This window comes from Somniosus microcephalus, unplaced genomic scaffold (genome assembly GCF_052327205.1).
Source record: "Somniosus microcephalus isolate GS21.2 unplaced genomic scaffold, FLI_Smic_1.0 unresolved_chr2, whole genome shotgun sequence".
NCBI lineage: Eukaryota > Metazoa > Chordata > Chondrichthyes > Squaliformes > Somniosidae > Somniosus > Somniosus microcephalus.
In genome coordinates, this window is record NW_028225180.1 from 91,002,507 (window position 1) to 91,070,787 (window position 68,281).

At 55.0% G+C, this 68,281-nt stretch overlaps 3 protein-coding genes and 2 non-coding genes across 6 annotated transcripts in view; 1 reads left to right on the forward strand and 4 right to left on the reverse strand.

Moving 5' to 3' along the window:
• Positions 1-1,029: 1,029 nt before the first annotated feature.
• On the reverse strand, positions 1,030-10,547 carry taf6l (TAF6-like RNA polymerase II, p300/CBP-associated factor (PCAF)-associated factor). Its single transcript, XM_085975770.1, has 5 exons — positions 9,972-10,547; positions 8,915-9,001; positions 6,428-6,578; positions 1,682-1,732; positions 1,030-1,202 (listed from the first exon to the last, which is right to left on the reverse strand). Exons 1-5 carry the CDS (start codon positions 10,116-10,118, stop codon positions 1,045-1,047), a joined length of 594 nt encoding a protein of 197 aa, XP_085831896.1. The 5' UTR covers positions 10,119-10,547; the 3' UTR covers positions 1,030-1,044.
• Positions 10,548-18,189: 7,642 nt separating this feature from the next.
• On the reverse strand, positions 18,190-22,894 carry cth1 (cysteine three histidine 1). Of its 2 annotated transcripts, none has more exons than XM_085975772.1 (2): positions 22,327-22,894; positions 18,190-19,134 (listed from the first exon to the last, which is right to left on the reverse strand). In XM_085975772.1, exon 2 carries the CDS (start codon positions 19,132-19,134, stop codon positions 18,349-18,351), a length of 786 nt encoding a protein of 261 aa, XP_085831898.1. In that variant the 5' UTR covers positions 22,327-22,894; the 3' UTR covers positions 18,190-18,348. The 2 variants fall into 2 exon arrangements, with proteins under 2 accessions (XP_085831898.1, XP_085831897.1); XM_085975771.1 differs by having other exon boundaries at positions 22,173-22,894.
• A 4,137-nt stretch (positions 22,895-27,031) lies between these two features.
• trnai-uau (transfer RNA isoleucine (anticodon UAU)) lies at positions 27,032-27,126 on the reverse strand. Its single transcript has 2 exons — positions 27,089-27,126; positions 27,032-27,067 (listed from the first exon to the last, which is right to left on the reverse strand). It is a non-coding gene; the product is annotated as a tRNA-Ile (tRNA).
• Positions 27,127-29,007: 1,881 nt separating this feature from the next.
• On the forward strand, positions 29,008-29,102 carry trnai-uau (transfer RNA isoleucine (anticodon UAU)). Its single transcript has 2 exons — positions 29,008-29,045; positions 29,067-29,102. It is a non-coding gene; the product is annotated as a tRNA-Ile (tRNA).
• A 10,299-nt stretch (positions 29,103-39,401) lies between these two features.
• mta2 (metastasis associated 1 family, member 2) overlaps positions 39,402-68,281 on the reverse strand; it is an 82,156-nt gene continuing 53,276 nt past the window's right edge. The window contains exons 5-11 of the mRNA XM_085975716.1: positions 67,760-67,930; positions 66,066-66,282; positions 61,282-61,380; positions 59,769-59,882; positions 53,648-53,679; positions 45,565-45,713; positions 39,402-40,598 (exon numbers count right to left, since the gene is read on the reverse strand). Of these exons, the coding sequence (XP_085831842.1) occupies positions 40,466-40,598; positions 45,565-45,713; positions 53,648-53,679; positions 59,769-59,882; positions 61,282-61,380; positions 66,066-66,282; positions 67,760-67,930 (915 nt within the window). The 3' untranslated portion in view covers positions 39,402-40,465. The remainder of the gene's footprint in view (positions 40,599-45,564; positions 45,714-53,647; positions 53,680-59,768; positions 59,883-61,281; positions 61,381-66,065; positions 66,283-67,759; positions 67,931-68,281) is intronic.

A 68,281-nucleotide genomic window follows, 5' to 3' on the forward strand; every position in this document is an offset into this window, starting at 1 on the left:
CCAGCATGGGTTAGATACAGAGTAAAGCTGCCTCTACACTGTCCCATCAAACACTCCCAGGGCAGGTACAGCACGGGTTAGATACAGAGTAAAGCTCCCTCTACACTGTCCCATCAAACACTCCCAGGGCAGGTACAGCACGGGTTAGATACAGAGTAAAGCTCCCTTCTACACTGTCCCATCAAACACTCCCAGGGCAGGTACAGCTCAGGTTAGATACAGAGTAAAGCTCCCTCTACACTGTCCCATCAAACACTCCCAGGGCAGGTACAGCTCAGGTTAGATACAGAGTAAATCTCCCTCTACACTGTCCCCATCAAACACTCCCAGGGCAGGTACAGCACGGGTTAGATACAGAGTAAAGCTCCCTCTACACTGTCCCGTCAAACACTCCCAGGGCAGGTACAGCACGGGTTAGATACAGAGTAAAGCTCCCTCTACACTGTCCCATCAAACACTCCCAGGGCAGGTACAGCACGGGTTAGATACAGAGTAAAGCTCCCTCTACACTGTCCCATCAAACACTCCCAGGGCAGGTACAGCACGGGTTAGATACAGAGTAAAGCTCCCTCTACACTGTCCCATCAAACACTCCCAGGGCAGGGACAGCACGGGTTAGATACAGTGTAAAGCTCCCTCTACACTGTCCCATCAAACACTCCCAGGGCAGGTACAGCACGGGTTAGATACAGAGTAAAGCTCCCTCTACACTGTCCCGTCAAACACTCCCGGGGCAGGTACAGCACGGGTTAGATACAGAGTAAAGCTCCCTCTACACTGTCCCATCAAACACTCCCGGGGCAGGTACAGCACGGGTTAGATACAGAGTAAAGCTCCCTCTACACTGTCCCATCAAACACTCCCAGGGCAGGTACAGCACGGGTTAGATACAGAGTAAAGCTCCCTCGACACTGTCTCATCAAACACTCCCAGGGCAGGTACTGCACGGGTTAGATACAGAGTAAAGCTCCCTCTACACTGTCCCATCAAACACTCCCAGGGCAGGTACAGCACGGGTTAGATACAGAGCATTAATACTTTGATCTACTGACAGTGACACGAACCAATGTTTGAACGACTCCCCTCGGCCATGCGCTGACCTCTCACCTTCATCAGCTGATGATCGTCTCCTAGCACCGCCCTGGTGACCTGCTGGTAATACTTCATGAGGTCATCGGAGAGGGTGGAGACTGCCATGGGGACTGGATGGGGAACAAAAGCAGACAGCACCATCACCGGACACCCTCAGGTTCATTTCACAGGAACAGACAGCACAGGAAGAGGCCATTCGGCCCATCGTGCCTGTGCCGGCTCTTTGAAAGAACTCTCCAATTAGTCCCACTCCCCCCTGCTCTCTCCCCACAGCCCTGCACATTTCTCCTTTTCCAGTATTTCTCCAATTCCCTTTTGAAAGTTACTATTGAATCTGCTCCCACCGCCCTTTCAGGCAGCGCGTTCCAGATCACAACAACTCGCTGCGGAAAAACATTCTCCTCATCTCCCCTCTGGTTCTTTTACCGATTATCTTCAATCTGTGTCCTCTGGTTACCGACCCTCCTGCCAGTGGATGGGCCGAATGGTCTGCTTCTGCTGTTTCATTCTCGAAAAAAACATGTAAATTACACCCAAACTCCTGAAAGTTTGAACGAGGAAGGGAAGAGGCTTGCTGAGGAATACTCACCCACTCCCTGAGGCTGCTGGTTCCCTTTACTGTCTAAATAGGAGACCTGAACTGGAGAGACAAAGGCAGAGATCGCGGTCAACACATCATCAACACGGCAAAATTCAACCCTTCGTCTCCAACCACCCTCCCCCTCCCACCCCCCCCTCCCCTCCCGGCCCCACCCCCTCCCACCCCGGCTCCTCGCAACCCCCCGTCCCCTCCCGGCCCCAGCCCCTCCCACCCCGGCTCCTCGCAACCCCCCCCTCCCCTCCCGGCCCCACCCCCTCCCACCCCGGCTCCTCGCAAACCCCCTCTCCCCACCCCGAGCCCTCGCACCTCCCCTCCCCACCCCCCCCAGCCCCTCCCCATCCCCTCCCTCGCACACCCCCCCTGCCTAGGACCGCGGACTCCTCACCCCCCCCCACCTCGGACCACGGTCTCCTCACCCCCCCCACCTCGGACCACGGACTCCTCACCCCCCCCACCTCGGACCACGGTCTCCCTCACCCCCCCCACCTCGGACCACGGACTCCTCACCCCCCCTACCTCGGACTCCTCACCCCCCCACCTCGGACCACGGACTCCTCACCCCCCCCACCTCGGACCACGGACTCCTCACCCCCCCCACCTCGGACCACGGACTCCTCACCCCCCCACCTCGGACCACGGACTCCTCACCCCCCCCACCTCGGACCACGGTCTCCTCACCCCCCCCACCTCAGACCACGGACTCCTCACCCCCCCCTACCTCGGACCACGGTCTCCTCACCCCCCTACCTAGGACCGCGGACTCCTCACACCCCCCCACCTCAGACCGCGGACTCCTCACCCCCCACCTACCTCGGACCACGGTCTCCTCACCCCCCCCACCTCGGACTCCTCACCCCCCCTACCTCGGACCACGGTCTCCTCACCCCCCTACCTAGGACCGCGGACTCCTCACACCCCCCACCTCAGACCGCGGACTCCTCACCCCCCACCTACCTCGGACCACGGTGTCCTCACCCCCCCACCTCGGACCGCGGACACCTCACCCCCCCTACCTAGGACCGCGGACTCCTCACCCCCCCCACCTCGGACCACGGTCTCCTCACCCCCCTACCTAGGACCGCGGACTCCTCACACCCCCCACCTCAGACCGCGGACTCCTCACCCCCCACCTACCTCGGACCACGGTGTCCTCACCCCCCCACCTCGGACCGCGGACACCTCACCCCCCCCTACCTAGGACAGCGGACTCCTCACCCCCCCCACCTCGGACCACGGTCTCCTCACCCCCCTACCTAGGACCGCGGACTCCTCACCCCCCCCACCTCGGACCACGGTCTCCTCACCCCCCTACCTAGGACCACGGTCTCCTCACCCTCCCCACCTCGGACCGCGGACTCCTCACCCCCCCGACCTAGGACCGCGGACTCCTCACACCCCCCACCTCGGACCACGGTCTCCTCACCCCCCTACCTAGGACCACGGTCTCCTCACCCCCCCCACCTCGGACCGCGGACTCCTCACCCCCCCGACCTAGGACCGCGGACTCCTCACCCCCCCTACCTAGGACCGCGGACTCCTCACCCCCCTACCTAGGACCACGGTCTCCTCACCCCCCCCACCTCGGACCGCGGACTCCTCACCCCCCCTACCTAGGACCGCGGACTCCTCACGCCCCCTACCTCGGACCACGGTCTCCTCACCCCCCCCCACCTCGGACCACAGTCTCCTCACCCCCCACCTCGGACCACGGTCTCCTCACCCCCCACCTCGGACCACGGACTCCTCACCCCCCCACCTCGGACCACGGACTCCTCACCCCCCCCACCTCGGACCACGGTCTCCTCACCCCCCCACCTCGGACCACGGACTCCTCACCCCCCTACCTAGGACCGCGGACTCCTCACCCCCCTACCTAGGACCGCGGACTCCTCACCCCCCCCACCTCGGACCACGGACTCCTCACCCCCCACCTCGGACCACGGTCTCCTCACCCCCCACCTCGGACCACGGTCTCCTCACCCCCCCACCTCGGACCACGGACTCCTCACCCCCCACCTCGGACCACGGTCTCCTCACCCCCCCCCACCTCGGACCACGGACTCCTCACCCCCCCCACCTCGGACCACGGACTCCTCACCCCCCACCTCGGACCACGGTCTCCTCACCCCCCCCACCTCGGACCACGGACTCCTCACCCCCCCCACCTCGGACCTCGGACTCCTCACCCCCCCCACCTCGGACCACGGTCTCCTCACCCCCCCACCTCGGACCACGGACTCCTCACCCCCCCCCACCTCGGACCACGGACACCTCACCCCCCCCACCTCGACCCACGGACTCCTCACCCCCCCCTCCTCGACCCACGGACTCCTCACCCCCCCTACCTCGGACCACAGTCTCCTCACCCCCCCCTACCTCGGACCACGGACTCCTCACCCCCCCCCCTACCTCGGACCACGGACTCCTCACCCCCCCCACCTCGGACCACGGACTCCTCACCCCCCCCACCTCGGACCATGGTCTCCTCACCCCCCCTACCTCGGACCACGGACTCCTCACCCCCCCCCCTACCTCGGACCACGGACTCCTCACCCCCCCCCCTACCTCGGACCACGGACTCCTCACCCCCCCCACCTCGGACCACGGACTCCTCACCCCCCCCCACCTCAGACCACGGTCTCCGCACCCCCCACCTTGGACCACGGTCTCCTCACCCTCCCCACCTCGGACCGCGGACTCCTCACCCCCCCTACCTAGGACCGCGGACTCCTCACCCCCCCCACCTCGGACCACGGACTCCTCACCCCCCTACCTCGGACCACGGACTCCTCACCCCCCTACCTCGGACCACGGTCTCCTCACCCCCCTACCTCGGACCACGGTCTCCTCACCCCCCCACCTCGGACCACGGTCTCCTCACCCCCCCACCTCGGACCACGGACTCCTCACCCCCCCCACCTCGGACCACGGACTCCTCACCCCCCCCAACCTCGGACCACGGACTCCTCACCCCCCCTACCTCGGACCACAGTCTCCTCACCCCCCCCACCTCGGACCACGGACTCCTCACCCCCCCCTACCTCGGACCACGGACTCCTCACCCCCCCCACCTCGGACCACGGACTCCTCACCCCCCCTACCTCGGACCACGGACTCCTCACCGCCCCCCCCCCCCACCTCGGACCACAGTCTCCTCACCCCCCCACCTCGGACCACGGACTCCTCACCCCCCCCACCTCGGACCACGGTCTCCGCACCCCCCTACCTCGGACCACGGACTCCTCACCCCCCTACCTCGGACCACGGACTCCTCACCCCCCCCACCTCGGACCACGGACTCCTCACCCCCCCCCACCTCAGACCACGGTCTCCTCACCCCCCCTACCTCGGACCACGGACTCCTCACCCCCCCCCACCTCGGACCACGGACTCCTCACCCCCCCCACCTCGGACCACGGACTCCTCACCCCCCCTACCTCGGACCGCGGACTCCTCACCCCCCCACCTCGGACCACGGACTCCTCACCCCCCCCCACCTCGGACCGCGGACTCCTCACCCCCCCACCTCGGACCACGGACTCCTCACCCCCCCACCTCGGACCACGGACTCCTCACCCCCCCACCTCGGACCGCGGACTCCTCACCCCCCCCACCTCGGACCACGGACTCCTCACCCACCCTACCTCGGACCAGGGACTCCTCACCCCCCCCCACCTCGGACCGCGGACTCCTCACCCCCCCCACCTCGGACCACGGACTCCTCACCCACCCTACCTCGGACCAGGGACTCCTCACCCCCCCCCACCTCGGACCACGGACACCTCACCCCCCCCCTACCTCGGACCACGGACTCCTCACCCCCCCCTACCTCGGACCGCGGACTCCTCACCCCCCCCTACCTCGGACCGCGGACTCCTCACCCCCCCACCTCGGACCACGGACTCCTCACCCCCCCCTACCTCGGACCACGGACTCCTCACCCCCCCCTACCTCGGACCGCGGACTCCTCACCCCCCCACCTCGGACCACGGACTCCTCACCCCCCCCCACCTCGGACCGCGGACTCCTCACCCTCCCCACCTCGGACCGCGGACTCCTCACCCCCCCCCACCTCGGACCACGGACTCCTCACCCCCCCCCACCTCGGACCGCGGACTCCTCACCCCCCCCACCTCGGACCACGGACTCCTCACCCACCCACCTCGGACCAGGGACTCCTCACCCTCCCCACCTCGGACCACGGACTCCTCACCCTCCCCACCTCGGACCACGGACTCCTCACCCCCCCCACCTCGGACCACGGACTCCTCACCCCCCCCACCTCGGACCACGGACTCCTCACCCCCCCTACCTCGGACCAGGGACTCCTCACCCTCCCCACCTCGGACCACGGACTCCTCACCCCCCCCCACCTCGGACCGCGGACTCCTCACCCCCCCCACCTCGGACCGCGGACTCCTCACCCCCCCCCACCTCGGACCACGGACTCCTCACCCCCCCCCACCTCGGACCGCGGACTCCTCACCCCCCCCACCTCGGACCACGGACTCCTCACCCACCCTACCTCGGACCAGGGACTCCTCACCCCCCCCACCTCGGACCGCGGACTCCTCACCCCCCCTACCTCGGACCACGGTCTCCTCACCCCCCCCTACCTCGGACCACGGTCTCCTCACCCCCCTACCTCGGACCACGGGCTCCTCACCCCCCCCTACCGAGGACCACGGACTCCTCACCCCCCCACCTCGGACCACGGTCTCCTCACCCCCCTACCTCGGACCACGGTCTCGGCACACCCCTTGGGGATGTTGGTGGCCAGGGCCAGTTCCACCAGGTTGACCTCCCGATCCTCGGCGACAAACAGCTCTCCCTCCTTAACGCTGCGAAACGGGAGCGTGTCGGGGGCACCGTGGCCGCACACAGGCTGCAAACAGCAACACCACAGATATCAGCAGCGCCCACAGCAACATCGACTTCACCAAGAATAGGCCCCAGCTCAGTGGCTATTCACCCGCACCAGTCGGCACAGCGAGTGTCGGGCGGCTATTTCACCAATGTGGGTGAGCCCAACAACCGTACAGAGGAGAACGTTCAGGCAGGACATCTGCCGTGATTCAGTGGGTCGTTCTCTCGGTCTCCCTCTCCCTCGCCTCGGACTCAGAAGATCATGGGTTTGACTCCCACTCCAGAGACTTGAGCCCATAATCCAGACCAACATTCCCGGTGCCAGTACTGAGGGAGCGCCGCACTGTCGGAGGGGCAGTACTGAGGGAGCGCCGCACTGTCGGAGGGGCAGTACTGAGGGAGCGCCGCACTGACGGAGGGGCAGTACTGAGGGAGCGCCGCACTGTCGGAGGGGCAGTACTGAGGGAGCGCCGCACTGTCGGAGGGGCAGTACTGAGGGAGCGCCGCACTGTCGGAGGGGCAGTACTGAGGGAGCGCCGCACTGTCGGAGGGGCAGTACTGAGGGAGCGCCGCACTGTCGGTGGGGCAGTACTGAGGGAGCGCCGCACTGTCGGAGGGGCAGTACTGAGGGAGCGCCGCACTGTCGGAGGGGCAGTACTGAGGGAGCGCCGCACTGTCGGAGGGGCAGTACTGAGGGAGCGCCGCACTGTCGGAGGGGCAGTACTGAGGGAGCGCCGCACTGTCGGAGGGGCAGTACTGAGGGAGCGCCGCACTGTCGGAGGGGCGGTACTGAGGGAGCGCCGCACTGTCGGAGGGGCGGTACTGAGGGAGCGTCGCACTGTCAGGTGGATGTAAAAGATCCCACGGCCACTATTGGAAGAAGAGCAGGGGGAGTTCTCCCCGGTGTCCTGGGGCCAATATTTATCCCTCAACCAACATCACTAAAACAGATGATCTGGTCATTATCACATCGCTGTTTGTGGGAGCTTGCTGTGCACAAATTCCCCGTCACGTTTCCCACATTACAACAGTGGCCACACTTCAAGAGTGGCTGTAAAGTGCTTTGTGACGTCCTGAGGCGGTGAAAGACGCTGTAGAAATGGGAGTCTTTCTTTCTGGAGTGGCAACTCTGGTTGACTCGCCAGCTCGGGGATGCTGAGCCCCTGCTCCACTCCACCCCTCTGCGCCCCCTCCCCACCACCCCGAGCAGTAATCCAATCGGGACCATCTGTCTCGGCCTCAGTGGTTTGTTCTCCCCCCGCCCGCGCCTCCCTCCACGTTCTCCCCCCGCACCCGCACCTCCCTCCACGTTCTCCCCCCGCACCTCCCTCCACGTTCTCCCCCGCACCCGCACCTCCCTCCACGTTCTCCCTCCACGTTCTCCCCCCCGCGCCTCCCTCCACGTTCTCCCCGCCCCCGCGCCTCCCTCCACGTTCTCCCCCCGCGCCTCCCTCCACGTTCTCCCCGCCCCCGCGCCTCCCTCCACGTTCTCCCCGCCCCCGCGCCTCCCTCCACGTTCTCCCCGCCCCCGCGCCTCCCTCCACGTTCTCCCCCCGCGCCTCCCTCCACGTTCTCCCCGCCCCCGCGCCTCCCTCCACGTTCTCCCCGCCCCCGCGCCTCCCTCCACGTTCTCCCCGCCCCCGCGCCTCCCTCCACGTTCTCCCCGCCCCCGCGCCTCCCTCCACGTTCTCCCCGCCCCCCGCGCCTCCCTCCACGTTCTCCCCGCCCCCGCGCCTCCCTCCACGTTCTCCCCGCCCCCGCGCCTCCCTCCACGTTCTCCCCGCCCCCCGCGCCTCCCTCCACGTTCTCCCCGCCCCCGCGCCTCCCTCCACGTTCTCCCCGCCCCCGCGCCTCCCTCCACGTTCTCCCCGCCCCCGCGCCTCCCTCCACGTTCTCCCCGCCCCCGCGCCTCCCTCCACGTTCTACCCGCCCCCGCGCCTCCCTCCACGTTCTCCCCGCCCCCGCGCCTCCCTCCACGTTCTCCCCGCGCCTCCCTCCACGTTCTCCCCGCCCCCGCGCCTCCCTCCACGTTCTCCCCGCCCCCCGCGCCTCCCTCCACGTTCTCCCCGCCCCCGCACCTCCCTCCACGTTCTCCCCCCCGCACCTCCCTCCACGTTCTCCCCGCCCCCGCGCCTCCCTCCACGTTCTCCCCGCCCCCGCGCCTCCCTCCACGTTCTCCCCGCGCCTCCCTCCACGTTCTCCCCGCCCCCGCGCCTCCCTCCACGTTCTCCCCGCGCCTCCCTCCACGTTCTCCCCGCCCCCGCGCCTCCCTCCACGTTCTCCCCGCCCCCGCACCTCCCTCCACGTTCTCCCCCCCCGCACCTCCCTCCACGTTCTCCCCCCGCCTGCACCTACCTCCACGTTGGCCCACCGCAGCGCGCGGTTGAAGTCCTCCACGGTAAGCCGTCGGCGCCGGGCGTGCTTTATAAACTGGGCGCTGTTCTGAAAGAGGCAAAGAGGGAGCCGGGTGAGAGGGTGCGGCCGGACGCTGCCACCGCGGGGGCGGGGGTTTGTTCCTGAAGCTCTCCGCGGGTTAGTGCGACTTCACGCTGGCACCTTAGTGAATGGGCAAAACTGTGGCAAATGGATTTCAATGTAGGCAAATGTGGGGTCATCCACTTTGGACTTAAAAAGGATCGAACAGGGGGCTTTCTAAATGGTAAAAAGCTAAAAACAGTGGAGGTCCAAAGAGACTCGGGGGTCCAGGTACATCGATCATTAAAATGTCATGGACAGGTACAGAAAATAATCAGAAAGGCTAATGGGATGCTGGCCTTTATATCTGGAGGACTAGAATCCAAGGGGGTAGAAGTTATGCTGCAGCTGTACAAAACCCTGGTTAGACCACACCTGGAGCACTGGGAGCAGTTCTGGACACCATACCTTAGGAAGGATATATTGGCCTTGGAGGGAGTGCAGCGTAGGTTTACCAGAATGATACCTGGACTCCAAGGGTTAAGTTATGAGGAGAAATTATACAAACTAGGGTTGTAGTCCCTGTAATTTAGAAGGTTAAGGGGTGATCTGATCGAAGTTTTCAGGATATTAAGGGGAACAGATAGGGTAGATAGAGAAACTATTTCCGCTGGTTGGGGATTCTAGGACTAGGGGGCAGAGTCTAAAAATTAGAGACAGACCTTTCAGGAGGGAAATTAGGAAACACTTCTACACACAAAGGGTGGTAGACGTTTGGAACTCTCTTCCACAAACGGCAATTGATGCTAGATCAATTTAAAATCGGAGATTGATAGATTTCTGTTAACCAAAGGTATTAAGGGATATAGGCCAAAGACAGGTAGATGGAGTTAGGTCGCAGATCAGCCATGATCTCACTGAATGGCGGAACAGGCTCGAGGGGCTGAACGGTCTCCTGTTCCCACGGGCGGTGCAGTCGCCTCCATCGCCCCCGTACCTGGGCTGTTTCCCTCAGTCGGTAACAGGCGTCCTCGGCCAGCAGAGCGGCCGCCTCCTCCCCCAGCTCCAGGCCCACGCTCTCCGCCATCAACCGCACCGACTCCCTGGGGATCTCGGCAAACTTCCTCTCCTCTCGCTCAGACATGGCCGCCGACTCGCAGATTCCACGGGAGCCGAGCCGAGCCCGCCAGTAACTAGAAGTCAAACCCCGGCTAACTATTAACACATCTGCTGCCGCTCGGCAACTAGAGCCTGACTAATCAGCTCCCACATCCAGCTGACCTTCACTAACCCCTCACTAATAGTAATAACCAGCCCCTCACTAACCAGCCCCTCACTAATAGTAATAACCAGCCCCTCACTAACCAGTAATAACCAGCCCCTCACTAACCAGTAATAACCAGCCCCTCACTAACCAGTAATAACCAACCCTTCACTAACTGGTTACCAGCCTCTCACTAACTAGCAACACTGAGCCCTTCCCGAACTGGTTACCCCTCACTAACTAGCAGTAACCCTGCACTAACTAGTTTCCAGTCCTTTCTCTCGAACAGCGGATTGATGTTGAGGTAACTCCTTCCGGGTCGAGCGCCGACCAATCAGCGGGCTCCGGGCCCGGGCGCTCCGATTGGCCGAGGCGGGCGGGGGTCAGGGGGCGAGGATTTAAAGGGGCCGCGCCGGCAGGAGCTCGGTGCCATTGAGGGAGTGGGGCTCAGTGCCCTAAGGGGGTCTCACAGCAAGTGCAGCGACTTAATTAAATCAAATACATAAAGTGTCAGCTCTCAAGTTAGGGTTGTATTCCTTGGAATTGAGAAAATCATGAAATAATTAAAAAGGCTAATGGGATGCTGGCCTTTATATCGAGAGGACTAGAGTACAAGGGGGTAGAAGTTATGCTGCAGCTGTACAAAGCCCTGGTTAGACCACACCTGGAGCACTGTGAGCAGTTCTGGACACCACACCTTAGGAAGGATATATTGGCCTTGGAGGGAGTGCAGCGTAGGTTTACCGGAATGATACCCGGACTCCAAGGGGTTAAGTTACGAGGAGAGATTACACAAACTAGGGTTGTATTCCCTGGAATTTAGAAGGTTAAGGGGTGATCTGATCGAAGTTTTCAGGATATTAAGGGGAACAGATAGGGTAGATAGAGAAACTGTTTCCGCTGGTTGGGGAGTCTAGGACTAGGGGGCAGAGTCTAAAAATTAGAGCCAGACCTTTCAGGAGTGAAATTAGGAAACACTTCTACACACAAAGGGTGGGAGAAGTTTGGAACTCTCTTCCGCAAATGGCAATTGATGCTAGATCAATTGTTAATCTTAAATCGGAGATTGATAGATTTTTGTTAACTAAAGGTATTAAGGGATATGGGCCAAAGGCTGGTATATGGAGTTCGGTTGCAGATCAGCCACGATCTCATTGAATGGTGGAACAGGCTGGAGGGGCTGAATGGCCTCCTCCTGTTCTATGTAAGTGGGTTCAAGCCCCAAATCCAGAGCTTGTCATCGAGACCGGCTCCACTTCCCGGAGCTGGGAAATCAGAGACTGGGAATTGTAAGAACATAAGAAATAGGAGCAGGAGTAGGCCAATCGGCCCCTCGAGCCTGCTCCACCATTCAATAAGATCATGGCTGATCTGATCCTAACCGCCAATCCACTATCACAGAACCATCTCCTGAATCTAACAGAATTAGACACACGAAATAGGAGCAGGATCAGGCTACACGGCCCCTGGCCCGCTCCGCTCCCCACAGGGCCATGACCGATCCGAACCTAAACTCATGTCCAAATTCCTGCCCGCTCCCCATAACCCTTAATTCCCTTTACTTCTAGGAAACTGTCTATTTCTGTTTTAAATTTATGTAATAATGTAGCTTCTACAGCTTTTTGGGGCAGCATATTCCATGGACCTACCACCCTCTGAGTGAAGTAGTTCCTCCTCATCTCAGTTTTGAAAGAGCAGCCCCTTATTCTAAGACTATGCCCCCTAGTTCTAGTTTCACCCATCATCGGGAACATCCTCCCCGCATCCACCCGATCCAACCCCTTCACAATCTTATATGTTTCAATAAGATCGCCTCTCATTCTTCTGAACTCCAATGAGTGGAGTCCCAATCTACTCAACCTCTCCTCATATGTCCATCCCCTCATCCCTGGGATTAACCGAGTGAACCTTCTTTGTACTGACTCGAGAGCAAGTATGTCCTTTCTTAAGTATGGACACCAAAACTGTATGCAGTATTCCAGGTGCGGTCTCACCAATACCTTGTACAACTGAAGCAATACCTCCCTATTTTTATATTCTATCCCCCTAGCAATGAAAGCCAACATTCCACTGGCCATCTTAATCACTTGCTGCACCTGCATACTAACCTTTTGAGTTTCGTGCACCAGGACCCCCAGATCCCTTTGTACTTCAGTACTTTCCAGTTTCTTGCCATTAATAACTTGCTCTACGATTTTTCCTGCCAAAGTGCATAACCTCACACTTTCCAGTATTGTATTCCATCTGCCAAATCTCTGCCCACTTACTTAGCCTGTCTATGTCCCCTTGCAGGTTTTTTATGTCCTCCTCACTCACTACTTTCCCTCCCATCTTAGTATCATCTGCAAACTTTGATATGTTACACTCGGTCCCCTCCTCCAAATCATTAATATAGATTGTAAAGAGTTGGGGACCCAGCACTGACCCCTGCGGAACACCACTAGTTACTGATTGCCAGTCTGAGAATGAACCATTTATCCCAACTCTCTGCCTTCTGTTAGATAGCCAATCCTCTATCCATGCCAGAATATTACCCCCAATCCCGTGATTTTTTATCTTAAGCAATAATCTTTTGTGTGGCACCTTGTCAAATGCCTTTTGGAAGTCTAAATACACTACGTCCACTGGTTCCCCTTTATCCACCCTATACGTTACTTCCTCAAAGAACTCCAGCAAATTTGTCAAACATGGCTTCCCCTTCATAAAACCATGCTGACTTTGTCCTATTAAATTATGATTATCCAAATGTCCTGTTACTGTCTCCTTAATAATGGACTCCAAAATTTTACCTACCACAGATGTTAGGCTAACCGGTCTATAGTTTCCAGCCTTCTGTCTACTGCCCTTTTTAAATAAGGGTGTTACATTAGCAGTTTTCCAGTCTGCCGGGACCTTTGCCGAGTCCAGGGAGTTTTGGAAAATTATTACCAATGCATCCACAATCCCTACCACCACTTCCCTCAAGACCCTAGGATGTAAGCCATCAGGTCCAGGTGATTTATCCGCCTTGAGTCACCAAGAGCGATTGGTCATTTCTTGCTGAATCACAGAATCTTACAGCACAGGAGGCCATTCAGCCCCTCGTGCCTGTGGCATTCTCTCCTGTAACCCAATCGCCTCCAGATCCTTTTACATTCCTCAAATATTTATCCCATCTTCCAGTCTCAATCTCAACAGCTGCTTGTGGTGAAGCATCCCATGGTCCAATAGCTCTTTGTTCCATGAATCTTCCTCCTCGATTCTGCCAGTGTGAATCCTCAGTCTGCGTCCCCATCAGTGGAAATAATCCCTCCCCCCCCACCAATCCCCGTCTCTCCCCAAACCCCCCACGTCTCCCTCGCCCCCAACCCCCCCCAATCAGCCATCACTCTGTCCCTCCCTCACCGAGCCCAAATTCCCTGACCCCAATCCAGTCCTCAGTCACACTCTGTCCTCGACCCCCAGCGTCCCAATCCCCTCATCCCTGTACCCACCTCTCTGAGCCCCCGAGTCCTTGTACCTCCCCCCCTCGCTCCGAGCCCCAATTACAACCCCTAGGTCTTGTACCCCCTCTCTGAACCCCCCCCAGTCCATGTACACCACGAGCCCTCAGTGAGAGAGAAATAAAACCAGAATCTGTGACCTGAGCCAGCGATTGTATGAATTTCAGTTTATTCGTTTAGTTTAGTGGAAATGTCCAAATTACAGAAACAGAAACAGAAAACAAGGCTGGGAAATCAGGGCAGCAAAGGCTTCCGTCTCATACAATAAATACAATCTCTCTTTAAATTAGTCATTAGAATAAAAATGTAAAAAAAAACACGCAGACATACGAGTAGAATCATTAACACATTCTGTAAATCACAGTCTATAATTCGCTTCCCGATGAACTGCCCTCGATCCGGGGGGGAAAACGACAAAGTTCAGCGCGAGCACTCGGCACCGGGAAAACCATCCGGCGTTGCCCCTTCGGTTGGGGTTGAAGCCGGCGTCTCGACTCGGAGACGACCCTCCCGGCGATTAATATTTAACACAGCCTGCGATTGCAGTGACCTGACCGCGGCTGCATTGGGTCGGGTTTAGGGTGGGATTAAGACGGTTTAAGGCAGTGGCGCGGGTTGTCCCGAGGGAGTAGAAGAGAACGGCAAGCGTTTCTTCCCCCGGCCTCTTCCCAACGTGAGCGGGCGGTGGTCAACCTTGCAGCCAGTGGCACACAGCACCAACTGACCAGCAACATCGAAAATAATCTCTGTCCCCTGACCCGGATTATTTGCGAATGAAATCACTTGGGAGTACGGTCACATTGGAAGCAGTGTTCAGTTTCCACTCGCCCTGCCCCCATATTGAAAAACCAGCGATCAATTGTTCCCGTCGGGTTTACGCTCGCCCACCAACACGATCGCACTTAAGACAGAGTTACGTCCGTCTCCTGCACAGCACCACAAACGCCTTCGATCCTGCGTCCCCCCGGTGGAAAGGGGTTTAACAAAACATGCCGCGATTCTCCCGGGAGCCTGGGAGAGAGGGGGAATGTGCAGTCCGGCACCTCACAGGCAGAAACCTGCAAACACTCGCTGTCTGCTGCGGTGTGGCTGCAATAAGTTACAGGAGGAACGGCGAACGCACCATTCCGCACGACCAAAATTAACCCGTGCAGCGCAGAGAGATCATTACTGGGGAATGACGACATTAACGGAATCATTTTGGAGGAGGATTTAAAGAGAGAGGAGGGGGAGGGTCAGAGCGTGGAGATGGGAGGTGAACTCGACAGTTATACCAGTGGCAAAAACTAAACCCTTGCCCCCAAGATCCCCAACAGAGCAAACTTTATCTACAGAGATAAATTTATCAAACAATTAACTGGATCATCAAACACAGACCGGGGCTGAAAGGGTTAAACTACGAGGACAGGTTGCAGAGACTGGGCTTGTATTCCCTCGAGTTTAGAAGATGAAGGGGTGATCTGATCGAGGTGTTGAAGATGATTAAAGGATTCAATAAGAGTCCAAGAGTCTGGGAGAGAGGGGAGTGTGAAACAAAACTGGTCGAAGGGTCGGCAAGCGTTAGACTCCCTTATCGATACGCTGAGCAGAAAGTCTCTTAAATCGCAACGACTCAACGTGAAATCTTGGGATGTTGGGATCGTGTTGGGACGTCTCCCCCACTCACTCACCCCATCCTCTCCTCAAACCACACACCAGCCGCCCTCTCCAAACACCCAGCTCCCTACGAGGGGTCGAGGGTCCCACACAGCGGGACCAGTCTGTTTACTCAGAGGTCGAGTACCTGGAACATGCTTTATGACCTCCCTCAAATACTTTATTTTATAAAAATCATAAACTCTCAGACAAGTTGCGGGGGGGGGGGGGGGGGGAAGTTCATTTCCCCCAATTCATTTTTTTTGTTTGTTAAATAAACACTCAGAATCTTCATCAACCTTCGGTCTCTCAGCAAAGGTCAGGGCAGAAAAAATATATACAGTATTTATATTAAAATATGGCTAAGGAACCAACTGCAAAAACTGAAAAGTTTTTTTATTATCAGTGATTTAAACATTCAGCACAGACTCTCTGTGTCTGTTTGTCTGTCGGTGTCGCGAGTGGCCAGCTCGAACAGGGAAGATCCCACATGAGCCACAAGTTAGTGTGTCAAGCATTTCCACTCCATTCTCCCTCCCCCCCTCTCCTCAAGAGTGTTACAACCAGCCTGGAACACTCTGAAGCGAGCTGGCTGCGTGGCGGGTTAGACACAGAAGGCGGCGACTTGCCAGGTCACCGAGGGAGTCAGTTTGGGATTGCGGGGGGGGGGATTAGTCCAGGTGAAAATCTAAAAGATTCCAGCTCGCAACTCTCTTAATTTGATTTAATTTATATATTATTTTATTAAATATAAATATCCGGGCTTGGTTGCCGTGATGACCCAGCGAGTATTTAAGTAACGTCAGTCCGGGCAGTTCAGCCCTGCTGGTGGCGGTCAGTGTTTCCAAGCTCCCCGGGGTAGGGGCGGGCGGGGACATCACGGTTTAACAGGCGGGTTAACGACACCCATCGGCCACCCTGGCTCTCGCGTTTTCCCCATGAATCAGAAGCAAGGTAACTTGCACCCCCTCGCCCCGCGATCTGTGCCGCCATTGAAGGCACCGACTCCAGCCCACATCTGTCGGGGGTCATGAACCCCCAGTTAAAGGGGCCACAGAGGTCCCGTAAACCCCCCGGGAGAAGGGGGGGGGGGGGGGGGAGAAGAGTTAATCGTGCGCTGAATGTCCAGGCTGCGACGGTTGTTCTGCGATGAGCTGGCTCGCAATCGATGTGAGCCCTAAATTATCCCCGCGGTTGCCTGCTGTTTTGTTTTGGTTGTGTTGGGGGCGACGCTCCCTCTATTGGTTTTTTGGGGTCCTTTAACGGGCTGCGTGCGGCAGTCAAAATTCTGCCTGTGCGCGTTTTTTTTCTATTTAAAAGATGTGGGGCTGGTTAACCCGCGACCCAGAACGCGTCTAATCCACTCCCGTCTGGTGCGGCCGAGGTCCTGGTTTGGGCGGAACGGGGGGAGGGGTGGGGAGATGAAAGGGAAAGTCCACACCGCCAAAAAAAACACCCTCGCGGAATCTCCCTGCCACTCTAGGCCCCGCGTAGCGACTCTACACAGTCACAGTGAGTGGCAGCGAGAGGCTCCGACTGAAGAGTTTTTTTTTGCGGAGCGCCTGCGGGGGTGGGGAAGGGAAGGGTGAACGACTCTCGTAAAAAAAATTCCCCGTCGGCCTCGGTATTGCGGGGTCCTAAGAGCTCGGGACCGCCAGCCAGGCAGGGACACTCCTTAGTTCGAAAGCCCCCCCCCCACACCAAGCCGTGTTCAACGGACTCCCAATTTCCCAACTCCTCAGTCCGTCCCGGGACTTAATTGCGTGCGAGGGACGAGCTGCTCCCCTCCCCCCACCCCTTCGCATCCTAACCCGGCCAAACCCTTGCCCAGATCCCAATCCGTTCACCCGCTCCCCCGTCGCACAATCACAAAGGTTGTGACCAGGGACAGAGGGGGAAATCAGATCAAACCCCCACCCCCCAAATCTACAGCCAGCCAACTCCCCCGCCCACCTGCCAATCATCACAGGGCTGACCAGCTTTTATGAGTCACAAAGGGAACAATGATCTGAGATACAGGCTTTTAAAAAAATGTACAAATATACACACACACACACACACACACACACGCGTGTGCACGGTCAGTTTTAAAATACAAACTGACCGGGCGATTTGATTTGCCGAGGATTAAAATCCTTTCATCGGCGAGAGGTAATATCCCCGAATCACTCGACGGGACCTCACAACCCGAACCCTCCCAACACGGTGACCGGCTTTGGCGGGGTGGGGGGGGGGGGGGGGGAAGAGAGAGAGAGGACTCCCAGCTGGGGAGCGACGCAAATCTAGATCCAGGCTTCAAGCCTGATGGCAGAAAGCGGGCGGAACCCTGCACTGTGCGCCTCAGGACCCCAGGCACGGTCAGTCCCCCCCCCACCCCCGTTGCAATCTGTAAGACCCCAGGCCCGAGACAGAGAGGATCGGAGGGAGGGGAGGGACAGAGAAGGAGCCTCCCCGTCACTAGGACTTTGACAACTACATTCTTCACATCACAAAGACAAAGTTCGAGAGAAGGTCCGTTCGGAACCGCCGAATATTTGCTTCACCTCGTCCAACCATGAAGATGTCCCTCGTTCACCCTCCCTCCTTCTCTCTCTCTCTCCCCCCCTCCCTCCTTCCTTCCCTCTCTCTCCCCTCCCTCCTTCCCTCTCTCTCCCCCCTCGTTCTCTCTCTCTCTCTCCCCCGTTCTCTCTCCCCCTCCCTCGCGCTCTCTCTCTCTCTCCCCCCTCATTCTCTCTCTCTCCCCCTCTCTGCCTGCCTCGTTTTCTCTCTCTCGCCCCTCTCTCGCAGTTTTCTCGCGCTGGGACACAAAAGCAAAACTCCAAAGAAACACCAGGTGAACAAACACAACGCTCCGCGCCTTTAATCACACGGGGAGGTTGGCTACAAATAATTAACAACATTTTTAAGTTAAGAAACTAACGACCCGCCCAACTAAAATAATTAATATCTACCCTACGGCCACAGTCCAACAGTCCTCAGTGCAGAGCGCCAGCTCAGGTGTTCCTGGTCGAGATGTGGCTGAAGACGGGGAGACGTTTGCCGGCTTCGGCGCTGGACAGGGGCTCCGGCCAGCGACCCCCGATCTCCTCGTGGCGGCAGTCCGTGGGCTCCGAGCCCTCCAGCGCCCGTAGTTTCAGCGCCAGCGGCACCAGGAGTTCGGCGATGCCGCGGTGAGCGATGGAGCTGCCGCGGCCACGACAGCGGGAGGAGGAAGAGGAGGAGGAGGAGGTGGCCGGGGGCGAGGGGCTGCCGGGGCAACGCTCGGGGGTCTCAGAGGCAGAGGAGGAGGAGACCCCGTCGGAGGTCGGCGAGTGGGCCCTGGCCTGGGGGGCTGGGTGCCAGGAACCCAGGCCCCCCCCTAGCCCACAGTGGGGTCGGCGGCTGGAGGCGTCCAGCTGGGGCGGGGGGATGCGGCGCTCCCCTTCCTCGTGGATGAAGTGGCAGCGGCTCTCGTAGGGGCAGAAGCCCAACGTGTGGAAAGTGCGACAATACTCCGTCTTGTACTTGGGGTGCCGGGGCAGCAGCCGCAGCTCGTGCAGCCCGTGGGCGAATTGGCAGCGGTCTCCGTACTTGCAGCTGCCGGACTCGGCGAAACGCCGGCACAGCTCCGTCTTGTAGAGGTTCGGGTGGGTGCGGAACCCCGAGGCCGAGACCCCCAGCATCTGCAACTGCGGGCAGAGGGCGGCCGAGAGCGAGAGGTCCTGAGGAGAGCATCGGCTTCGCTGGAAGGGAGAGTCCCACTGCGGGACACACAGCAGCAAGTCATCAGCTGGGTACATCTGGAGAGAGACAGAGAGAGAGGGGGGGGTTAGCGAGACGACACACAGTCCGGGCGCATCGACCAAAAGTCAAACCACAGCACAAGAAACGGACGTTCAGCCCTTCGCTACTCCAGCGGATAACGCACCTCTGCACTGTGTCCCAGCTCCCCTCCGCGGGGCAACTAACATCGCCCTCGCACCCCTGTGCTCCAGACCCACCAGACTGACCATCCGCATTTATACAGTTCTGACGAAAGGGTCACAGACCTGAAAGGTTAACTCTGTTTCTCTCTCCACAGATGCTGCCTGACCTGCTGAGTATTTCCAGCATTCTCTGCTTTTAGTTCAGGTTTCCAGCATCCGCAGTATTTTGCTTTTGTATTTATATAGCGCCTCTAACGGAGTAAAATGTCCCAAGGCGCTTCACAGGAGCGATTATCAAACAATATTTGACACTGAGCCACGTAAGGAGATGTTAGGCAGGCGACCAAAAGCTTGGTCAAAGAGGTTAACTCTGTTTCTCTCTCCACACCTGATTTGAACACCAGGATGAGAATTTTAAAATCGAGGCGTTGCCGGACCGGGAGCCAATGTAGGTCAGCGAGCACAGGGGGTGATGGGTGAACGGGACTGGGTGCGAGTTAGGACACGGGGCAGTGAGCACAGGGGGTGATGGGTGAACGGGACTGGGTGTGAGTTAGGACACGGGGCAGTGAGCACAGGGGGTGATGGGTGAACGGGACTGGGTGCGAGTTAGGACACGGGGCAGCGAGCACAGGGGGTGATGGGTGAACGGGACTGGGTGCGAGTTAGGACACGGGGCAGCGAGCACAGGGGGTGATGGGTGAACGGGACTGGGTGCGAGTTAGGACACGGGGCAGTGAGCACAGGGGGTGATGGGTGAACGGGACTGGGTGCGAGTTAGGACACGGGGCAGTGAGCACAGGGGGTGATGGGTGAACGGGACTGGGTGCGAGTTAGGACACGGGGCAGTGAGCACAGGGGGTGATGGGTGAACGGGACTGGGTGCGAGTTAGGACACGGGTCAGCGAGCGACAGGGGGTGATGGGTGAACGGGACTGGGTGTGAGTTACAGCACAGGGCAGTGAGCACAGGGGGTGATGGGTGAACGGGACTGGGTGTGAGTTAGGACACGGGGCAGTGAGCACAGGAGGTGATGGGTGAACGGGGCTGGGTGTGAGTTAGGACACGGGCCAGTGAGCACAGGGGGTGATGGGTGAACGGGACTGGGTGTGAGTTAGGACACGGGGCAGTGAGCACAGGGGGTGATGGGTGAACGGGACTGAGTGTGAGTTAGGACACGGGGCAGTGAGCACAGGGGGTGGTGGGTGAACGGGACTGGGTGTGAGTTAGGACACGGGGCAGTGAGCACAGGGGGTGATGGGTGAACGGGACTGGGTGTGACTTAGGACACGGGGCAGTACAGGCCCAGACTGGGTAAGGACGGCAGGTTTCCTTCCCTAAAGGAACATCGGTGAACCCGTTGGGTTTATACGACAATCCGACAGCTTCATGGTTACTTTTACTGATCCCAGCTTTTGATTTCCAGATTTTCAAACTGCCCGTGGTGTGATTATTAGTCCAGTAACAGGGAATTTGAGCCCCATAATGAATTATGCCGAGGGGCAGTACTGAGGGAGTTCTGCACTGTTGGAGGGGCAGTACTGAGGGAGCGCCGCACTGTCGGAGGGGCGGTACTGAGGGAGCGCCGCACTGTCGGAGGGGCGGTACTGAGGGGGCGCCGCACTGTCGGAGGGGCGGTACTGAGGGAGCGCCGCACTGTCGGAGGGGCGGTACTGAGGGAGCGCTGCACTGTCAGAGGGGCAGTACTGAGGGAGCGCTGCACTGTCAGGTGGACATAAAAGCTCCCACGGCCACTATTGGAAGAAGAGCAGGGGGAGTTCTCCCCGGTGTCCTGGGGCCAATATTTATCCTTCAACCAACATCACTAAAAGATGATCTGGTCATTATCACATTGCTGTTTGTGGGATCTTGCTGTGTGCAAATTGGCTGCCGCGTTTCCCACATTACAAGTAACTACACTTCAAAAGTACTTCATTGTCTGTGAAGGGCTTTGGGACGTCCTGAGGTGGTGGAAGGCGCGGGAGAAATTCGAGTTATTTGTTTATCAACAGTTTTTGACATTTAAAAAAAAAATGCAAGTTAGTTCTTAAAAAGCAAAATACTAAAGCAGCGAACTGCGCACAGCATCGTCCCTCTCCCAGCACTAACTGTGTGAAACAAGCCACAGCTACACTGAGACAACCACTCCTGCAGCCAGCAGAGTTTGTACCTCGGAGCAGAAACTGGGCAATAAACAGCCCGGGGGAAACTGCTGCTGGGGTGTTTTTTTGAAAAAGCAAGGCGAGCCTCAGGCTTTAAAAAAAAAAATGAATTGCAGCAGAATAAACAAGAGAGGGAAATAAAATCAAACTTTCACTGTTGCAAAAAGTTGGCGGCGGGCGCCCCGCATTAATTTAAAAATAAAACAATAAACTCCCGCGTTTTAAAAACAGTAATGCAATGGTTTGCGAGCAGCTCCGGGGGCATGCACTGGAGCCGGCGGCGGGGGGGGGCGCGCGCACGGGCTGCACTGGTTGCATGGGAGCCCGGGGGCATGCACGGGTTGCACTGGAGCCGGGGGCGCGCGCACGGGTTGCACTGGAGCCGGGGGGGGCGCGCACGGGCTGTACTGGAGCGGGCATGCACTGGCTGCATGGGAGCCCGGGCGGATGCACGGGTTGCACTGGAGCCCGGGGGCGGCTGCACTGGAGCCGGGGGGCATGCGCGGGCTGCACTGGAGCGGGGGGCGGGGGCGGGGCACGGGCTGCACTGGAGCCGGGGGGGGCATGCGCGGGCTGCACTGGAGCGGGGGGCGGGGCGGGGCACGGGCTGCACTGGAGCCGGGGGCGGGGGCACGGGCTGCACTGGAGCCGGGGGGCGGGGCACGGGCTGCACTGGAGCCGGGGGGGGCGTGCACGGGCTGCAGCTTTTTGCGCGAATTGTTTGCACTCTTTCCCCCCAGGCGGGCTCACCTGCAGCAGCAGTTCCTGCAGCCTGGCGCCGTTCATGTCGGCCCGACTGGCGGCTCCTCTCGCTGTTCGATCCGCCGCGGGCTGCCTGCCTGAGGCGGGCACCGTTTGCAAAAGTTTAATTACAAAAAGATTAATTAAAAAAATTTTTACAAACTTTTTCTTTTCCTTTTTCCTCTTTGCAGAAAGTTGCCCTTGTGTTTTTTTTGCTACAAGTGAAATGTATCAAACGGCGGGGGTAGGGGGCGGGGCTTAGCCGGGGGCGGGGCTTAGCGGGGAGGGGGCGGGGCCCTTCCCACTCTGGCCGCGCCAAATTCAAATTCGGCCAATCAGCGGCGAGGGAGTGGGTTTTGATTGACAGCTGGCGCGAGACTAGCGCAGGCGCAGTGCGGCCGGTCCGATCCACCCCACGTGGGGCCGGAGTTACGGAGTGTGGGCGGGGTCTCAGGGGTTTTGATTGACAGTTGTGGGCGTGGCGGGGGTGTGGGTGAGAAGAGGATGGCGCAGGCGCAGTGCGGCCGGTCCGACCAACACCCCCCCACGTGGGGGCAGGAGGTAAGGGGGCGGAACCAACCAGCAATGGCAGCGGCGGATTCGGCGGGCCGCGTCTCTCGCTCGACCCCCGGCGCGCGCTCGCGCTCTCTCTCTCTCTTAAAGGGGCAGTGTCACCACGCCGCCTGCTCTTAAAGGGCCAGTGTCACCACGCCGCCTGCTCCCTCCATAGCCGCCCCTTCTCTGTCTGCTTCCCCCCCGGGCCTCCCTCTCTTGTATTTATAGCAACGGTGGGGGGTTGTAATCAACTATTATTGCATCATTGCCCTAGCAACCAGCCTCTCTTTACCACCCCACCCCCTTAGGGTCTCTCTTATTGAACAATAATGCACAAAAAAAAATTAAAAGTTATCCTGAGGGTTGGTGTAAGGGGAATCCAGGAGATCGGGCGGGAAAGTGGAGTTGAGGTCGATGGCCAGCCATGATCTCATTGAATGGCAGAGCAGGCTCGAGGGGCCGAATGGCCGACTCCTGCTCCTATTTTTTATGTTCTTAAATCATGTTTTGGTGGGGCAGCAAGCCTCTTGCAAAGAGCCGCTGCCCCACCTTCTCTGTCTCGGGGCACGGGGAGCAGGAGGAGCTGAGAGCCGGCGCGGGCTCGACGGGCCGAATGGCCTCCTGCCGCGCTGTAACCGTTTCTGCGATTCTCTCATAATGGTGGCAGCAAAGCACATCAAACGTCAGTGTCTTAAGTCAGAGACCCAGGCCAAAGCGTTGGGGAAAGAAAGTACTCGCATTTACGCAGCGTCTTTCACGACCACCGGACGTCCCACAGCGCGCCGCAGCCAATGAAGTACTTTTAGAGTTTAGTCACTGTTGTAATATGGGAAATTGGATATCTTGTAGGCTGCCTGTGAGTTTCCTCTGAGGGCAGTGCTGAATGATGTGCTCCAGGGTCTGATCAGGAGCTCCACAGTCACATGATGGACATGCTTTAATCTTCCATCTATGGAGAAGGTGGCAGCATCTACCATGGCTGGTTCTGTTGTCCACTGTTTGCGAGGAAGGTTTGATCCTTCAGGTTATACTGCGGAGTCCTCTATAAGGAATCCATTCCGTATGCCGCAGTTCTTCCAAGCATTTCGCCGTCGGTCATCAAGGTTATGGGGAGATCGCTGAAGGGCCTCAGCGATGGTCCAAAATGGCCTTCGAGATTTGAGACGGTTGGTGGTAGGTTGTTCAAGCCGGCCTGGATCAGCATGTCTTGGCTGGTGTAGCGGTTGTATTCTCTGGAGACTGCATATTCGCAGCATAGGTGTGATGGTGTGATGTTTGCCAGCACGGGCAGCCAAGCTGTTGGTGTCGATAAAAGCGCACCACATAGAAGGACAAGGGCAGCAGGCGCATGGGAACACCACCACCTCCAAGTTCCCCTCCAAGTCACACACCACCCTGACTTAGAAATATATCGGCCGTTCCTTCACCGTCGCTGGGTCAAAATCCTGGAACTCCCTCCCTAACAGCACTGTGGGAGCGCCTTAGAATCATAGAACAGGAATCCTAGAATCATCGAATGGTTACAGCACGGAAGGCAGCCATTTGGCCCATCAAGCCCGTGCCAGCTCTCAGCTAGTCCCACTCCCCCGCCCTCTCCCCGGAGCCCTGCAATTTCTTTTCCTTCAGGTACTTATCCAACTCCCTTTTGAAAGCCACGATTGAGTGCCTCCACCGCCCTTTCAGGCAGTGAATTCCAGATCCGAACCACTCGCTGCGGAAAAAAGTTTTTCCTCATGTCGCCTTTGGTTCTTCTGCCAATCACCTTAAATCTGTGTCCTCTGGTTCTCGACCCTTCCACCAATGGGAACAGTTTCCCTCTATCTACTCTGTCCAGACCCCTCATGATTTTGAACACCTCTATCAAATCTCCTCTCAATCTTCTCTGCTCCAAGGAGAACAACCCCAGCTTCTCCAGTCTATCCACGTAACTGAAGTCCCTCATCCCTGGAATCATTCTTGTAAATCTTTTCTGCACCCTCTCTAAGGCCTTGACATCCTTCCTAAAGTGCGGTGCCCAGAATTGGACACAATACTCCAGTTGAGGCCGAACCAGTGTTTTATAAAGGTTCATCATAATTTCCACACTTTTGTACTCTATGCCTCTATTGATGAAGCCCAGGATCCCGTAAGCCTTTTTAACCACTTTCTCAACCTGCCCTGCCACCTTCAATAATTTGTGCACATATACCCCCGGTCTCTCTGTTCCTCCACCCTCTTTAGGATTGTACCCTTTAGTTTATATTTCCTCTCCTCATTCTTCCAACGAAAATGTATCACTTCGCACTTTTCTGCGTTAAACTTCATTTGCCACGTGTCCGCCCATTCCACCAGCCTGTCTGTGTCCTTCTGAAGTCTATCACTCTCCTCCTCACTGTTCACTATACTTCCAAGTTTTGTGTCATCTGCAAATTTTGAAATTGTGCCCTGTACACCCACATCCAAGTCATTAATATATATCAAGAAAAGCAGTGGCCCTAGAACCGACCCCTGGGGAACACCACTGTATACCTTCCTCCAGTCCTTCACCACACGGACTGCAGCGGTTCAAGAAGGCAGCTCACCACCACCTTCTCGAGGGCGATTAGGAATGGGGAATAAATGCCGGCCTTGCCAGCGACGCCCACATCCCAGGAACAAATTTTTACAAATGGCATGATGGCCGAATGGCCTCCTTCTGCCACCTTGGGTCTGATGATTCCCTCCTGCCAAATTCCCCATGTTTTGCCCATGTGGCCCTTCTTAATGTGTGAGGATAGTCAATGGGCTATTCGGCCGGTGGGGCATCGCCGCCAAGCCCGATCCTGTCCACGCCTCAGCAGTTCTGAGTAGTGAGCTGGTGAGGCCTCCCAAGCTCATTTATGACGTAAACTCGAGCTCATCCAGAACTCGGCTGCCTGTACCCTACTGAGCCCCGTTCACCCATTACCCCTCTGCGCTCCTCCAATTCTGGCCTCTTGCGCATCCCCCGATTTCCATCGCTCCACCATTGGCGGCCGTGCCTTCAGCCGCCTGGGCCCCGAGCTCTGGAATTCCCTCCCTAAACCTCTCCGCCTCTCTCTCCTCCTTTAAGATGCTCCTTAAAACCGACCTCTTTGACTAAGTTTTTGGTCGCCTGTCCTAATATCTCCTTATGTGGCTCGGTGTCGAATTTTGTCTGATTTACGCTCCTGTGAAGCACCTTGGGACGTTTTACTACGTTAAAGGCGCTATATAAATGCGCAATGTTGTTGTTGATGAGTTCTCACCTGCCCATTACCTTGACACACTTCCTGCAAACTTTTCCATAACTTTTTTTAAAACTTCTCTCCACTCATCCCTTCCTCCCTCCTCTGAAGGTGCTGATTTTTAAATTACGTACCATCTCTGCTAATCCTGTCTGCTTGTCTCTCCTTCTCTCAACCGAAACATTATCGCATTGCTGTTTGTGGGATCTTGCTGTGCACAATTTGGCTGCCGTGTTTCCCACATTACAACAGTGACCACACTTCAAAAAAAGTACTTCATTGGCTGTGAAGCGCTTTGGGACGTCCTGAGGTGGTGAAAGGAGCGGGAGAAACGGGAGTCTTTCGTTCTATGTTTCTGCCACCTTCCTCCCATTACTTTCTTTTCTCGCTTTCTCCTTTTCTCACTCACTTCCCCCCCCCCCCTTGTTCTATCAAGTTCTCTCTTTCTTTCCTCACATCTCCTCCGACCTTTTTATTGGTCCCCTCTCCCTTTATTTTCAGTAAAGAAACAGTCCAAACACTAGTAAGCTTAAAAGAAAAGTAAGGCAAACCCATTTAACAGCTAAATGCATGGCTGCAGATTAATGGGGGATGAGACGCCGAGGATCAGTGCAGCATTAATAGTTAATTTAGTTAATGTTTAAGTTAGCATTAATAGTTAATTTAATTACTGCTTAAGTTAGCATTAATAGTTAAGTTAATTAATGTTTACGTTAGCATTAATGGTTAATTTAATTAATGTAAAAGATAGCATTAAGTTAACATAGTTAATTTAATTAATGTTTAAGATAGCATTAAGTTAGCATTTATAGTTAATTTAATTAATGTTTAGGTTAGCATTAATGGTTAATTTAATTAATGTAAAAGTTAGCATTCATAGTTAATTTAATTAATGTAAAAGTTAGCTGTCATAGTTAATTTAATTAACTTTTAAGTTAGCATTAATAGTTAATTTAATGAATGTGAAAGCTGGCATTAATTGTTAATTAATGTTTAAGTTAGCATCAATAGTTAATTTAATGAATGTTTAATTTAAGTTAGCATTTATAGTTAATTAATTAATGTTTAATTAAGTTAGCCTAAAATCTGTGCTCCAGGTGAGGCTCGAACTCACAACCTCGGCATAGCTCGCTCCCAGCACTGCTGTATAAGTACCGCGCGCTAACCGATTGCGCCACTGGAGCCACGATTCGCTATAATTACAGGCGGATGATGAGGCGCAGGCTCCAGCATTAAATGCACTATCTGCAACAGGCAGCATTGCATTGCAACGTTGCAACAAGACGGCATCTCCCCCCGCCGCCCACCCAGAGCTGCCCCTGAGATCAGAGCTCCGCATTGCAAACACTGAATCACTTTGCACATAAAACACTCAAAAGTCTGAGAAAAACCCAGGGCGCTGGAGCTCTGAGAGTTTACACACACACACACACAATCTGCATTGGCAGCAGGGTTACAGGGCCTTTGGGACCAAACCCAGCTGGACAAGGGAGTGAGGGGCTGCAATTCCAGCAAACATCTCTGATGATATTCCAATTGCAATTATTTTCATCAATTTAGAAATGTTCAAATGCCTGACACCCCGCCAAATTCCCACTCCAAAAAAACCCATCTCTGCTTCAGATTTAAAATTGTTACAGGAACAGGAGGAGGCCATTCAGCCCCTCGAGCCTGTTACACAGGAACAGGAGGAGGCCATTCAGCCCCTCGAGCCTGTTACACAGGAACAGGAGGAGGCCACTCAGCCGCCTCGAGCCTGTTACACAGGAACAGGAGGAGGCCATTCAGCCGCCTCGAGCCTGTTACACAGGAACAGGAGGAGGCCATTCAGCCGCCTCGAGCCTGTTACACAGGAACAGGAGGAGGCCATTCAGCCCCTCGAGCCTGTTACACAGGAACAGGAGGAGGCCATTCAGCCCCTCGAGCCTGTTACACAGAAACAGGAGGAGGCCATTCAGCCCCTCGAGCCTGTTACACAGAAACAGGAGGAGGCCCATTCAGCCGCCTCGAGCCTGTTACACAGGAACAGGAGGAGGCCATTCAGCCCCTCGAGCCTGTTACACAGAAACAGGAGGAGGCCCATTCAGCCGCCTCGAGCCTGTTACAGAGGAACAGGAGGAGGCCATTCAGCCCCTCGAGCCTGTTACACAGGAACAGGAGGAGGCCCATTCAGCCGCCTCGAGCCTGTTACACAGGAACAGGAGGAGGCCATTCAGCCCCCTCAAGCCTGTTACACAGGAACAGGAGGAGGCCATTCAGCCCCTCGAGCCTGTTACACAGGAACAGGAGGAGGCCCATTCAGCCGCCTCGAGCCTGTTACACAGGAACAGGAGGAGGCCATTCAGCCCCTCGAGCCTGTTACACAGGAACAGGAGGAGGCCCATTCAGCCCCTCGAGCCTGTTACACAGGAACAGGAGGAGGCCATTCAGCCCCTCAAGCCTGTTACACAGGAACAGGAGGAGGCCATTCAGCCCCTTGAGCCTGTTACACAGGAACAGGAGGAGGCCATTCAGCCCCCTCGAGCCTGTTACACAGGAACAGGAGGAGGCCATTCAGCTCCTCGAGCCTGTTACACAGGAACAGGAGGGGGCCATTCAGCCCCTCGAGCCTGTTACACAGGATCAGGAGGAGGCCATTCAGCCCCTCGAGACTGTTACACAGGAACAGGAGGAGGCCATTCAGCCCTCGAGCCTGTTACACAGGAACAGGAGGAGGCCATTCAGCCCCTCGAGCCTGTTACACAGGAACAGGAGGAGGCCATTCAGCCCCCTCGAGCCTGTTACACAGGAACAGGAGGAGGCCATTCAGCTCCTCGAGCCTGTTACACAGGAACAGGAGGGGGCCATTCAGCCCCTCGAGCCTGTTACACAGGATCAGGAGGAGGCCATTCAGCCCCTCGAGACTGTTACACAGGAACAGGAGGAGGCCATTCAGCCCTCGAGCCTGTTACACAGGAACAGGAGGAGGCCATTCAGCCCCTCGAGCCTGTTACACAGGAACAGGAGGAGGCCATTCAGCCCCCTCGAGCCTGTAATACAGGAACAGGAACATACCACATCTATCTGCTCCAGTGGCGCAATTGGTTAGCGCGTGGTACTTATAAAGCAGTACAGCCAGCGAGCTATGCCGAGGTTGTGAGTTCGAGCCTCACCTGAAGCACAGATTTTACCTCCAAACACAATGAATAAAATAAGAGCCATTTCATTATCACTGATCCCAAAACCGTGAGGGGGAGGGAAAAAAGCAAATGGAATCCTCGGTTTTATAATCAGGGTGGTGACGCTAAACCTCAGCACGGGACTGAAATGATCGGGGGCGATGGGCTGAATGGGGAAGGGGAGAGCTCATTCAGACCACCGACAGAGGCACGATACGCCAAACGTCCTCACTCTGTGCTGCAGAACGCTATGATTCAGCATAGAACATAAGATGTAGGAGCAGGAGTCGGCCATTCGGCCCCTCGAGCCTGCTCCACCATTCAATAAGATCATGGCTGATCTGATCTTGGCCTCAACTCCACTTCCCTGCCCGCTCCCCATAACCCTCGACTCCCTTATCGTTCAAAAATCTGTCTATCTCCACCTTAAATATATTCACTGACCCGGCCTCCACAGCTCTGTGGGGAAGAGAATTCCAAAGATTCACCACCCTCGGAGAAGAAATTCCTCATCTCCGTTTTAAATGGGTGCCCCCATATTCTGAAATTATGCCCCCTAGTTCAAAACCTTAATTTATTTTAAAACTGGTTTTAAGAAAAAAAAACGAGATTCACCACTTGCAGGAGCTCTGTGATTGGATTCTCTTTCTAAACGGGGTGGCTGAATGTGCCTCTGTAGGTAAATTGCTCAGGAGCTGTCTGAGTCTCGCTGGTCAGGGCGAATCCAGGGTTAATCCCCGGCCTGCACTGATCGCAGGAGGGCCAGTATAACTGACCCTTGGGTTAAGGAGAGGGTACTGGGGGAACGCCGCACTGTCGGAGGGGCAGTACTGAGGGAGCGCAGCACTGTCGGAGGGGCAGTACTGAGGGTGCGCCGTACTGAGGGAGCGCCACACTGTCGGAAGGGCAGTACTGAGGGGGCGCCGCACTGTCGGAAGGGCAGTACTGAGGGGGCGCCGCACTGTCGGAGGGTCAGTACTGAGGGAGCGCCGCACTGTCGGAGGGGCAGTACTGAGGGAGCGCCGCACTGTCGGAGGGGCAGTACTGAGGGAGCGCCGCACTGTCAGAGGGGCAGTACTGAGGGAACGCCGCACTGTCGGAGGGGCAGTACTGAGGGAGCGCCGCACTGTCAGAGGGGCAGTACTGAGGGAGCGCCGCACTGTCGGAGGGGCAGTACTGAGGGAGCGCCGCACTGTCGGAGGGGCGGTACTGAGGGAGCGCCGCACTGTCGGAGGGGCAGTACTGAGGGAGTGCCGCACTGTCGGAGGGGCAGTACTGAGGGAGTGCTGCACTGTCGGAGGGGCGGTACTGAGGGAGCGCCGCACTGTCGGAGGGGCAGTACTGAGGGAGTGCTGCACTGTCGGAGGGGCCGTCTTTCATATCAGACGTTAAACCGAGATCCCGTCTGTTTTCTCAGGTGGATGTAAAAGATCCCATGACATTACTGGAAGAACGAGGTGTTTTCCCCAAGTCACGGGGCCAATAGTTACCCCTCAACCAACGTTACCAAAACAGATTATCTGGTCATCATTTCAGTTTGGTTTGTGGGATCTTACTGTGTGCAAATTGGTTGCTGCATTTCCTGCAACAGTGACTGAGCATCAAAAGTATTTCATTGGCTGTAAAGTGCTTTGGGGCATCGTGAGATGAAAGGCGCTGGAGAAATGCAAGACTTTCTTCTCATAGCGAAAGTTCCCAGACGATTCACCCTCGGATCTCCCCCCCCGCCCCCCCAATTCCTAATCTACCCGCTGCCCCTTGTTGACATCCTCCGCAGGATGTGGGGGTCTCCTTCCTGAGGCACACGTCAGCCCGCCAGCTCATCTGAGGAAGGATGTTCTTGCCATGGAGGGAGTGCAGCGAAGATTCACCAGGCTGATACCTGGGATGGCAGGAATGACGTATGAGGAGAGATTGGGTCGATTGGGCTTGTACTCGCTGGAGTTTAGAAGAATGAGAGGGGATCTCACTGAAACTTATAAAATTCTAACAGGACTAGACAGACTAGATGCAGGAAGGATGTTCCCGATGGCGGGGGAGTCCAGAACCAGGGGTCACAGTCTAAGGATAAGGGGTAAGCCATTTAGGACAGAGATGAGGAGGAATTTCTTCACCCAGGGAGTGGTGAACCTGTGGATTCTCTACCACAGAAGGCAGTAGAGGCCAATTCATTAAATATATTCAAGAAGGAGTTAGATATATTTCTTAAGGCTAAAGGGATCAAGGGATATGGGGAGAAGGCAGGGACAGGGTACTGAAATTGGATGATCAGCCATGATCTCATTGAATGGCGGAGCAGGCTCGAGGGGCCGAATGGCCTACTCCTGCTCCTATCTTCGATGTTTCAACAGAAATTAAACCCGGGCACCGTCTGGAACGGGCGGCAGATTTGGAACCTCAGCTTCACGCCCGAGTGCCAAGACAAAAAATCTATCCACGTGTGTTTTTGTAACTAAAACGTTCTATGTACAAGGATCAGTTTGTAACTGCGGGCGATGCTTCCTCCTGTGTTGAGTAACAAAATCATCACATCTGTTTATAAAGACAGACCAAGTGACAACGGGCGAGGAACACACTGCTGCTTTTATTAACTTGTCCTCCAATGACAGATTCCCCAGCCCTGGGAAAGATCAAACAGAAAATCAAAACCAGCACAAAAGATATTCTAAACAAAACCACGCACTCTCACACTAGAGAGTGTGCCTTGTGAATTTCTCAAAGATCAAATTCCCAAATGGTTTCCACACCCTTTAATATTCCACCCAGTCTAATCCCACTCTCCCCCTCACTCCCCGCACCCTTTAATATCCCACCCAGTCTACCCCCACTCTCCCCCTCACTCCCCATACCCTTTAATATCCCACCCAGTCTAATCCCACTCTCCCCCTCACTCCCCGCACCCTTTAATATCCCACCCAGTCTAATCCCACTCTCCCCCTCACTCCCCGCACCCTTTAATATCCCACCCAGTCTAATCCCACTCTCCCCCTCACTCCCCACACCCTTTAATATCCCACCCAGTCTAATCCCACTCTCCCCCTCACTCCCCGCACCCTTTAATATCCCACCCAGTCTAATCCCACTCTCCCCCTCACTCCCCATACCCTTTAATATCCCACCCAGTCTAATCCCACTCTCCCCCTCACCCTTTAATATCACACCCAGTCTAATCCCACTCTCCTGCTCACTCCCCGTACCCTTTAATATCCCACCCAGTCTAATCCCACTCTCCCCCTCACCCTTTAATATCCCACCCAGTCTAATCCCATTCTCCTCCTCACTCCCCACACCCTTTAATATCCCACCCAGTCTAATCCCGCTCTCCCCCTCACTCCCCGTACCCTTTAATATCCCACCCAGTCTAATCCCACTCTCCCCCTCACCCTTTAATATCCCACCCAGTCTAATCCCACTCTCCCCCTCACTCCCCGCACCCTTTAATATCCCACCCAGTCTAATCCCACTCTCCCCCTCACCCTTTAATATCCCACCCAGTCTAATCCCACTCTCCCTTTAATATCCCACCCAGTCTAATCCCACTCTCCCCGCACCCTTTAATATCCCACCCAGTCTAATCCCACTCTCCCCCTCACCCTTTAATATCCCACCCAGTCTAATCCCACTCTCCCCCTCACCCTTTAATATCCCACCCAGTCTAATCCCACTCTCCCTTTAATATCCCACCCAGTCTAATCCCACTCTCCCCCTCGCCCTTTAATATCCCACCCAGTCTAATCCCACTCTTCCCCCACCCTTTAATATCCCACCCAGTCTAATCCCACTCTCCCCCTCACCCTTTAATATCCCACCCAGTCTAATCCCACTCTCCCTTTAATATCTCACCCAGTCTAATCCCACTCTCCCCGCACCCTTTAATATCCCACCCAGTCTAATCCCACTCTCCCTTTAATATCCCACCCAGTCTAATCCCACTCTCCCCCCCGCCCTTTAATATCCCACCCAGCCTAATCCCACTCTTCCCCCACCCTTTAATATCCCACCCAGTCTAATCCCACTCTCCCCCTCACCCTTTAATATCCCACCCAGTCTAATCCCACTCTCCCTTTAATATCTCACCCAGTCTAATCCCACTCTCCCCGCACCCTTTAATATCCCACCCAGTCTAATCCCACTCTCCCTTTAATATCCCACCCAGTCTAATCCCACTCTCCCCCCCGCCCTTTAATATCCCACCCAGTCTAATCCCACTCTCCCCCTCACCCTTTAATATCCCACCCAGTCTAATCCCACTCTCCCTTTAATATCTCACCCAGTCTAATCCCACTCTCCCCGCACCCTTTAATATCCCACCCAGTCTAATCCCACTCTCCCCCTCACCCTTTAATATCCCACCCAGTCTAATCCCACTCTCCCCCTCGCCCTTTAATATCCCACCCAGTCTAATCCCACTCTCCCCCCACCCTTTAATATCCCACCCAGTCTAATCCCACTCTCCCCCCACCCTTTAATATCCCACCCAGTCTAATCCCACTCTCCCCCTCACCCTTTAATATCCCACCCAGTCTAATCCCACTTCCCCCCTCACTCCCCACACCCTTTAATATCCCACCCAGTCTAATCCCACTCTCCCTTTAATATCCCACCCAGTCTAATCCCACTCTCCCCCCCGCCCTTTAATATCCCACCCAGTCTAATCCCACTCTCCCCCTCACCCTTTAATATCCCACCCAGTCTAATCCCACTCCCTTTAATATCTCACCCAGTCTAATCCCACTCTCCCCGCACCCTTTAATATCCCACCCAGTCTAATCCCACTCTCCCCCTCACCCTTTAATATCCCACCCAGTCTAATCCCACTCTCCCCCCACCCTTTAATATCCCACCCAGTCTAATCCCACTCTCCCCCTCACCCTTTAATATCCCACCCAGTCTAATCCCACTTCCCCCCTCACTCCCCACACCCTTTAATATCCCACCCAGTCTTGAGTTCATCCAAAACTTGGCTGCCCATGTCCTAACTCGCACGAAGTCCTGTTCACCCATCGCCCCTGTGCTCGCTGACCTACATTTATAAACCGTGTCCTTTTCTAACCTGTCCTTGCGTATCTTTCAATAGCCCAATATTGTTTTTGTGATGCTACCGTGGTTAAATAGCCTGCTGGCAAACAATGTCCAGGCTGCCATATGAAGAATTGTTGCTTAGACAGGGTGCAGGAATGTACCCGTGGAATCAGCAAGAGGCAACAGCTTCCAGAGAGAAACTTGATAAATGTTGCCTGGCGTCTAATTGTGCAGTTGGTGATTTTCAGTTTACAGTCATGCTGTTGTGTGTTTAGTACCAGCTTCGGGACTGCAACAGTCATTCTGTCCTAAAGTCTCAAATATACCCCACCCCCCGCGATCTCTGCGCTCCTCCAATTCTGGCCTCTTACGCATCCCCCGCTTTCCATCGCTCCACCATTGGCGGCCGTGCCTTCAGCTGCCTGGGCCCCGAGCTCTGGAATTCCCTCCCTAAACCTCTCCCTCCTCCTGCAAAACGCTCCTTAAAACCGACCCCTTTGACCAAGCTTTTGGTCTCCCGTCCTGATGTCTCCTTTGGCTCAGTGTCTGATTCTGTCTGATTTACGCTCCTGTGAAGCGCCTTGGGACGTTTTACTACATTAAAGGAGCTATATAAATGCAAGGTGTTGTGGTTGATTGAGGAATAAACAAGCATTATACTCACCCCACCCCATTTTCCCTGCCCTACACTTGCTTAAAAATCTGTTACATTTTTCCAGTTCTGACGAAGGTTCATCAACCTGAAACGTTAACTCTGTTTCGGTCTCCACAGATGCTGCTTGACCGGCTGAGTATTTTCAGCATTTTCTGTTTTTATTTCAGATTTCCAACATCCGCAGTATTTTGCTTTTGTAGTATACTCACTGACGTGAATCAGTCATTCATGAAAGAAAGACTTATGAAATAATACTGAGCGGCCTGTGGGTGGCGCTGTCCAGGGAAAGTATAAATACTCGGGCACGGGCCCAGCTTGCGCAGGACATTCTTAACAGGAACTAGTGAAGGACACAACTAGACCTCCATGTTGTAAAACAGTTGATTAAAGCTTTGTTTAATGCTTAGACCAAGTGCCTAGTAGTTTTCTTACGTCACTCACCTCATTGTTTAGTGTGCTATCCCCGAGCCCGTGGTCTGAGCTCGGCCTGGGCGGCGGTTGGTATGTTACAATTGGCCGCGGGGGGGGGGGGGGGGGGGTGGCGGTGTAAGGTGAGGGCGGGAAGGGAACCCCACCAGCCAAGGTCCTGCCCCTGGTCATCATCAGGTATACTTGCGTGTACTTATTGGGTAAGACGGGGGCTGGTTCGGTCCCACCGTCAAAGATGCCCACTCTTGTCTAGACGCTCACTTCAAGAATGACCACGAGGGCAAGCTCGTGGATGGATGCTGAAGGCCGTGGAACTAGCTGGACCCCAGCCAAAGTCAGCACCTTCCCTTGGTGGGTAACGGGTCAGCTCGGTGAAGCAGACGGTCTCATTTGTGTCCAGCACGAAGCATTCCACTAACTGGCAGCTGAAGATTCGCGGCCTTCTTAAAACCTACTTTCTGACCAAGATTTTTTCCACCGGTCCCTATGTTCCCTCCTTTGACTCAGTGTCAATTTTTTTTGTCTGATTTACGCTCCTGTGAAGCGCCTTGGGCCGTTTTACTACGTTAAATGCGTTGTGTAAATGCAAGCGGTTGTAGTTTGAATCTGTGTCCCTTTGTTCCACTCCCTCAGTTCAACAACAACCTGTATTTATATAGCGCCATTTCACATCGTAAAACCTCCCAAGGCGCTGCACAGGAGTATTTTAAGACAAAAAAATTTGACAGAGCTACATGAGGATAAATTAGGACAGGTGACCAAAAACGTGGTCAAAGAGGTCGGTTTTAAGGAGCGTCTTAAAGGAGGAAAGAGAGGTTGAGGGAGGGAATTCCAGAGCTCGAGGGAGGGAATTCCAGAGCTCGGGGCCCCAGGCAGCTGAAGGCATGGCCGCCAATGGTAGAGCGATTATAATCAGGGATGCTCAAGAGGGCAGAACTAGAGTGTAGATATCTCGGGGGGGCGGGGCGGGGCGGTGGTGGTTTGTGGGGCTGGGGGAGGTTAGAGAGATAGGGAGGGTTGTAGGTGCTGGAGGATGTTACAGAGATAGGGAGGGTTGCAGGGGCTGGAGGAGGTTACAGAGATAGGGAGGGTTGCAGGGGCTGGAGGAGGTTACAGAGATAGGGAGGCGGTTACAGAGATAGGGAGGGTTGTAGGGGGCTATAGAGATAGGGAGGGGTGTCGGGGCTGGAGGAGGTTACAGAGATAGGGAGGGTTGTAGGGCCTGGAGGAGGTTAGATAGGGAGGGTTGTAGGGGCTGGAGGAGGTTACAGAGATAGGGAGGGTTGTAGGGGCTGGAGGAGGTTACAGAGATAGGGAGGGGAGCGAGGAGGCCATGGAGGGATTTGAACACCAGGATGAGAATTTTAAAATCGAGGCGTTGCCGAACCGGGAGCCAATGTAGGTCAGCGAGCACAGGGGGTGATGGGTGAACGGGACTGGGTGCGAGTTAGGACACGGGGCAGTGAGCACAGGGGGTGATGGGTGAACAGTACTGGGTGTGAGTTAGGACACGGGGCAGAGAGCACAGGGGGTGATGGGTGAACGGGACTGGGTGCGAGTTAGGACACGGGGCAGTGAGCACAGGGGGTGATGGGTGAACGGGACTGGGTGTGAGTTAGGACACGGGGCAGTGAGCACAGGGGGTGATGGGTGAGCGGGACTGGGTGCGAGTTAGGACACGGGGCAGTGAGCACAGGGGGTGATGGGTGAACGGGACTGGGTGCGAGTTAGGACACGGGGCAGTGAGCACAGGGGGTGATGGGTGAGCGGGACTGGGTGCGAGTTAGGACAAGGGGCAGCAGAGATTTGGATGACCTCAAGTTTATGTAGGGTTTAGTTCAGCTTGAAGTAACGTTCTCGATCTACCTTCTCCGCACCGTTTACCATCTTACACACGTGGTGATAAGGCCGTCCCTCGCTCGCCTCCACTGAATCGTGCAAACGCACATGTCTAACATGAATCTTGTCATTTATGTGGAAATGACTTATGAAATAATACTGAGCCGGCTACGGGTGGGGCTGTCCAGGGAGAGTGTAAATACTCGGGCACGGGCCCAGCTTGCTCAGGACATTCTTTAACAGGAACTAGTGAAGCACACAACTAGACCTCCATGTTGTAAAACAGTTGATTAAAGCCTTGTTTAATACTCAGACCAAGTGGCTCGTAGTTTTCTTACGTCCGTGTTGCTCCGAAAGGCTCGTGGAGCAGCCGAGGCACCTTCACTCCTGGTTAAAAAAGGTGTGCTGGAATTTCACACCAACAGGAAGAATAAAAAACCTTCCCGTTAAAACGGAGTAGAGGAGCAGAGAGGCTTGGAGGCTCAGATACTCAGAAATCTGGGTGGACAAGTTGATGAAAACGGTTTTAAAAAACACAAAAATGGGTTGCAGGAACAGAGAGCCAGGGGTTTATGTTCATAAATCTTGGAAGGTGGCAAGAAAAGCGGTTTAAAAAAAAGCATATGGGTATGGAGTACAAAAGCAAGGAAGCGAAGTTCAAACCTTTATAACACACTGATTGACCTCAGCTGGAGTATTGTGGCCACACGTGTCAAGGCCTTGGGCGAGGGTGCGGAGATTTACTGGAACGGGCCCAGGGGATGAGGGGCTTCAGTCACGTGGAGGGACTGGTGAAGCTGGGATTGTTCTCCTTAGAGCAGAGAAGGTTAAGGGGAGATTTAATAGAGGCGTTCAAAATCACAAGGGGTTTTGATGGAGTAAATAAGGAGAAAGTGTTTCCCGTGGCAGGAGGGTGGGTAACCAGAGGACACAGATTGAAGATAATCGGTAAAAGAACCAGAGGGGAGATGGGGAGAATGTTTTTCCGCAGCGAGTTGTTGTGATCTGGAATGTTACTCTGTCGAGGCTGGGGCTCAACTGGAGTTTTCAAAACAGAGATTGATGGATTTTTGTTGGGTAAGGCTGTTAAGGGTTACAGAACCAAGGCGGGTAGATGGAGTTAAGATACAGATCAGCCATGATCGAATTGAATGGCGGAACAGGCTGGAGGGGCTGAATGGCCTCCTCCTGTTCCTGTGTAACAGGCTCAGGGGGGCTGAATGGCCTCCTCCTGTTCCTGTGTAACAGGCTCAGGGGGGCTGAATGGGCCTCCTCCTGTTCCTAATGTAACAGGCTCGAGGGGCTGAAAGGCCTCCTCCTGTTCCTGTGTAACAGGCTCGAGGGGCTGAAAGGCCTCCTCCTGTTCCTGTGTAACAGGCTCGAGGGGCTGAAAGGCCTCCTCCTGTTCCTATTAACAGGCTCGAGGGGCTGAATGGCCTCCTCCTGTTCCTAATGTAACAGGCTCGAGGGGCTGAAAGGCCTCCTCCTGTTCCTGTGTAACAGGCTCGAGGGGCTGAATGGCCTCCTCCTGTTCCTGTGTAACAGGCTCAAGGGGGCTGAATGGGCCTCCTCCTGTTCCTGTGTAACAGGCTCAAGGGGCTGAATGGGCCTCCTCCTGTTCCTGTGTAACAGGCTCAAGGGGGCTGAATGGGCCTCCTCCTGTTCCTGTGTAACAGGCTCAAGGGGGCTGAATGGGCCTCCTCCTGTTCCTATTAACAGGCTCGAGGGGCTGAATGGCCTCCTCCTGTTCCTAATGTAACAGGCTCGAGGGGCTGAATGGCCTCCTCCTGTTCCTATTAACAGGCTCGAGGGGGGCTGAATGGCCTCCTGTTCCTGTGTAACGGGCTCGAGGGGGCTGAATGGCTTCCTCCTGTTCCTGTGTAACAGGCTCGAGGGGCTGAATGGCCTCCTCCTGTTCCTGTGTAACAGGCTCGAGGGGGCTGAATGGCCTCCTCCTGTTCCTGTTAACAGGCTCGAGGGGGCTGAATGGCCTCCTCCTGTTCCTAATGTAACAGGCTCGAGGGGGCTGAATGGCCTCCTCTTGTTCCTGAGAGAAAGAAAATGAGGGGAAAGTGTAGTAAGATTTGCAGAACCCCATCTTATCCTAGGTATGCATTCCCTCTCAAATCCTGTCACTGATTAAGTGGCGATTGTGAATATAGGGGTACACTATGGAAGGGGGGCAGCTAAATCAGGGGCTCGCGTTCTGAGGTTTGCCCCGATGCCAGTGTAAAGTTAACCCAAAAACTGGCCACGGTCACGATGGGCTGAATGACCTACTTCTGCGCTGTAAAACTCTATGACCACCCCTTCTCAAATCTCAACAATCACTGCCCCTGCATCACGAGACAACAGGTAGAGTGGAAAAAAAACTTTAATTCTGTTTTTTTTTACAAAAAAAAAAGATCTCAGCGTCCGGTTTTATCTTTTTAAAAATTTCCAGACTGCGCGCCTCCAAAAAATAAAACCACACCCTGGAACTGTCCGACCCACAGCCCGACAGGCGGAAGGAAGCCTTCCCTGGGTAGTCTGGGCAAGCAGGAGTTTAAAAAGCAGAAAGAAAATAAAAAAAAACACACAAAATGTTACCACCACGTATCGGTAATCCTGATATCAAACCGGTCCATTCGATCTTTCAACTCAGTATTTTTTTTATAAAAAAGGAGTCATTACAAGTCCTTCCCGAAACACAATCATCCAGAAATTCATTATTCAGGGTTTACAATTACACCCTCGAGGGGTAAAAAGGAGGTGGGGGGGTGGGGTGGTTCGAGGAGTGGGGAAAACACAATAAAATAAAATTAAAAAAAACCCAGCTCGGAATCAGGTGGTATGATTTATATACATTGCTTTCCACATCGTGCGTTATCAGGTCCGCTCGCCATCGGCGGAGCAGGCGTGGGGCCCCGCAGGAGGAGGTGGTCGAGTGCCGCGCCCCACAGTCCAGTCACAAAACGGTGGGGCTGAGGGGATCTGTTCTGCCTCTGTGTGAATTCCCTGAAGATTTGAGAAGGGCGTACGTGTTTTTTTTCCTCTGTGCGCGCGTGCCTGTGTGCGCGTCCACGCATGTATGTGCTGTGTGTGCGTGCATTTGCGTGTATGCTTGTATACATGTGCTGTGTGCGCGTGTATATGCTGTGTGCATGTATGTGCTGTATGCATATAAGTGCGTGTGCGTATGTGTGCATGTATGTGCATGAGAGTGTATGTACGTGTGTGTGTATGTGCGTGAGTGTATGTGCATGTGCGTGCGAGTGTATGTGCGCGTGAGTGTATGTGCATGCGAGTGTATGTGCATGTATGTGCGCGTGTGAGTGTGCGCGCATGTGTGTGTGAGTGTATGTGCATGTGCGTGCATGTGTATGATGCATGCATGTTTGTGCGCATATGCGTGTATAGCAGGGCAAGATAAATCAGTGTTCAGTCCTCCAGGACGATGGGCTCCCCCAGGGCAGCTGGGCGGGTTGAACTAGCAGGTTTCACGCTAACTTGCACACACGGTCTCCGTGCAGCTCTCCTCATCTCCGATTGACTCAAAGCTTTCCGAATCGTCCTGCAAAAAGAGAAAAGGAGAGATTGAGGAAAAAAAAGTCAATCGCACATTAAAAAAAACCCCCAAACCACGCTGAAGTGGTTTTGTGCACTGACGCCAACTCCCACGAGATGTCAGCGTCAGAGATTGCAGAAAATGGCGCGTTCCCTGTCTTGGACAAGTCTTCTGGGGGAGAAAAGCAAGACAGGGAACAAAGAAAGGGACATCATTTGTTTTAGAAAGTCCAGGAGGTGGAGAGATAGTTTCCCTACCTGGTAGGGTCTTCACCATCCTTCGAATGATTTGCATCCTCCACACACCACGATCCCACCCATTCATCCCTGCAGGTGTATAGTTTTTTTGGAGGATTACCATTAAGTGGTTAGTTCGTTTCAGGTTTAGCTTCGGGACAGAGTTAACTGGTGGAGGGAGGTCCAGGCGGGAGTTCTATACGATCGGGGAATCGGGAACCAAGTGTGGCACCGAATGCCTGGAGGGAGGGAGGGTGGAGTGTGGCGGGGGGGCATCTGATGCAGAACAGTGGCGGAGAAATAAATCACATCAGGCAGCGTGCTCTCGACCACCTCAAACCAGAGAGAGAGAGAGAGAGACATCTGCTGGCAAGAGGCAAGTCCTCAAAAAGGGGAAGAAAAACCTGTTTCAAAAAATAAATATCAAGACAGGAGACGACGCTGGATTGAGCAAAACCCCCAAAAATTGGAGGACTGCCAACAGGGTGAGGCTCCAGACACCACGACTGCCATTAATGTTCATCCAGAGAAAAACAAAAGCACACGTCACCTGCAGCCGGCTCCAGGCACAAGCGAACAGACTGCAATACACGCAATTAACCAGCTGGAGGCAGGTACGACCAAGATCTGTGCAAGGTCTGGAGTGTACTCATCGACTGACACCGAGCAGCCCACACTCTGTACCCGCGGTCCGAAAGCAACTTTGGACAATGCAATCTGAAAACGCTTTCATTCCGCCGCACCGCCCCCTCCCCGACCTCACTGAAGCACAACAGTCCCAGATAGCCAGCGCATTCGCTCTATGAAAGGCAGTTCCATCGACTGCATCCCTGACCTGGCTGGTCCCACCGATAAGCTGCACTGTTAACTGGATTTGGGGATTTTTTTTTTTGTTGGGTCAGTTATCGGCTGCGACGGGTTTTATCCCCATAAATAATGGCCGATATAAGATCAGAAATAGGAGCAGGAGGAGGCCATTCGGCCCCTCGAGCCTGCTCCACCATTCAATAAGATCACAGCTGATCTTCGACATCATCTCCACTTTCCTGCACTGTCCTCCTATCCCTTGATTCCCGTAATATTCAAAAATCTATCAATCTCTGTCTTGAATATACTCAACGACTGAGCCTCCACAGCCCTCTGGGGCAGAGAATTCCAAAGATTCACCACCCTCTGAGTGAAGAAATTCCTCCTCATCTCAGTCCGAAATGGCCGACCCCTTATCCTGAGACTGTGACCCCTGGTTCTAGACTCTCCAGCCAGGGGGGAACAATCTCTCAGCATCTACCCTGTCAATCCCCCTCAGAATCTTGTATGTTTCAATGAGATCACCTCTCATTCTTCTAAACTCTAGGGAATATAGGCCCAGTCTACTCAATCTCTCCTCATAGGACAATCCCCCCATCCCAGGAATCAGTCTGGTGAACCTTCGCTGCACTCCCTCTATGGCAAGTCTATCCTTCCTTAGGTAAGGAGACCAACACTGTCCACAATACTCCAGGGTCGGCCATTTAGGACCGAGATGAGGAGGAATTTCTTCACTCCGAGGGTGGTGAATCTTTGGAATTCTCTGCCCCAGAGGGCTGTGGAGGCTCAGTCGTTGAGTATATTCAAGGCTGAGATCGATAGATTTTTGGACTCACGGGGAATAAAGGGATATGGGGATCGGGCGGGAAAGTGGAGTTGAGGTCGATGGTCAGCCATGATCTTACTGAATGGCGGAGCAGGCTCGAGGGGCCGAATGGCCGACTCCTGCTCCTATTTCTATGTTCTTAAGTGTGGTCTCACCAGGGCCCTACATAATTGCTTTCCCCTTACACTCCAATCCTCTTGTAACAAAGGCCAACAGACCATTTGCTTTCCTAATTGCTTGCTGGGTGCAGCTGGAAACAACGGTGACGAGGACAGTTAACCCTGGGAGTGGAGACGGACTTGGGGGGGGGGGGGGGGGGGGCGAGGAGTTATTGAACTTGTGGGGCATGTACTGATGGACAAGCCAGAAATGTTCCACAGTTTAATGCCTAAACCAGCTGGCGATGGTTATCGCCACATCCACAAATCTACACCAAAGGGATGGCCATCAGGGTTTTGGCAGCTGTTCCCAGGATCATGCAGAGCAGCCTCTTAACACAAGGTCATTTGGCCCATCAAGGCTGTCCTGTCCAACGTACCGAGGGTTCCCCTCGCCTGGCTGTGATCGAGTGACTTCTGCTGGGAGGTCCGAGTGAATGGGCGTCGGCGAGTGAATGGGCGTTGGGTGGGGCGGCGACGGAAGGGGCGGCGAGTGAGCACACTCGGGCTGAGGTGTGCGGGTGTTCAGTCCCGGAGGAGCAGAAATTTACTACAATTAAAACACTGGGAAATCGAAGCCATCGTCTCCCGCTACCGCCACCAGCTCCGTCCCCCAGCCCTCTCCCTGGCCACTGTGCCTCAGGCTGAACCAGACTGTGAGCAACCTCGCCGTCCTATCTGACCCTGTGCTGAGCTTCCGACCCCATATCCTCTCCATTACCAAGACCGCCTACTCCCACCTCCGTAACATTGCCCATCTCCGCCCCTTGCCTCAGCCCCTCTGCTGCTGAAACCCTCATCCATGCCTTTGTTACCTGCAGACTTGAGGATCCCAATCCCAATCCCAATGCCCCACCATTGGCGGCTGTGCCTTCGGCCGTCCAGGCCCTAAGCTCTGGAATACACTCACAGAACCTCTCCGCCTCCTTAAAACCCATGTCTGACCAAGCTTTTGGTCACCTGCCCCATCATCTCCTTCTTTGGCTCGGTGTTGATTCTTTTGGGCGTCTTATTACATTCCTGCGACGTGCCTCAGGACGTCTAACGATGTTAAAGGCGCTGTATAAAAGCAGGTTCCTGCTGTTGTGCGCGCGCCCCCCCCCCCCCCCGCCATAACGGAATCGCCCGCTGACACTGATTCTATTGGCTCACACACGGGAAGAATGGGCGAGGTACCGCAGGGCAGGTGAGCACTCGGTGACAAGACAATGCAGCTCGAGGCAGCGCGGACCGCGGGCGGGAAGAACTGTCACAGCATCAACAACCAGCACATGTGCAGCACAAGTCGATTACAATCTGAACCCCCAGGGGTGCAGGCTACATACTCAGGGGTGCAGGCTACATACTCAGGGGTGCAGGCTACATACTCAGGGGTGCAGGCTCACCAGTGTAACATGGAACTACATTTAAAAACCAGTGACTTTCAAAATATTCCCAAATATCCAATGTATGGGGAGAATATGCCTTCTGATCTCTTGATGGCCCTATTGCGCACGCGATTCTTAGGGTGAAGGCAAGTTATTAACGTGCTTTCTCTGCAGATAGCATGAAACCTTACATCACAGCACAGGAGGAGGCCATTCGGCCCATCATGCCTGTGCCGGCTCTTTGAACGAGCTCTCCAATTAGTCCCACTCCCCCCTGCTCTCTCCCCACAGCCCTGCACATTTCTCCTTTTCAAGTATTTCTCCAATTCCCTTTTGAAAGTTACTATTGAATCTGCTCCCACCGCCCTTTCAGGCAGCGCATTCCAGATCACAACAACTCGCTGCGGAAAAACATTCTCCTCATCTCCCCCTCTGGTTCTTTTACCGATTCTCTTCAATCTGTGTCCTCCTGCCAGGCAAGGGTATCGAGGGATATAGAGCAAAGGCGGGTAAATGGAGTTCAGGCACAGATCAGCAGTGATCCAATTGAATTGCGGAACAGGCATTGAGGGGCTGAATGGCCTCCTCCTGTTCATTATGTTTCTGCAGAGAGTGCATGTTATGGGCAAGAGTTCTGTTGTAAATACTGACTCTAGTGTACAAACTGCGGCCCATATAATGAAGGGGACATTCAAACCAAGCTCAGAAGGAGCAATTTCCACAACAGGTGTCAGGGCAAAACACACTGGCCGTTACCTCATAACGCACCTAAAATGGCTTTGTGTGGCTGAGTCAATGAATGATGCCCCACCTCTCTCCCACCCAGCCCATATTCAATTAACCCGTTGACACATTCAAGGAAGGAGTCATAGAGACGTAACGGCACAGAAGGAGGCCATTCGGCCCGCCGAGTCCGTGCCGGCTCTCTGTGGAGCAATCCAGTCAGTCCCATTCCCCCGCTCTATCCCCGGAGCCCTGCAAGTTTATTTCCCTCCAGTGCCTGTCCAGTCTCCCCTTGAAAACATCGAGTGTCTCCGCTTCCACCACTTCCGTCGGCAGCGAGTTCCAGGTCATCACCACTCGCTGCGTAAAAAAGTTTTTCCTCACGTTCCCCCCTGTATCTCTTGCCCAAAACCTTAAATCTGTGTCCCCGAGTCCTTGTACCATCAACTAGTGGGAACAGCCTTTCCCCGTCTAGCCTATCCAAACCCGTCATAATCTTGTACACCTCAATCAAATCACCCCCCAACCTCCTTTGCTCTAATGAAAACAAATCCAGCTTCTCCAACCTGTCCTTGTAGCTAAGATTCCCCCATCCCCGGAACCATTCTGGTAAATCTCCTCTGCACCCTCTCAAGGGCCTTCACATCCTTCCTAAAGTGTGGTGACCAGAACTGGACGCAATACTCCAGTTGTGGCCTAACCAGCTCTTTATAAAGGTTCAGCATAACTGCTCTACTTTTGTAAGTCGAGGATCTTTCCGTTCCATCAGATCTGACTGCCCCCTCTTCTCCTAAGCCCCCTCCCTCCCCCTCTTCTCCTAAGCCCCCTCCCTCCCCTCAATCTCATGGTACACACCTGGTATGGTCTGTTGCCACGAAGACAATCGGGTCGGGGGCATCTCCGGGATTCAATTTCTGCCGCTTACACACTGGCTCAGTGCCACCTCGCTCTGTCTTCATCCCAGCAGGGAAGGGTCTGCCACTGGCTGAGTGGGGGCTAGCCGTCTGCAACAGTCACAATGCATTTCACCAAAATTAGAGCTTGCTTTTCTTGCCACTTCTCAAAAGGGTGAATTATTAAGACTACATTAAAGAAAGTGTTAGCCCAATCAGTAAACAGAGTCAGCTGACTGGCAAGGCACCCTGTGCTACATGACAATGGGTCTGCTTCCCTCTCCAAGTGCAGTGGAACAGGGCAATCAAACCCATGACGCCAAGACCGAACTAAACAAAAAAGGCTCACAAATTTGTGTTTGGTTAAGTGGTGGTTATGTTGGGCAACACAACAGCCACCATCATAGGATAGATAAAAAGGAGACAGTATTCACCGGCAAAATCCACAATCCAGATCATTACTTATTTATTTTTAAAAAAAAGAGAGAATTCAGATGAAATTGAGACATGATATCCAGGACTTTAGAATCCAGGAGAGAGAGAGGGGGGAAGGGGGGGACACGGGCGAGAGGGGGGGGGGGGGAGACGGGCGAGAGGGGGGGGGGACGGGCGAGGGGGGGGGGACGGGCGAGAGGGGGGGGACGGGCGAGAGGGGGGGGGGACGGGCGAGAGGGGGGGGGGGACGGGCGAGAGGGGGGGGGGACGGGCGAGAGGGGGGGGGGACGGGCGAGAGGGGGGGGGGACGGGCGAGAGGGGGGGGGACGGGCGAGAGGGGGGGGGACGGGCGAGAGGGGGGGGGACGGGCGAGAGGGGGGGGGACGGGCGAGAGGGGGGGGGGACGGGCGAGAGGGGGGGGGGACGGGCGAGAGGGGGGGGGACGGGCGAGAGGGGGGGGGACGGGCGAGAGGGGGGGGGACGGGCGAGAGGGGGGGGGGGACGGGCGAGAGGGGGGGGGACGGGCGAGAGGGGGGGGGGACGGGCGAGAGGGGGGGGGGACGGGCGAGAGGGGGGGGGGACGGGCGAGAGGGGGGGGGGACGGGCGAGAGGGGGGGGGGACGGGCGAGAGGGGGGGGGGACGGGCGAGAGGGGGGGGGGACGGGCGAGAGGGGGGGGGACGGGCGAGAGGGGGGGGGACGGGCGAGAGGGGGGGGGGACGGGCGAGAGGGGGGGGGACGGGCGAGAGGGGGGGGGACGGGCGAGAGGGGGGGGGACGGGCGAGAGGGGGGGGGACGGGCGAGAGGGGGGGGGACGGGCGAGAGGGGGGGGGACGGGCGAGAGGGGGGGGGACGGGCGAGAGGGGGGGGGACGGGCGAGAGGGGGGGGGACGGGCGAGAGGGGGGGGGACGGGCGAGAGGGGGGGGGACGGGCGAGAGGGGGGGGGACGGGCGAGAGGGGGGGGGACGGGCGAGAGGGGGGGGACGGGCGAGAGGGGGGGGGACGGGCGAGAGGGGGGGGACGGGCGAGAGGGGGGGGGACGGGCGAGAGGGGGGGGGACGGGCGAGAGGGGGGGGGACGGGCGAGAGGGGGGGGACGGGCGAGAGGGGGGGGACGGGCGAGAGGGGGGGGACGGGCGAGAGGGGGGGGACGGGCGAGAGGGGGGGGACGGGCGAGAGGGGGGGGACGGGCGAGAGGGGGGGGACGGGCGAGAGGGGGGGGGACGGGCGAGAGGGGGGGGGACGGGCGAGAGGGGGGGGGACGGGCGAGAGGGGGGGGGACGGGCGAGAGGGGGGGGACGGGCGAGAGGGGGGGGGACGGGCGAGAGGGGGGGGGACGGGCGAGAGGGGGGGGGGGACGGGCGAGGGGGGGGGGGGACGGGCGAGAGGGGGGGGGGGACGGGCGAGAGGGGGGGGGGACGGGCGAGAGGGGGGGGGGAGACGGGCGAGAGGGGGGGGGGAGACGGGCGAGAGGGGGGGGGGACGGGCGAGAGGGGGGGGGGACGGGCGAGAGGGGGGGGGACGGGCGAGAGGGGGGGGGACGGGCGAGAGGGGGGGGGGACGGGCGAGAGGGGGGGGGACGGGCGAGAGGGGGGGGACGGGCGAGAGGGGGGGGACGGGCGAGAGGGGGGGGACGGGCGAGAGGGGGGGGGACGGGCGAGAGGGGGGGGGACGGGCGAGAGGGGGGGGGACGGGCGAGAGGGGGGGGGACGGGCGAGAGGGGGGGGGACGGGCGAGAGGGGGGGGGGACGGGCGAGAGGGGGGGGGGGACGGGCGAGAGGGGGGGGGGACGGGCGAGAGGGGGGGGGGACGGGCGAGAGGGGGGGGGACGGGCGAGAGGGGGGGGGACGGGCGAGAGGGGGGGGGACGGGCGAGAGGGGGGGGGACGGGCGAGAGGGGGGGGACGGGCGAGAGGGGGGGGACGGGCGAGGGGGGGGGGACGGGCGAGAGGGGGGGGGACGGGCGAGAGGGGGGGGACGGGCGAGAGGGGGGGGGACGGGCGAGAGGGGGGGGGACGGGCGAGAGGGGGGGGGACGGGCGAGAGGGGGGGGGACGGGCGAGAGGGGGGGGGACGGGCGAGAGGGGGGGGGACGGGCGAGAGGGGGGGGGACGGGCGAGAGGGGGGGGACGGGCGAGAGGGGGGGGGACGGGCGAGAGGGGGGGGGACGGGCGAGAGGGGGGGGGACGGGCGAGAGGGGGGGGGGACGGGCGAGAGGGGGGGGGACGGGCGAGAGGGGGGGGACGGGCGAGAGGGGGGGGGACGGGCGAGAGGGGGGGGGACGGGCGAGAGGGGGGGGGGACGGGCGAGAGGGGGGGGGACGGGCGAGAGGGGGGGGGACGGGCGAGAGGGGGGGGGGACGGGCGAGAGGGGGGGGGACGGGCGAGAGGGGGGGGGACGGGCGAGAGGGGGGGGGACGGGCGAGAGGGGGGGGGACGGGCGAGAGGGGGGGGACGGGCGAGAGGGGGGGGACGGGCGAGAGGGGGGGGACGGGCGAGAGGGGGGGGACGGGCGAGAGGGGGGGGGACGGGCGAGAGGGGGGGGGACGGGCGAGAGGGGGGGGGACGGGCGAGAGGGGGGGGGACGGGCGAGAGGGGGGGGACGGGCGAGAGGGGGGGACGGGCGAGAGGGGGGGACGGGCGAGAGGGGGGGACGGGCGAGAGGGGGGGACGGGCGAGAGGGGGGGACGGGCGAGAGGGGGGGACGGGCGAGAGGGGGGGACGGGCGAGAGGGGGGGACGGGCGAGAGGGGGGGACGGGCGAGAGGGGGGGACGGGCGAGAGGGGGGGACGGGCGAGAGGGGGGGACGGGCGAGAGGGGGGGACGGGCGAGAGGGGGGGACGGGCGAGAGGGGGGGACGGGCGAGAGGGGGGGACGGGCGAGAGGGGGGGACGGGCGAGAGGGGGGGACGGGCGAGAGGGGGGGACGGGCGAGAGGGGGGGACGGGCGAGAGGGGGGGACGGGCGAGAGGGGGGGACGGGCGAGAGGGGGAGTGTGAGGAAGGAAAGGAGAGAAGGAGCAAAGAAGAGAAAAAGAGGAAAGGACGGGTAAGGAGAGACAGAGAGAAAGGGAGAGAGGGAGGGGAAGGGGAGAAAGGCTATTTGACTGTGGAGGGTCTCACAGATCATTTGACATTCATGTCCCCCTGCCCCCTGCTCTCTCCCCACAGCCCTGCACATTTCTCCTTTTCAAGTATTTCTCCAATTCCCTTTTGAAAGTTACTATTGAATCTGCTCCCACCGCCCTTTCAGGCAGCGCGTTCCAGATCACAACAACTCGCTGCGGAAAAACATTCTCCTCATCTCCCCTCTGGTTCTTTGACCGATTATCTTCAATCTGTGTCCTCTGGTTACCCACCCTCCGGCCATTGGAAACACTTTCTCCTTATTTACTCCATCAAAGCCCCTCATGATTTTGAACACCTCTATTAAATCTCCCCTTAACCTTCTCTGCTCTAAGGAGAACAATCCCAGCTTCTCCAGTCTCTCCACATTAGCTGAAGTCCCTCATCCCTGGGACCATTCTAGTAAATCTCCTCCGCACCCTCTCCAAGGCCTTGACATCCTTCCTGAAGTGCGGTGCCCAGAATTGGACACAAAACAGCCTCAGCAACTTGTTCTGCCACCTTCAAAGATTTGTGTACGTGAACCCCCAGGTGTCTCTGTTCCTGCACCCCCTATAAATTAGTAAAATGCAGAAATGCTCCTGGGCGTGGTCACGCATTCCCAATAGCCACATGAAGAAAAATGTATTTAATTGGCGGATAAGGGAGAGGAAAGAGTATGGATTTTGAGCTAATCGTAGTGAAGAATGCAAGTTCCAATATTTTCATTTTTTCCCCTCTACACTGTCCCATCAAACACTCCCAGGGCAGGTACAGCACGGGTTAAATACAGAGTAAAGCTCCCTCTACACTGTCCCATCAAACACTCCCAGGGCAGGTACAGCACGGGTTAGATACAGAGTAAAGCTCCCTCTACACTGTCCCATCAAACACTCCCAGGGCAGGTACAGCACGGGTTAAATACAGAGTAAAGCTCCCTCTACACTGTCCCATCAAACACTCCCAGGGCAGGTACAGCACGGGTTAGATACAGAGTAAAGCTCCCTCTACACTGTCCCCATCAAACACTCCCAGGGCAGGTACAGCACGGGGTTAGATACAGAGTGAAGCTCCCTCTACACTGTCCCATCAAACACTCCCAGGGCAGGTACAGCATGGGTTAGATACAGAGTAAAGCTCCCTCTACACTGTCCCATCAAACACTCCCAGGGCAGGTACAACACGGGTTAGATACAGAGTAAAGCTCCCTCTACACTGTCCCATCAAACACTCCCAGGGCAGGTACAGCATGGGTTAGATACAGAGTAAAGCTCCCTCTACACTGTCCCATCAAACACTCCCAGGGCAGGCACAGCACGGGTTAGATACAGAGTAAAGCTCCCTCTACACTGTCCCGTCAAACACTCCCAGGGCAGGTACAGCACGGGTTAGATACAGAGTAAAGCTCCCTCTGCACTGTCCCCATCAAACACTCCCAGGGCAGGTACAGCACGGGTTAGATACAGAGTAAAGCTCCCTCTACACTGTCCCATCAAACACTCCCAGGGCAGGCACAGCACGGGTTAGATACAGAGTAAAGCTCCCTCTACACTGTCCCCTCAAACATTCCCAGGGCAGGTACAGCACGGGTTAGATACAGAGTAAAGCTCCCTCTACACTGTCCCCTCAAACATTCCCAGGGCAGGTACAGCACGGGGTTAGATAGAGTAAAGCTCCCTCTACACTGTCCCATCAAACACTCCCAGGGCAGGTACAGCACAGGTGAGGTAGCGAGAGCAAGCAGGTTATTCGACTATGGGAGACATCACAATTAAATCACAAAGCTTCCCTGAAGCAACACATCCACACGTACGAGCGTCGTTGGAAAAGAGCAGCAACCCCGTCTCTCCCAAAGCAAGGGGTGCGGAGGCCAATTTCAGCTCCTTGCACTCTGCCCTAGCTGAGACCAGGGACAACTTCTGCGCAGATAAAAATAAAGGTCGAAACGGTTCATCGCAATTCTTCCGCAGGAGTCTGAATTTTCAGCTGGTACGACAGAGAGGTGTGGTCGGAGGGGCACAGTAACACACCAACTTCCTTTCGGAGAGGGCAGTCTGTGTCAGGTCTGGCCCCCAGCCCGAGCTCTGCGCTATCAGGCTGCAACCGCGACCGCCAGCGCGCCATCTGTGCACTCATCCATTCTGAAACCGGATACACGGTGGATTGAAAACATTGTCAGGCTGACTCCGCGGTTACAGCAAGTGAGAAAGCGGAATATCGAGTTCCGAGCTGTTCCCCTTGATCGGGTGTGAAAACAGCAGCGGATGAAAATCTCCTTCAGGCTGCAATGCATGCTGATCAATTTGTACACAGTCAGTGACAGACAAGCCCACTCTTAAATAGGTTCACAGAAAAAGGACCAAACAGCATTGTGCCACTATTGTTGGTCCGGTGTTAAAAATAAACTGCTTGGGTTCTGGCTGAATTTCACTATCAGTTTAAAATAAAATCTAATATTCGGCCAGGCATTTCCCTGGATCCACTCCCTCTCCCGCAACGTACCTTTGACAGATGTACGCAAATGAACGAGGGTTTCCGCAACACACATTCCTTCAGTGACGTGGAGAGACTGGAGAAGCTGGGATCGTTCTCCTTAGAGCAGAGAAGGTTAAGGGGCGATTTGATGGAGGTGTTCAAAATCACGAGGGGTTTTGATGGAGTAAATAAGGAGAAAGTGTTTCCAGTGGCAGGAGGGTCGGTAACCAGAGGACACAGATTGAAGATAATCGGTAAAAGAACCAGAGGGGAGATGAGGAGAATGTTTTCATACAGCGAGTTGTTGTGATCTGGAATGCGCTGCCTGAAAGGGCGGTGGGAGCAGATTCAATAGTAACTTTCAAAAGGGAATTGGAGAAATACTGGAAAAGGAGAAATGTGCAGGGCTGTGGGGAGAGAGCAGGGGGGAGTGGGACTAATTGGAGAGCTCGTTCAAAGAGCCGGCACAGGCACGATGGGCCGAATGGCCTCCTCCTTCCTGTGCTGTGAGATTCTGCGATCTGGCAGCAGACTCGGGGGTTAAGAGTTCGGGTGGGGGGCGAGGAACATGCAAGAAATGTAGGTTGGCGCTTGCACTCCTGCTACACGCTGGCTGAACCGCGCTGTAGCAGAGGTCTGGGAGCAGGACACTCCACCTCCAAACCGCAGGACTTTGTGAGCTCTACTTAAACTTGCATGGGGAGCAACTAAGGGGGAAATAAAGAAGAATTCCATACTGAAAATAAATTAATACTGGTCAACTCTGAACATACCTTTCTGATTTTACATCTATGTTACCATTTCCAGGGAATGGTTTATATATCAGTAGAGATACAGTCAGTAACACAGGGCGCTGGGGGCGAGGGGTTACTGAGTGACAGTGTGAGGGAGCCGGATTAACATCAGTAGAGATACAGTCAGTAACACAGGGCGCTGGGGGAGAGGGGTTACTGAGTGACAGTGTGAGGGAGTTGGATTAACATCAGTAGAGATACAGTCAGTAACACAGGGCACTGGGAGAGAGGGGTTACTGAGTGACAGTCCAAAGATGTGCGGGTTAGGTTGATTGGCCATGATAAAAAATTGGCCCTTTGTGTTAGGGGGGGATTAAATACACGGGGTTACGGGGATAGGGCTTGTGTGGGATGGCTGTCGGTGTAGGGACCGGGTGCTAGGGTTTGGATGATCAGCCATGATCTCGTTGAATGGCGGAGCAGGCTCGAAGGGCCGAATGGCCTACTCCTGCTCCTATCTTCTATGTTTCTATGTGACACAGGGCGCTGGGGGAGAGGAGTTACTGAGTGACAGTGTGAGGGAGCTGGATTAACATCAGTAGAGATACAGTCAGCGACAGGGCGCTGGGGGAGAGGGGTTACTGAGTGACAGTGTGAGGGAGCTGGATTAACATCAGTAGAGACACAGTCAGTAACACAGGGTGCTGGGGGAAAGGGGTTACATTGTGAGGGAGCTAGATTATGCAGAGAGAAGGTCAGTAACACAGGGCGCTGGGGGAGAGGGGTTACAGTGTGAGGGAGCTGGATTATGCAGAGAGGTCAGTAACACAGGGCGCTGGGGGAGAGGGGTTACAGTGTGAGGGAGCTGGATTATGCAGAGAGGTCAGTAACACAGGGCGCTGGGGGAGAGGGGTTACAGTGTGAGGGAGCTGGATTATGCAGAGAGGAGGTCAGTAACACAGGGCGCTGGGGGAGAGGGGTTACAGTGTGAGGGAGCTGGATTATGCAGAGAGGTCAGTAACACAGGATGATTCAGTGACTAGTTTGGACCCTTTGCATCATCAGAAACTCTAACTTCTGGCTTACATTGTCGGACTCGCTGTATGTTTGAATAGTTAACGGTGACGCACAGTCTATTTAGTTAAAATGGGACCACGAGACTGAGGGGGAGATTCAATGTTGCTCATTTACTTCTCGCCACTCTTGTATGTTGACCGTTATAGCTGGTGGTTTCCCGGGTCAGTCTATGGAGCGGTCACAACACATTGCACAGAGTTACACTGACAGAAGTCCAACACTTACCAGCTGCCTTATATGAATGGGACTCGGAGCTCCTGAAAGGCAGGGGAAAAGAAAGGTTAGCACTGGTGTGGAAAAACACAGCAAATGACAAAGCATGGCAATCAGCTTAAAAGACCCTCTCATCATTCCATAGGATTACATCGGATGTACGGCACAGAAACAGACCATTCGGCCCAACCAGTCCGTGCCGGTGTTTATGATCCACTCGAGCCTCCTCCCGTCTTTCCTCATCTAAATCTATCAGCGTAACCCTCTATTCCCTCTCCCTCAAGGTTCCCTTAAATGCCTCTATAGTTTTCGCTTCAAGCAAGTGATTAAGAAGGCCAATGGAATGTTGGCTTTCATTGCTAGGGGGATAGAATATAAAAATAGGGAGGTATTGCTTCAGTTGTACAAGGTATTGGTGAGACCACACCTGGAATACTGCATACAGTTTTGGTGTCCATACTTAAGAAAGGACATACTTGCTCTCGAGTCAGTACAAAGAAGGTTCACTCGATTAATCCCGGGGATGAGGGGATGGACATATGAGGAGAGGTTGAGTAGATTGGGACTCTACTCATTGGAGTTCAGAAGAATGAGAGGCGATCTTATTGAAACATATAAGATTATGAAGGGGTTGGATCGGGTGGATGCAGGGAGGATGTTCCAGATGATGGGTGAAACTAGAACTAGGGGGCATAGTCTTAGAATAAGGGGCTGCTCTTTCAAAACTGAGATGAGGAGGAACTACTTCACTCAGAGGGTGGTAGGTCCATGGAATATGCTGCCCCAAAAAGCTGTCGAAGCTACATCATTACATAAATTTAAAACAGAAATAGACAGTTTCCTAGTAGAAAAGGGAATTAAGGGTTACGGGGAGCGGGCAGGAATTTGGACTTGAGTCTAGGTTCGGATAGGTCATGGCCCTGTGGGTAGCGGAGCGGGCCCAGGGGCCGTGTAGCCTGATCCTGCTCCTGTTTTTCGTGTGTCTAATGCTGTTAGATTCAGGAGATAGTCCTGTCATAGTGGATTGGCGGTTAGGATCAGATCAGCCATGATCTTACTGAATGGCGGAGCAGGCTCGAGGGGCCGATTGGCCTACTCCTGCTCCTATTTCTTATGTTCTTATGTAACCACTCCCTGTGGTAGTGAGTTCCACATTCTCACCACTCTCTGGGTATTAGGTTAGCCATCCGCCAGTCCTCTGGCACTACACCTTTTTCTAACGAATTATTAAGTGTGTGTAGTAAAGCCTCTGCTATCTCTTCCCTAGATTCTTTTAAAATGCACGGATGCAATCCATCCGGACCAGGGGTTTTATCCTCTTTGAGTTTGATTAGTTTATTTAATATATCCCCTCTTTTTATTTTAAATGCACTTATCTCCTTACTAATCTCATCATCCAATGTCATGGCCACCTGTTCTATCTCCCTGGTAAATACTGAAGCAAAATAATTATTCAATATTTCTGCCATCTCCCTATCGTTACCTGTGGTATTATCCCGTCTATCCCTTAATGGCCCTATTCCCATCCCGACCTTCCTTTTTTATTAATGTGCCTGTAAAATATTTTACTATTGTGTTTTATGTTCCTTGATAAGATAATTTAATTTCATCATTCCTCTTTGCCTTTCTAATTGTTTTTTTGACTTCTCTCCTAATCTCTTTGTATTCTCCCTCATCATGCTCTCCCCTGCTGTCTCTGTACTTAATGTTTGCCTCTTTCCTTACGGCTTTATTCATCAATGGAGTCTCATTAGTGTTTAGTTTGTTTGTTCCTTTTAGCGGAATATATTTTCCTGGACTCTGTTGAACACCGTTTTAAATGTTTCCCATTGCTGTTCTACATCATTGTTTGCCAATATTGTTGCCCATTTTATTTTCCCAAGTTCTATTCTCAGCTCCTCAAAATCAGCTTTTCTCCAATCTATTACCCTGGTTTTCATCATACTTATGTCCTTCTCAATTATCATCTTAAATCGTATTATTTTAAGGTCACTATTGCCTAGATGTTCCCCTTCCTATACTTCTCTTATCTGCTCTGGTTCATTCCCCATTACTAGATCCAATTGCGAATCCTCCCTTGTTGGGCTTTTTACATATTGGGTTAGAAAGTAGTCCTGTACACATTGTAGGAACTCCATTCCCTTATCCCCTTTACCTACCTCTTCTGTCCCATTAATATCGGGGTAGTTGAAATCCCCCCTATGATTATTATTCTATGTTTTTTACTCATTTCCCTAATTTGTCCGCATATATCTTCCTCCACCTCCCACTATTAGGTGGTCTGTAGACTACACCTATTCGTGTGATTGATCCTTTATTATCTTTTATCTCTATCCGTATGGATTCTATTTCTGTCTTGCTGATAGCTGCGTCACTTTTTTCTGCCGCCATTATGTTATCCCTAATAAGTACAGCTACTCCACCTCCCCTTTCTCCCTCCCTATCTTTTCTAAATATGTTATACCCTGCAATGTTTAATTCCCAGTCCTGATTTTTCTAAGCCATGTCTCAGTAATCCCTACTATGTCTGGATCCTCGCAACGCACGATTGCGCCCAGCTCCTCTTTTATTACGGACACTGTGCGCATTGCTGTCCAGACAGTTTAACTCATTTTTAATAGGATTTCCTCTCACTTTATGTTTAACCATCTTTTTAGACTCCTGTTCTATAACTCCATTTATTCCCTTGCCATCAATGTCCTCCCTTACTTTATTCTTCCCTATGCTCTCTTTTCTTGTTTTGTTTATAATTAGGCTGGTTACGTTTCTTGTAGATCCCTGCCTCCATCTTACTAGTTTAAAGCCTTTGCCACCTCCCTATTTACCCTTTCCGCTAGGACACGTGTCCCATCCCGGTTCAGGTGGAGCCCGTCCCATCGGTACAGCTCCTTCCTGTCCCAGAACTGGTGCCAGTGTCCCATGAAAAGGAACCCCTCTTTCCCACACCAGCCCTTTAGCCACGTGTTAATTCTCCTGATCTGACTGCTTCTATGCCAATTTGCACGTGGCTCGGGTAATAATCGATTTTTACCCTCGAGGTCCTGCTTTTTAATTTAGAGCCGACTGCCTGATACTCTTTCAGCAGGACCTCCTCCCTGTGGACCACCTCCCTGTTGCTACCTATGTCGTTTGTTCCAACATGGATCACGACAACTGGATTTACCCCCTCCCTTTCCACATTCCTCTTCAGCCGCCCTGAGATATCCCTTATCCTGGCACCGGGTAGTCAACGTGTCCTTTGGGATTCTCGTTCTTGGCTGCAGAGGACGCTATCTATCCCCCCAATTATAGAGTCCCCCATCACTACCACATTTCTGTTCTGCTCTTCCCTCCCCTCCCTTGGACAGCCTTCTGAGCCACGGTGCCTTGGTCTGCATTGCGGCTGTCTTTCTCCTTGTCCTCACAGGTAGCGAGTACATCGGACCTGTTGGACAGGACCAGTGCCTGCGGGAACAACTTCTCAACCTCTCCTAAATACCCGTCTCCCTAGCAGTCACACTCTCCCCTTCCTGAACCTGCGCTTTCCTCTGGGGTGTGACTGCATCCTGGATAAAGCTGTCCGGAAATTCCTCCCCCATCCCTTATGTATCGGAGTGTCTCCAACTCACGCCCCAGCTCAGTGACTCTGAGCCGGAGAGATTCGAGATGGAGACATCTCCTGCAGACGCGTTCGCTCGGGACAGTCTCGCTATCCACAAACTCCCACATTCCCTCCCACAAATCCGGCTCCGACACCCCTCCTCGGTCCGTCCCACTAAAAGGCATGTTTAAAAAAAGTGGGCCTAAGGTGAGGGGAGATGAGATTTCCCCATGAGGTTTACCCTCATTCCAACGAGACGGCGCTGGGCGAGTCCCACCAAGCCTCTTTCGCTTGGGGGGATCCCAAGTGTGCAATTTCTTCCGCGTGCTTGAGTTAGGCTCGAATAAACCGCGCGCTGCAATCCGAGCAGTTATGGCCTGGGTTGGGGTCTCAGCAAAAGTTTGCCGGGTCAATGGGAGGACATCAGTTTGCGGGGGGCTCAAACACCAAGGAGCAGACCAGCTGTTCTCCTCTGTACTGCTTCTAGAGTTTGGATTCTACCCTTAGGTCACCGCCACCAGGACTGCCCGCTGCAGCCAGTTCCTCCCTGACCAGAGCACAGCTCGGCCTCAGCAAGGTTTCGGGGGGGGGGGGGGGGAATTGAACTTGTGAGTACACCCGCACATCCTGGTCAGTTTGTTCGCGCTGCCTCACGCACAGACCTGGGCACAGAGAACGATGAACCAACTTCACACTCCAAGCTGCCCAGCCTTTTAAAAAATAAACATGTGTCATTGTTTGCTCGCATTTCTTCAGGCCGGCATCTCTTTCATTGAGAGAGAGAGAGAACGCGCGCGAGCGCGAGAGACAGCGCGCGAGCGAGAGACAGGCAGAGAGAGACAGTTATGGGCAGCCGCTGTCCAAATCTCTGCCAATGACCATTGGCTGGCAGCTCGGAATTGAGACACAGGCCAAGCGGGACACCCCCCCTGTCCGAGTTCCTTCTCCCTGCAAGGTAATGCCAGACTTTCCGCTTGGTACTTTCCACTCTTGGCACAGAACGTGAATGCAGGTGGGGTGGGGAACCTCCCCCTCCCCCCCCATACTCTGTGACTCTGAACACTTGCCTTGCAGCCCCCAGCGCTGCCGGATATTCTGCCTTACTGCTGTTAGAACACTACAAGGAATGGGTGAATCAGACTGCACTGAAACCTGCTAATGTTAAACCGCTATTGATTTGTCCTTGCATTGTGGCAATAGTAACCTTTAGCTTGTGTCTGTTAAGTGAGGAAGTACAAGTCAATTTAGATGCAGTGAACAGTTCACAGAAATCACAGAAACCCCACAGTGCAGATAGAGGCCATTTCGGCCCATCGAGCCTGCACCGACACATATCCCACCCGATCCCCGTAACCCCTACACCAACACATATCCCACCCTATCCCTGTAACCCCACGTATTTAATCCCCCTAACACTAAGGGTCAATTTATCATAGCCAATCAACCTAACCCGCACATCTTTGGACTGTGGGAGGAAACCGAGCACCCGGAGAAAACCCACGCAAATGCGGGGAGAATGTGCAAACTCCACACAGACAGTCACCCGAAGCCGGATTCGAACCCGGGTCCCTGGCGCTGTGAGGCAACAGTACTAACCACTATGCCACCGTGCTGACCGTAAAGCAATGGCCAGTTTAGTCACTTCAGTAAAACCCAATTAAAAGACACTGCAGCGCACAGTGATATTTCAGAGAGCTTTAATCAGTTGTTAAGTTCTGCAGAAGGAAACATCTACAATTACAGCCTCCTGTTTAGAAGCAGGTGCGAAATGGTAGAGATTTATAATTAGAGGAATAGCAATTATATGTAACTAGAGTGAAACCATCACTAAAATAACCCCGGTGTCCTGGGGCCAATATTTATCCCTCAACCAACATCACTAAAACAGATCATCCGGTCATTATCACAGTGCTGTCTGTGGGAGCTTGCTGTGCACAAAATTGGCTGCTGCGTTTCCTACATTACAACAGTGACCACACTTCAAACAAAAAGTATTTTGTTGGCTGTGAAGCACTTTGGTGCGTGCTGAGGTGGTGAAAGGCGGGGGAGAAACGCGAGTCTTTCTTTACAACAAAGTCAGGGAGCTGTACCGGTCTACGGAAAAATAACTCAATTAAAATTGATGAGTTATTGATGAGGGACAAGCTCATTAAAATTCTCCAGATATCGAGCTGTATTAGGTAGTGCAGAGCGGTGCCCAGCGTCACGAGGAAGGGAGGAGCAGGAGTGGGTTTTGGTAGAGATACGTTGGATTGGTATAATCCCAAGATCTGAGCTCAGAACTGTGAAAGGTTCGAGATCCTGCGACTAAACACGCCAGGTTTGTCCCAAGTACTGCAAACTTAACAGATCGACGTTCAATGATTACGAACACTGTCTGATTTGAGGGGTTGACACACCTAGCGTCCCACTCTCCAACAATACCACACAGCGACAACATTTAATCAGGTCGGACAGGGAGTTGAGCCCACGGTGACTCCAACTCGCACCCTGACCTCTACGGGGCTCGCCTGCGAGCGCTTCGCGAGTAGTCGGCGCAAGTTTGCAACTTACCTTCGACCCCGTTTTGTTTGTTGAAGGCGCGTTTCCCCAGCAGGGACAGCGGGCCACGATTGATATTTAGGAGGTTTCCTTTCAGAATCCTAGGCTTCACTGGACCACGGGCAGCTGCAAATCAAGCACACTCAGCGTGAGATACAAGAAAGGAGGAACATCCCTGCGTCGATGCATGCCTCCGATAAATTACTGCGGTTATGTGCGCACACCTCGCAGCTGTTCTCTGTACAAATGAATGACCATTTAACAATGATTACTTTTGGGCAGCTTTGGTTGAGGGACAGGACACTGGGAGAACACCAATGAAATAATGCCATGGGGTTATTTACAGCGTTCACCTCCACCACAGGAAGGAGCTCGCTTTAATCAGACATACAATGATACAGCACAGGAGGCGGCCATTCGGCCCATGCAGGACTCCCTCAGTACTGCCCCTCCGACAGTGCGGCGCTCCCTCAGTACTGCGCTCCCTCAGTACTGCCCCTCCGACAGTGCGGCGCTCCCTCAGTACTGCCCCTCCGACAGTGCGGCGCTCCCTCAGTACTGCCCCTCCGACAGTGCGGCGCTCCCTCAGTACTGCCCCTCCGACAGTGCGGCGCTCCCTCAGTACTGCCTCTCCGACAGTGCAGCGCTCCCTCGGTACTATCCCTCCTACAGTTCGGCGCTCCCTCAGTACTATCCCTCCTACAGTGCGGCGCTCCCTCAGTACTGCCCCTCCGACAGTGCGGCGCTCCCTCGGTACTATCCCTCCTACAGTGCGGCGCTCCCTCAGTACTGCCCCTCCGACAGTGCGGCGCTCCCTCAGTACTGCCCCTCCGACAGTGCGGCGCTCCCTCAGTACTGCCCCTCCGACAGTGCGGCGCTCCCTCAGTATTGTGCTGGAGTAGAACTCCACGTACTAAATTAACTCTTTGCAAATAACTTTTAAATAAACAGAGCGGTGGTTCTTCCTCCTTAAACGTCAATCCAAGCTTCCCCTCTTCCAATGGATGTTAAACCGACTCCACAATTCAGTACAGAATCCGCATTTTATATCCCGGTAAGTTATTACTGGTATTTTCTGGATTTTGAATGTCTGACCATTCATATATAGAAACAAACCATTAGTCTTAATACAAATCTAAAGCCATCAGTATTGTTTAAGTTTAAATTATACCTCTCACCAACATGTAACGGATGAAATTTGCAATACTACTGGCAAAGGATTGGTACAGAGTCTGAGCTTCATTCCCAAATTACTTATGTACGATGACGGGACTTAAAGGGATAGCGACCGAACCCAAAAAAGTACTTCATGTTACTGTCACAGCCAACACCTCCGACGATGCACTGAAACGGCGGCCTGGATTGCCATCAAACACCAGAACTGGGCTCGAGCCCACAAACCCCGGCTCCGGGACAAGGAATGTCACCAGGCGCGCTGTCCCGGCGTGGTGAGAGGACGAGATAATAAAAAAAAGGGACAAGGGAATTCTTAAACCCGCGCCTCAGAATTTTCTTTGCAACTTACCCAACTCTCCCAACTCCTTCATGATATTGGCTAACGTTGGCCGTGGGGCTGGCCGGACCCGGAGCGGTTTCGTTGCTGCTTTCGGAAGCCTGACAGCACCTGTGGGGGGACGGGGGGAGAGAAACAGAAGCGAGGGTTAAATCTCAGCAATGGTTGGAGGGGGTCAGAACTGAATCACGGCTTTTAAAGTCAATAGACCTTTGTTAGGTATAGAAACATAGAAGATAGGAGCAGGAGTCGGCCATTCGGCCCCTCGAGCCTGCTCCGCCATTCAATGAGATCATGGCTGATCATCCAAGTTCAGTACCCTGTCCCTGCCTTCTCCCCAAACCCCTTGATCCCTTTAGCCTTAAGAAATATATCCAACTCCTTCTTGAATATATTTAATGAATTGGCCTCCACTGCCTTCTGTGGTAGAGAATTCCACAGGGTCACCACTCTCTGGGTGAAGAAATTCCTCCTCATCTCTGTCCTAAATGGCTTACCCCTTATCCTTAGACTGTGACCCCTGGTTCCGGACTCCCCCGCCACCGGGAACATCCTTCCTGCATCTAGTCTGTCTAGTCCTGTTAGAATTTTATAAGTTTTGATGAGATCCCCTCTCATTCTTCTAAACTCCAGCGAGTATAAGCCCAATCGACCCAATCTCTCCTCATACGTCACTCAAGGCACATGGAGCAAAGGCGGCTCAATGGAGTTGAGGTGGTCAGCCGTGATCAAATCGAATGGTGGAACAGGCTCGAGGGGCTGAATGGCCTCCTCCTGTTCCTGTTCCCCCAGTACCCTAAAATATCCTAACCCTCCCATGAAAGCTCGTGATTATAGTCCGTCCCATCCCAACTCTCTCACCAAAGCTTGTCCCTCCAATATCCTAACCCTCCCATGAAAGCTGGTGATTATAGTCCGTTCACCCCCCCAATCCCAACTCTCTCACCAAAGCTTGTCCCTCCAATATCCTAACCCTCCCATGAAAGCTGGTGATTATAGTCCGTTCACCCCCCCAATCCCAACTCTCTCACCAAAGCTTGTCCCTCCAATATCCTAACCCTCCCATGAAAGCTGGTGATTATAGTCCGTTCACCCCCCCCAATCCCAACTCTCTCACCAAAGCTTGTCCCTCCAATATCCTAACCCTCCCATGAAAGCTGGTGATTATAGTCCGTCCCACCCCCGCCCCATCCCAACTCTCTCACCAAAGCTTGTCCCTCCGATATCCTAACCCTCCCATGAAGGCTGGTGATTTGTGAAAGGGCAGGCGAGTGCGACGAGCTGAAGTGCTCTTGTTTGAACTGTAACTATTCTATGACTCTGGCCCCCCAACTCTCCCGACAAAGCTCCTGCATCAGGGCGAACCGCCTTACGGCAGGGTACACCGGGGGAGGGAGGGAGGGCGCGGGCACTTTTTAAAAATTAGTTTATGTGATGTGGGCGTCGCTGGCAAGGCCGGCATTTATTGCCCATCCCTAACGTTAAGTCAAATCAATCATTTTTCATTCAAGGCTCTTTTACAGAAGGGGTTAAATTATGCCATGCACAGGAATAAAGATTCCCTTTAAACAGACATCCCTATTAAGTATGTGTTCCCATTAACAAGATGCCCATTAAGAGGCGAACTGCTAACAGGCACGCACTAAGTTCAAGCTTCTAAGCGAAGGGTAAGATGGTCAAATCACCTCCCATTCCTCCAAGAGTTAACCTCCCAAACTACCTCAAACTCAAGAAGTATATCTGACAAAGAATAAACTGCTCAATGAATAGAAATCTTAAAAATAATTCACATTTATATAGCGCTTCATTACGTGTTGTACCACCTCGGAATGCTTCACACAGTGAATTATCTTTGGCTGAGTATTGACGGTCATTCGTGTGATCGCAGAATTTCTGTATTGTGACTTCAGATAGACAGGGTAACGTTTTAAAATGAAGTTAGTTAGCTGTGACCGAGGCAATGGTTTTGCTCCAAGGAGTAGCTAATACACAAACCGGTCGAGAGAGATCCGTACTTGTGATTAGCAGACAGAGTGTCAGGAATGATAATATCCCCAGCTGCCTGACGATCGGGAAATTACCCTGCAATTTTCAAACCTGCCTTCTTGGGGTTCAACAACAACAACCTGGATTTATACAGCGCCTTTCACTGAGTAAAATGTCCCAGGGCGCTTCACAGGAGCATTATCAGACACCGAGCCACAGAAGGCGATATTAGGACAGGCTTGGTCAAAGAGGTCAGTTTTAAGGAGCGTCTTAAAGGTGGAGAGAGGCGGAGAGGTTTAGGGAGGGAATTCCAGAGCTTAGGGCCCAGGCGGCTGAAGGCACGGCCGCCAATGGTGGAGCGATGGAAATCGGGGGATGCTCAAGAGGCCAGAATTGGAGGAGCGCAGAGATCTCGGAGGGTTGTAGGGGCTGGAGGAGGTTACAGAGACAGGGAGGGTTGTAGGAGGTTACAGAGATAGGGAGGGTTGTAGGGCTGGAGGAGGTTACAGAGATAGGGTGGGTTGTAGGGGCTGGAGGAGGTTACAGAGATAGGGAGGGTTGTCGGGGCTGGAGGAGGTTACAGAGATAGGGAGGGGTATAGGGGCTGGAGGAGGTTACAGAGATAGGGAGGGGTGTAGGGGCTGGAGGAGGTTACAGAGATAGGGAGGGTTGTAGGAGGTTACAGAGATAGGGAGGGTTGTAGGGGCTGGAGGAGGTTACAGAGATAGGGAGGGGTATAGGGGCTGGAGGAGGTTACAGAGATAGTGAGAGTTGTAGGGGCTGGAGGAGGTTACAGAGATAGGGAGGGTTGTAGGGGCTGGAGGAGGTTACAGAGATAGGGAGGGTTGTAGGGCTGGAGGAGGTTACAGAGATAGGGAGGGTTGTAGGAGGTTACAGAGATAGGGTGGGTTGTAGGGCTGGAGGAGGTTACAGAGATAGGGAGGGTTGTAGGGGCTGGAGGAGGTTACAGAGATAGGGAGGGGTGTAGGGGCTGGAGGAGGTTACAGAGATAGGGAGGGTTGTAGGGGCTGGAGGAGGTTAGAGAGATAGGGAGGGTTGTAGGGGCTGGAGGAGATTACAGAGATAGGGAGGGTTGTAGGGGCTGGAGGAGGTTACAGAGATAGGGAGGGGTATAGGGGCTGGAGGAGGTTAAAGAGATAGGGAGGGTTGTAGGGGCTGGAGGAGGTTACAGAGATAGCGAGGGGGGTGAGGAGGCCATGGAGGGATTTGAAAACAAGGATGAGAGTTTTTAAAATTGAGGCATGGCTTCAAAGAAAAGACTGGAATATAACTGAGCCACAGTTGGATGGTGCTCTGTACTGCCTGCACCACGTAAGTTTTCATCAGGCACTCAGTTCGAGCTGCCAAAATAAATTATTAAAAATTCAGGTTATCTAACGACTTGAAACAGTTTGTGCATTGCGTAATTCACATACTGCACTGCTAATTCATGCTGTGAGATTCTGCATAATCACTTTACTTGCAGATAAATCGGAGCAGTGTTTTTAGCCTGAACACAACTGTCCAAAGGGGAGATAATTACTGCTCTTTCAGCACGAACAGCAACACGCAGTCGGCAGGCGTGTAAAAACCACCGTAAAAGGGCAGCAGCTGGTTTTGGGGGGGGTGGGGGGCATGCTGTCCCCATTTATACCAGGCAGAAGCAGCCCAGTTTATAGGAGACACCAGCCTGCTTGTGGAAACCGACTGTCTGAACAAAAACATGAATTAGAATTATTGCAGACAGCGCACGGTGTGAAGCTACGAGATGTTTAACTGCAGCGACGAGCCATTTGCTCAGACTGCACGGAATTTATTTTGCTTTACAATTTCAGCGGCGATCAGTCTTTGGAAGGCAGTCAAAATATAAAACAAAGTGGTTAATTCCTGCGCACTATTGACACCACAGACGCAACACTAATAGCAAGTTCATAACGGGGAGAATTTAGCACATTATTAACTCAGCCTTCACACAATACCAGCTTCACTGTAGAATGGATGTTTCAGCTACCTACATTTCCCTTCTCCAAACCAATATTCCCACCTGCCCCCCACCCTACTCTCCGTTTTTCACGGCTCCATTTCACGATAACGTCCCGGCAACTCGCTCCCCGGTGCCCCCGGCCTACGCCACTCTGGAGCCAGCTGCCACAAGGCCTTGGAGAGGGTGCAGGGGAGGTTTACTAGAATGGTACCAGGGATGAGGGACTTCAGTTAATGTGGAGAGACTGGAGAAGCTGGGATTGTTCTCCTTAGAGCAGAGAAGGTTAAGGTGAGATTTAATAGAGGTGTTCCAAATCATGTCGGGGTTTTGATGGAGTAAATAAGGAGAAAGTGTTTCCAGTGGCAGGAGGGTCGGTAACCAGAGGACACAGATTGAAGATAATCGGTAAAAGAACCAGAGGGGAGATGAGGAGAATGTTTTTCCGCAGCGAGTTGTTGTGGCCTGGAATGCGCTGCCTGAAAGGGCGGTGGAAGCAGATTCAATAGTAACTTTCAAAAGGGAATTGGAGAAATACTGGAAAAGGAAGAATGTGCAGGGCTGTGGGGAGAGAGCAGGGGGGAGTGGGACTAATTAGAGAGCTGTTCTGGTCTCTACGTCTACCCTATCGAACCCCTTCATAATTTTAAAGACCTCTATGAGGTCACCTGTCAGCCTTCCCTTTTCTAGAGTAAAGAGCCCCAGCCTGTTCAGCCTCGTTAAGTCACGACTGTGATCAATGGCGAGAGGTTTTGCAAAGGGGCATCATTTGTTTAAAGTGGGCGATGGGTGGTGCCCGCCCATGCCTCAAATGGAGAGACCCACTTACACTCTGTCTTGATGGCGCAGATGTTAACAGGGATATACGGGCGTCTCGCCGCCCTCCGCGGCCGCAGGATGTCCTCGCAGAGCCGCCGAGCGATGCGGGTCAGCTTGGTCGTCTGAAGGAGGAACGTCTGCCGGTTCTTGGCCAGGAGTTTGGAGCTGTTGTATGACAGCAAACCCTGAGGGTCCTGACGAGCGCATGGCCCCTTCGACCTGGGCTCCTAAAAACAAAAACAAAAAGCAGAGAATTTGAAAGGTTTTGATTCAGGAAAATTGCTTAAGAAAGAAAGACAGACTTGCATTTCTATAGCGCCTTTCACGACCACCGGATGACTGAAAGCATTTTACAGCCAATGAAGTACTTCTGAAATGTGGTCACTGTTGTAATGTAGGAAACGCAGCAGCCAATCTGCCCACAGCAAGCTCCCACAAACAGCAATGTGATAATGACCAGATCATCTGTTTTAGTGATGTTGGTTGAGGGATAAATATTAGCCCCAGGACACCGGGGAGAACTCCCCCTGCTCTTCTTCCAATAGTGGCCGTGGGATCTTTTACATCCACCTGAGAGCGCAGACGGGGCCTCGGTTTAACGTCTCATCCGAAAGACGGCATCTCCGACAGTGCGGCGCTCCCTCAGTACTGCCCCTCCAACAGTGCGGCGCTCCCTCAGTACCGCCCCTCCGACAGTGCAGAGCTCCCTCAGTACTGCCCCTCCGACAGTGCGGCGCTCCCTCAGTACTGCCCCTCCGACAGTGTGGCGCTCCCTCGGTACTGCCCCTCCGCAGTGCGGCGCTCCCTCAGTACTGCCCCTTCGACAGTGCGGCGCTCCCTCTGCATCACCCCTCCGACAGTGCGGCGCTCACTCAGTACTGCGACTCCGACAATGCGGCGCTCCCTCAGTACTACACCCCCGACAGTGCGGCGCTCCCTCAGTACTGCCCCCCCGACAGTGCGGCGCTCCCTCAGTACCGCCCCTCCGACAGTGCGATGCTCCCTCAGTACCGCCCCTCCGACAGTGCGGCGCTCCCTCAGTACTACACCCCCGACAGTGCGGCGCTCCCTCAGTACTACACCCCCGACAGTGCGGCGCTCCCTCAGTACTGCCCCTCCGACAGTGCGGCACTCCCTCAGTACTGCCCCTCCGACAGTGCGATGCTCCCTCAGTACCGCCCCTCCGACAGTGCGGCGCTCCCTCAGTACTGCCCCTCCGACAGTGCGGCGCTCCCTCAGTACTGCCCCCCCGACAGTACGGCGCTCCCTCAGTGCTGCCCCTCCGACAGTGCGGCGCTCCCTCAGTACTGCCCCTCCGACAGTGCGGCGCTCCCTCAGTACAGACCCTCCGACAGTGCGGCGCTCCCTCAGTACTGCCCCTCCGACAGTGCGGCGCTCCCTCAGTGCTGCCCCTCCGACAGTGCGGCGCTCCCTCAGTGCTGCCCCTCCGACAGTGCGGCGCTCCCTCAGTGCTGCCCCTCCGACAGTGCAGCACTCCCTCAGTACTGCCCCTCCGACAGTGCGGCGCTCCCTCAGTACTGCACTGGGAGTGTCAGCCTAGATTTTTCTGCTCAAGTTCCTGGAGTGGGACTTGAACCCACAACCTTCTGACTCAGAGGCGAGGGTGCTACCAACTGAGCCACTAGCTGACAAGACGATGACAAAAAAACCAAGGGAAAAAAAGTAGCTTAGTTGCGATCTTACCGAAGGAGGGCGTGCCTTGTCCCCGTCGAGGGCTGTTGGTGTCTTTAGACCACCGTACTTTTTCCAGTAGATCCAACAGGAAGCGCAAAGCCTACACTGCATGTTGGGAGGTCCCCAGGCATACCACTGTAGAGACTGTGTGGCTGGAGGAACAGGGCAGTTCAACAGGGGTTAGTACTTCGGCAACCAAGAAACCAATGGCTTTTGCCTTTCCCTTTCCTCCCCTGAAGGCACCCAACTTGCCGGGGTACAGTTCTCGGCCATCTTCCTAGGGTCGTTGTTTCCCCCTGGCTGGGGAGTCTAGAACCAGGGGGCACAGTCTCAGGATAAGGGGTCGGCCATTTAGGAGGAAATTTCTTCACTCAGAGGGCGGTGAATCTTTGGAATTCTCTACCCCAGAGGGCTGTGGAGGCTCAGTCGTTGAGTATATTCAAGGCTGATAGATTTTTGAACTCTAGGGGAATCAGGCGGGAATGTGGAGTTGAGGTCAAAGATCAGCCATGATCTTACTGAATGGCAAGG

What these genes read in the sequence shown, in the direction of transcription:
- cth1 (XM_085975771.1), bottom strand. Translation starts at nt 22,208, where the DNA reads ATGAACGGCGCCAGGCTGCAGGAACTGCTGCTGCAG. An exon ending in TGCAGGAACTGCTGCTGCAG is followed by an intron (nt 19,135 to 22,172) that starts GTGAGCCCGCCT and finishes GTCTCTCTCCAG; the next exon opens with ATGTACCCAGCTGATGACTT.
- taf6l (XM_085975770.1), bottom strand. Translation starts at nt 10,118, where the DNA reads ATGTCTGAGCGAGAGGAGAGGAAGTTTGCCGAGATCCCCAGGGAGTCG. An exon ending in GACTGAGGGAAACAGCCCAG is followed by an intron (nt 9,002 to 9,971) that starts GTACGGGGGCGA and finishes TGCCTCTTTCAG; the next exon opens with AACAGCGCCCAGTTTATAAA. An exon ending in TGCGGTGGGCCAACGTGGAG is followed by an intron (nt 6,579 to 8,914) that starts GTAGGTGCAGGC and finishes TGCTGTTTGCAG; the next exon opens with CCTGTGTGCGGCCACGGTGC.